Consider the following 66,511-nt stretch of genomic DNA (forward strand, 5'->3'; position numbering starts at 1 on the left):
GAAGAGAAAAGTAGAGAGACAAAGAGATAGTTAGGGGATAGAGAGGGAGAGAAGAAGGGAGATGTGCGGAGAAATATAGCGATAAAGAAAGAGTGATAAGTAGAAGAGGGAGATAGAAGAGGTGGGAGAGAGGAAGAGAGATGGGTAGAGGAGAGCGAGAGGGAGAGAGAGATAGACGAAGGAGGGAGGGGGTGAGAAATGGGAAAGGAAGAGGGGGAGAGATGTAGATAGAGGATAATATATAGAGAAAGAGAGGGATAGGAAAAATATAAAGAGTAGTGAATGATATGGATAGTGAATATATAGAGTAGTGAGAGGGAGATAGAGAGAAATTGAGATATATAGATATAGAGTATGAGAGATGGACATAGAAATGGAGTAATGATAGAGGAAGAAAGGGAGGGAGAGAGATGAAGAGATGGAGAAATAGATATGGGTTTAGGGAGGGCGTAAGGAAGGGAGATATGGAGATAGATAAGAGATACATGGATATGGACATGCAAAAGAGGCAGAGAGAAGAGGAGAGAGAGAGGGAAGTGGGAGAGAGATGGGTAGAGAGAGAGAGATAGAGAAAGAAAAGGGGGAGAGAGGTAGAGAGAGAGAGAGTGAGAGAGAGAGGAATAGATGAAAAGATATAGATAGAGGGAAATGCATAGAGATAGAGAAGGATATAAAATGAGATAGTGAGATAGAGGTACAAAAGGATATAGATAGAAAGATATAGAGATGAGTGAGGGGAAGATAGATAGAATTAGCGATATAGAGATATAGAGATATAGAGTTTGAGAGATGGAGGGAAAAATAGAGTGATTGAGAGAGGAGGAGAGGGAGGGGGAGAGAGGAAAGGGGGAGAGAGGGAGAGATAGTTGAATAGATAGAATGGTAGAAATGACCCATAAAATGCCTATAAATTTATGTTTGTAGTCACAAGATTTATAGTTTGGAACTAAACTTGAATTATAGACATGTAGTTATTGATTGGATATATAGATAAAAAGGGAGAGGGAGAGATGGGAAGATAGAGATAGAGGGGGCAAGAATGAGAAATAAAGGAGGTGCATTAAATTTTGAAAATATAATCAAAAATTGAAATGCAAGAAAGAGCCTAAGTAAGTCCAACAATTGGAGAGTGAATTATCCAAATTATTATTAAAATAGAGTGTACACATCCTTAAAAGTAATAAGAAAATATTATATAATATATTAATATTACTATTATTCTATAAAATATGTAGATATTATATATATTATATTATATTTATGTTTAATTTTAATATCATTATTTAATAAAATATTATGTAATAATATTTTAAAGTAATGGCATGTATTATATTTCATATAATATGTAATAATGAACATAATTTTATTATATATTTCATTAGATTTAATAATATATTTAAAAATAAATATATGTTTGCAGCCCTTAGCATCACAGTTTCCATATATATTTAATAATATATTTCATTAGATTTATATATGTTTGCGGCTCTTTCTTAGCATCATGGTTTCCATCTTATTGTGGTTTCTGCTTCAAATGCCCTTGACCAATAGTGGGTTTGCATGGTTTTGACCTTTTGTGCCCTAGAGAGGCCATGGTTTTGCTCGTGGAGGTGGGGGGTTCCTCTCTATGCCCTTTCCCTGAGTTGGGATCTCTCTGTCAAATCTTTCGATGCTGATTGTGGGCATGACTTTCATGGTTCATTTTTGGACTATCTTGTCCATCCTTGGAGGCAGGCCTGGAATTTGACAGGCTATATGGCCGTTTTTGCACTTTTAGACCGTATATTACAACTAATAAAATTAGTGGACCGTAAGTATCGACATGCTATTTTTTCCACAAACCGTATATATGACACATAAAATTATTAATAAGCCGTAAAATATTATAATAGGTAATATATATTGATATATATTATTTTACAATGTTTATTATAAATATATGAATTTATTTAGAATATTTTAAAATGGTATGATTAAGATATAATTATTTCTAATTTTATATTATTTTTATATGAATTTTTAGTATGTTTTTCTTATATAAATTTAGAAACTTTGTCAATTTAGTTTTTAATATTTTTTAAAGATTGTCTTAAATATCAATATAGAAACTTCTAACAATTGAAATGATAAGATATAATCATTTCTAATTTTTTTAAATATTGTAATAAAAAAATCTAAAATGGTTTCTATTTTTATAATACAAGACTTTTGGGTTGAATTTAGAAACTTACAAGTAAATTTAAAATTTTTTAAGTGCATTACTAATTTATCATTGTTTTTCAAAGTTTTACTTTTTTTTATGGAATTATTTCTTTTCACCTCAATTGAATTTTATTGGAACTTCAATTCTATGAAGCTTAAAGAATTTATATTAAACTATTCACAAATTAAAAAAAAATTGACACTTAACATTTTTTAAAAAACGTAAAATGAAAGGCATTAAAATTACTAAACCGTCATAAAAAAGTATATGACAGGTAGGGGTGGCCGTCAAATTCCAGGCCTGCTTGGAGGTATATTTTGGAGGCTATGACCCCATTCTTCCTATCTTTTGTGTTTACCCTATCTTTTGTGGTATTCAATTTTAGAGGCTGGTTAGGAGATATTTCCCCCCTGTTTTTCTTTGTTTATTTTATTCGGGTGGTGTTGTCTCTATTTTTGTGAAAGGGTTTTTGTGTTTTCTCTTTTGGCTGAAAAATGTGGCCATTTTTAGTCTTGGCCTAGTTTTAGTTTTTCAATTTTTTGTTAGTGGTGAATATGGGGGAGTGAGATTCTTTGGCTCTTCTTTTAGCAACTTTCTCACGAACGAAATGATAATCAATCTCAATGTGCTTAGTCCGTGCATGAAAGACTGAATTAGCCGTGAGGTACGTAGCACCAAGATTGTCACACCATAGAATAGGGGGAGTAGGGGGAGAATATCCAAGTTCAGAGAGGAGGGATTGAATCCAAATTAGCTCAGCAGTGGCTATGGCAGCTCGTCTACATTCAGCTTCAGTACTAGACCTTGAGACAGTCTTTTGTTTTCGAGCACTCCATGAAATCAGATTTGGGCCAACGAAGATGCAGTAACCGCTAGTAGAACGACGGTCATCGGGGCAGCCAGCCCAATCTGAGTCAGAAAAGGCATTAAGAGTGAGAGGGCTAGACTTGCTGAGTTGCAGTCCATAAGAGAGAGTTTCCTTTAGGTACCGCAGGATACGCTTGACAGCATTCCAATGATCATCAGTGGGCTGTTGCATAAATTGGCATACCTTATTGACAGCGAAGGCAATATCTGGTCTCGTAAGGGTGAGATACTGAAGAGCACCAACAACACTCCTGTATAGAGTTGGATCGCTGAAGGCAGAGCCGATGAATTTAGACAACTTTTCTTAGCTGCAAATAGGAGTGCGAACCGGTTTTGCACCGTCCATCTTTGTCTTCTTGAGAAGATCAAGTGTATACTTCCGTTGAGATAAGAGATGTGAAGACAGAAAATACTTTACGTATTCTACTATATTCAGAACATTGGGTCAAGAGGTTTTAAATAACCATCGTTACAAAGAATAGAAACAGATGAGAATAGAATGCAGAAAATAGAAACAGCTCAAAGAGAACAGAGCGATCTGCAGAAAATGGAAACAGCTCCGGAGAATCAGGGATTTCTGTGATCAGCGCTGGATGTTTCCATATTAATAATGAGTAAAGCGTAGAATGATGGCTGATGAAGATCCCTGGGATAGATATAAATAGGTATGAAGCAGTCTCAGCTAAGGAAAAGAGGAAAGAAGGGAAAGTAACAGGAAAGTTGATGGGTCGGAGAACGCCTGTGTATTATAATAGTGACGGTAGATTTGGTGTTAACAAAAAGAAACGAAGATTGCATGTGGCAGATTGGCACTTGAAGGTCCAGCTAGAAGAGCGTGTTCCGCGTACAGCTGGCCAGGCTGTGAGCATTATAAAATAGTTTGTTTCTTGCAGTTTTTGAGGCTACTAAAAACTGGAGCCCTCATCGTCTCAGCACTTTCTACAAAGCTGGATCGTCAAAATATCATCTCACTTAGGCAGGTAACAATTGATAGTGGAAGCAACCATTCCATGGACGGGTCTAATGGTTTGAAACCATTTGTAAGCTAATAAAAACATCCTATAGTAAAGAAGTTAAAACATGTCCAGGAGAGAATGCAAAATGTTGATGTAATCGAGATTAAGATTTTTTAAATTGAAGTAATTATAGTTTACTGTGAGATGTATTATGATGTTAATTTTGAATGAAAAAAATGATTTCAGATGTTTTTAAGGTTTAGATATTAATATAAAGAGTTTCAATGTCAATTGATTGTGATCATATTCTTGAAAATTTAGTATGAGAAGTGAGAAATTTGGATCAAATATGGTTTTATAGAAGTGATAGTAGTGTATACATGACCTAGTATAGTATGGTAAAACGTTATAAAAATTGATCAATTTTGTTTTATAATTGAAGACATAAAACAAATCTAGAGATGACTACAAATTTAGGTCAAATAGTGCACTTTTTGAAGTCAATTGAACATTGATACCATATATCCATGACATCAACACAAAGTGGCATGAAATAAGACGTCTTTTAGTGCACGATATGCACTTTTATCTACTATAATATTTGATATAATAGCTGTAAATTTTGATCAAATTTATAGAATAATAATTTATTTATCGGGAAAGAGAGAAATATTTACATCATAGGTGAAACATTCCATAACAACAACAATATTATTTATCCATCATAAATATTGGAGCTATGTACACTTATACCCCTATTTAAGTAGATCATGTTTATTTTAATTCTATTATTAGCTCCACCTCTAAATTAACTAGGTTTGCTATTTGTTAATCGATTGCATATATTTAATGAGTTTATAATGAAAATCTATTAATTTTATTTAAATTTTTTTAACCTTATATTTTTAACATGACAAAGAATTTTCCCTTAAGGTTTCTTCCCCTTCATTAGGGTTTCAAGGTTAATGTTTCTAATTACTTACCTTGCATACAAGATTTTTTTATATTTTTATGTTTCTCATGTATGATCATTCATTTCTTTACTTCTTTTAGGGTTTTTTCTTATCATTACCTAATCTTAGATGTTTCACACCCTATCCACCTTTTCTTTGGTTTTTTACATTAGGTTTCATATATTTGATTGTTGAATAATTTATTTATTCTTTATTAGTCCTAGGTCATTCTTATATCACTATTTTGATCCTTTCTAGGGCCTTTTGTCGAACACGCGATAGGATTGAGGGGGGCAAGGTGAATTGATCTGGAACTTCAACAACAACTATTAATCAAATTATTCAACAACACTTTAACCATTATCACATCAAGCATAAACACATAACAAATGAAAACCAAATTTACATGGAAAACCCAAACAGGGAAAAACCACGGAGAATATAACTCACAATATGGATAACAATGTTTACAATGTTTTAGGCTTGAAACCAAGGAGTACCAACACCTGAAGGACTTGCATAATGAAGGTGCACTACCTTAGGCAAGATACAAGAAGGACTTGTACAACTGAAGAACACTTCTTCAAGACAAAATACAAACTGCTACCAAAGGACCCACTATCAATCAACAACGAATGAAATAGCTGAACTAAAATTGAGAAGGATTCTCCTGATCATGAAATTGTTCTTGGACAATATTCTAGTGATCAATAACATGGAAAACATATGTAATAATCTTCACTGTCACAACATTATGTCTTGTAGAATATATGAAGTTCAAATCTCTTCTCAAATTGACTTTCTCATCACCACAAACTCAAATCTGTTTGTAAATCATTCACATACAATTATCACACAATTCACTTCTCATCCACACTTAGTTTATCCATCTACACATCTTAAATATGAGATGCAACATTGAAATCCGAATTAAGGCTCAACCAAAATAGAATAAGAAATATTACACAAAATAAGCCACCCTTACCTAAAATACTTAGATTGGTCCATTCTAAGAGAAAGAGGGAACCAGAACATATTATAATTTAGCATTCCATGAATGATTTGACAATCCACAAATGCTCACACATACTCCAAAGGACATTAAAAATGATAATATGTAGACATAATCAATTAGTCGGCCACATAACCAATTCCAATGCAAAATACTCCATGCAAATATCCACACACCAAGGTGAGACCCAAGTAAACATCTCAAGGCATCTTCCAACACATAGCCAGAACAAAGGAACATGATGTAATAAACTACAATGTAATTAACAACATATTTAGAGGGCACCAAATGCATTCCAAACCACCCTAAATACAGGATGATAAAACCAACACCAAAAGAGTATTCAAACCAACATCCATCCAGATAACTAAGATCTGACAAAGCATATCCAAACAAATATCCATTCGGATAACCAAGTTTGACATCAGCGACAACCATACAAGCTCATGCTAACAAAAATCTCTAACACCTTTGTTACTTTAGTTTGTATCACACCTAGCCTTTATTGTGCATCATTGATACATCCCTTGATGCATGGATTCTCATATACCATTATCCTTACCCTCCATCTATGCATATATTATTGATTATGATGTCTCTATATAATTGTAGCATCCAATCCTTCCATCATTGAATCTTTTATTTCATTTTTTGGCCCATCAATGCATTTGTCTTTTCCATGGAGGTGGCGTTTCATCAACTATGTGATTTTTCCTGTTCAATAAATATTGTTATTTCAGCTATATACTGATCTTAACCTACAAGTTTGTAGGTTAATATTTCATGACCAATCGAAGAAAACCATTATCAAGATTCGTTGGTGTACCTAGGCCTTATCATAAGAGGCAATTAAGGTATTCTTCTATAAATGTGTTATGTTTATGTTTATGTTGATTAATTTATTAATTTAATATTATTAAGTTGTGGTTTGATTTATCTTTCTTAAGCATTAAATAATGAATTTAAACTTAAAGAGGGCATTTTTTCGGTCTTTTAATATCAATTTTCTTGTTGTCTAGGTAAAATTAAAACTCTAAAGTAATGACTTGTGAGTTTGGTCCATGCTAGAATTCTTAAAATGTGTTTTAAAATAATTATTCATCTATCCAATATCATTTCCACATTTAAAAGGTCAACCCTATGGGCACAAATTTAAACCTTGCATTTTCAAAATTTAAAATCAAATTCAACCTACTCTTCCATATTCTTATCTTGAATAGATACATGTTTGGATGATAACTTAGAATACTTTGTTCTGAGACACATTTGTATTGTGTTTTATCCTTTAGTCATGTTTCTAAGTTTGGGCTAGGCGAACATGTCCCCTTCCAACATAATGACAACATTTCCAATGTACTTAAAAGTAATATTAATCTTCAGAAATTTAAAAAAGAAAAAAGTAGATATGGATCATTTGGGTGACTTATAAACTAGAAATACAAATTGTGTAGCATTAAATTCACACAAATAGGAAGAACTTGTGACTAGAGAATAGGCCTAAACTTGCACATTGAACCTAGGACAAAGTATGTCTTAACATAGAGTCCAAGGAAATTCATAAATAGAGAGGTACCATTCACATTTGTTATAATTTATACTTTTATTTCTATGATTTTGCACACTCCCTCCTTTTACCTTTTGCATTTTTTTATATATTTACATCATTGTTCCTTTTCCCACACGTTACATGATACATTACCTTATCATCCTCCTAGAGTTACCAGTTTTAAGTTGAGGCAAATTTTCCTCCCTATTGCCCTTTCTTCTGATATAATACACTTATCTTAATACATGGTCGAAACAAATACTTGCTCTTGTAATCAAATGATTCATCTCATTAGTGAATCATTAGATATATTTTATTTGATACTATGAATTTGAACTACGTGCGTATATTACTTCTTTTAAGCATTTGGCCAGTGTCTTCATGAAATATATTAATCATAATTCAGCCGAAGACATATGATCTTGAACCTAAGAAATAAAAATAAATAAAAATGAGAACTAATTATACATTACATGTCATGATTTCAAGGACTATTTACTAACACGAGTTATGATTCATGTACAATAATGTACTTCAAGGTATGTTTATGGAGGCTTTAATACCAATCTTTAAGGACCAAGTCTACAATATACCACATCAATCATAATCATATACTACTATATACAAACATGACCACCATTTATTTGAGACTCCTCTTTTTGATTGGATTAAATGTATTTATATCTCTTTCCCCTTTTTCCACAAGTTAATATTATGTTTGAATTTAACATAGGAGTGACGAGGATGCAATTTATGATATTCATGCCAGTCACAATGTAACTTCCTATATATCATGAATGTTACATTATCTTCATCTTTATAGTACCCAAAATAAATAAGGTCATAGAGGGAAAAATTTATTTCAAAGCATGCTTGCTTTCTAATGTAGTCAAAGATAATATCTAGTTAAGGACTAGATCCAACCATATAGTGAAATGAAATAACTCACAATTATAGGAGATTTATTGAGAACTTTCTTTAAAACCACCTCATTAGCAATAATGGAAAGTCTTGTCTAAAAGGTACATTAATGATTAGAACCAAAGACTTAAACAATACCTGATCAAACCAAAACAATAAAAAAAAATCCTTCATTACATTACGTGTTTCAACGTATCTTGCACCAAGTGAATTTGTGGTCCATTTTTTCATAAGTGTGATTGCAAAGGCGACCTCCCTTATTTTCGCGACAAGTGATTTCTTGCTAACATATTCCCATCAAGTTCGATTGATCATGCACTTGCATAGGTGACCCATTGTAATGCTTGCAATACTTCCAATATAGTGCCTCCCTTATTTTCATGAGGAATAATTTCTTGCTAACATATTCCCATCAAGTTCAATTGATCATTCACTTGCATAGTTGTATTCATTATAACATACACTTATTACTTTTTTCGAGCATTTAGCTATTGTCTTCATGAAATATAATAATCATAATTGAGTGTAACATATATGATCTTGAACCCATGAAATGAAAACAATTAAAATGGGAACTAATTGTAGATCACATATCACAATTTCAAACATTATTTACTAACATGAGTTATACTTCATGTACAATAATGAACTTAAAGATATGTTAATGGAGGCTTTAATACAAATCTTTAAGGACTAAATCTATAATATACCTCATTATTTATTTTTATAATTATATACTACTATATACAATCATGACTATCATTTATTAGAGACTCCACTTTTAAATTGGATTTAATCTGTTAATATCACTTTCCCCTTTTTCCACAAGTTAATATTGTGATTGAATTTAAAAATAGGGGCAATGAGGATGTAATTGATGATATTCATGATGATCACAATGTATGTTCCAAACCAAAGGATATTAGATAACTCCACGTGTATACTATTGAAAAACTTTTAGAATTTCACTTTATTAATTTACCACCAATTAAACTTATGAATAACTCTAAGCTTTTTCAATACACTTTACTAATACCTTTGTTCTTATCATCACACATATTTAACTTTTCCATATAAGTGGATTTTGAATTCACATATATATTTTAAGATATTAGGTAAAGTAGAGATAAAACTGAGCATAGTAATGAGTCTAACAATCACATAGTTTGATTAAGTTAATTTGCTGATAGGCAATCCCCTGTGGGGGTGCCCCGCCACCGGAATGGTCTCACGCCAGGAACCGCCTTCCTGAAAACATTTTTTTGAGCATGGTTTGTTGTTTAATGGTGGTTGTTTCTGATGTAGGGTTAACCGGGAGAAGATGCAGATCACCGGGCAAGACTTGCGATACGCGTGGCTAGGGTTTCTCCTCTAACGAGTGGGAGGGATTTCTCGTGTAACGCGTTGGTAAATGGTTAACATTGTGCTAGAAATTGCTCTGCATGCCCACGTGCCTCCTGCGCCCTACACGTTTCCATCATGGCGTCCAACCTTGCTAGCGACCACCATCGCCCCTGCAAATCGTTCACGATAGCCATATTTTTGCCTTTTATTGGGGTTAGTATTGAAGGAAAGATGTGCTTGCAAATTGTTGCAAGTGAGTGTGACAGTAAACCCATTATCCATGTTTACCATTTTCTTTTTGATTCAGTTGGATTTAAACTAAGAAATTTGACTAGTGGGTATGTTTCCGAAATTAATTTAGAGACAGTCTTATCAACTCATGTGTTGGGTTCAGCTTTACTGGTTTTGTAAAAGCTTGTTCATGGGCTTCCCGAATCTTGTAGAGTTTGGGGGCATTTTTAGAGTAGCTAATATTCATTGCGTGTCAAATCACAGTTAAATTCATTGCTTTCATTCGATTTTAGAGTAAAATCGCTATTGCTTATTATGATCGTTAAGAAAATCCTTATTTTCTCACATAAGAGGATTTACATAACTCTTCTCAAATATCCTTTTGCTCTTTTATCTGTGAAGATCATGAAACATAATTTAATTAGATCACACACATTTCCATGTCATGTTTGTACTCCCACATTTTACATAGACGTCTACTAGAACCGCTCCCACCATTGCTTTGATAAAAAATTCCCGTCTAATATATACTTGATGAATGTCCAAACCCTTTTCCAAGGTTTCCTTTCGGATTCAAGCATCAGACCCTGGTAGAGAATCCGACTTTACACCTTCCAAGAATCCGACTTTACACCTGCCAATTGTGTTTTTCCTTGAAAGCTTTGAAAGCCCTTTTCTAAAAGAATTTAAACAATGATCATTCAGCTACTGAGTTGGATTAGTAATTCATTAGAGGTTTTAAGAATTTAAGTTTCCATTAATGCCTTTGGTAGGCTTTCATTTTAGACCGTTTGACAAAATTACCCTTCTATAGTGCTTTGATGAATTTCTCTTCAATATTGTTGAATATCCATTAGAGCACTCAGTCTGGCACTACTATGGAGGTGGCTTCCGGTAACATTTACTTGAAAGTTTTTTTATTCTTAGAAAAACGTTTTCACTAATGGTGCCAACAAGCATGTCCCCTGAGAAGATACTATCTGGTGGCATTTTGTCAAACAATTCTTGTACATTGTTTGCACTTCCACATTATTTTTATTCATATTGAATTTGCATGATGGTATTTGATTTTAAATCTGCCTTCTAATATGTTGTGTATAAGTCCCTTCATTATTACTCGATCATGTCTAAAACAGTGTGCAAAATTTTGCGTTAAAATGATGGAACGATTCACATTTCTGAAATCAATGTCTTCCACAACCATGACAAGTCGTCTTCGTATTCTCTAAAGTAAATAATATTTATCACCTGAAATGTTATATTAGTTACCTCCCTTACATTAGTGGTATAAACTTCTTCGAGACATTTTCTGAAGCATGCAATGTTCTATATTATGATCCTCCTCTGTCATAATGAAAGATGATTGAAATCATGGCTATTGAAATAAAAAGAAAGGCTTCATATGCACACAATGTTTGTGAGATTGTACGTGCTAGGTATGTGAACTATTGGTGAATTATAATATTGTCAACTAACTTAAATGAACTTGTAACTTGAATTGCCTATCTAATTGAAGCTTGCATTGGTAATGTACAGATGGGGATCTGCCGCAAACTTGGTCTTCCTCACATTTTGTTTTTCGACAAACATCATTCTGATAACAATGATACTACTGGGCAGATCTGCTGTTGTAAATTCTCCGACTGGAGTAAATATATATGCTGCTAGCTTTCTAATCCCACTTTGTGTCATTGTTTACACACTTGCAGGAGGACTGAAGGCTAATTTCTTAGCTAGCTATATACATTCAGTTATTGGTATGCACTTCAAAATTTCAAATAGTTTGATTAAGCATTTTTAGCCATTATTTTTCATGTCTCACTTTACTCTTTTCTAAAATCCTTCTATCTCTAAGCAATTATTCTTTTTAAAAGAAATTTATTACTTACTAATCTACAAAATGCTAGGTGGGTATTGAGTGACCAAACTTGTTCATTTTTCTTCACTCCTCTTCTACAACATAAAGTGAGCTATCTTTCCCCTATCTTTCCCCTTAAAACGATATGAGGAAAAACAACAAATTCACCTTCAAGAGTAATGTGGCATTTCTTCCCACTAATATTAACACATCAATAAACCCTTAGTCCAACATTGAACATGTAAATGAATAATTGCAATAAAAATAATCATTACAATCAATAAATATAATTTCAATAACTTGTCTAATTTAGTATTTTAAAAACCCTGAGATCATATTCAGATGACTAGATATGGATATATGACAAAAAAATCGAGGACTCAGTTTTATTTTTCATATCAAGTAATAATTCAAATAATTGGTTCATAAACACACCTTCCTTAATATTATTATGAAGAAAGCTTATAGACCTCTAATAATGTTGGTGTAAATTTAAAATAAGACCTATCCAAGAGAGACAAAACCAAAAAATAAAATAAATTTGTTACAATAGTTGAAAACTACACACCACTTGACCATCTCAAGATATGGATCCTAGGACATTTTCATTAGTATACTTTCTAGCAATGCATCTATTGTAACACAATTTCCAAGTTTAATAAATATTAAGGTAGATGATACAATATTCATAACAATTACGATTCAATTTGCAAGAGTTAAATTGAAGACAAAATGGAACACACTTTAGTTTTAAGTGGGCCACATACAAATGCATGGCTCAGGCATACTTGTTGACTCACCTTTCAATCAACTAAAGAAATATGGGTTTCTAGCGATATATTAACCATTAGAATAATCTCCTTTGTCGACAATGTTCTTTTGGTTCTATAAGTTAAGATGCCATGTTTATAATGGAATGGAGGCCTTGCACTTGTGTAAGCTGCTTAGGTACATTACAAGATGCCCTTATTTTGAGTCATATTGCATTGAGAAAATAGAGCAAAACAATAGTGCTCTATTTTATGCATTAATACAGTGTCACGTGATTTATTGATTCAAGTAGATGCCATAATCTTGTCCAGGATTTGATATATTTTCTTTAAAATGAATGAATTTTTTTCCTCAATAATATATATCCTAGGGCCTAGCCAATAGAGTACTTTCACCAGAAATTTTGTTGTGCAACTTATATTCTGTCTAGCTTCTCACCCTTGTCTCATAGACGTATATGTACTCTCAAAGAACCATACTCATTAGATTTGGACATTCTTATTGTTTTCACTTTCAATAAACACCTTGATATATTTGGTTACAAGTCTCCACCAAAAGATGTGTTTGAATATCTTTACATTCCTTAACTATGAAACCTATAAAAGATTTTGGGATTTGGTTTTTTATCATTTCTTCTCAAGCTATTCTGTTTAGAAACTTTTAATTTCTAGCCATATGCTTTTCTTTGAATTACCACAGTGTGGTTGTTAATTATATTAAGAGTATTCTAATAAAGAAAGCCAATGCTATTGCTATTTTTTCTTTAAAATATATAAAGACAATATTACAAGCTTGCATTCAAACAAAAACGCTTCCTTAAGAAAAAAAGAAACTGCAGAGTATTAATTATTTTCCATGAAACCAATAATTCTACAATTCTACTAAAGGTAAGAAGCTCAAGAAAGTGACCACATGAATTGAATAAAAAGAATTTAGCTTTGATATTTGTAGGCCCCTTGGTTCTGACTCAAAATGACCCTTACAATTTATCTTTATTTTCTAAACTCAAACATTAATCTAGCTGAAATACAAAAACTTTGACTTTGAGGATTCTTTACAAAGTATGGCAGAAGGTAAGGTATTGGAATTAGCGTTGACTTCCAAATCCATCAATACCCTAGTTAGGAGAGATCTATCTTAACAACATAGACTTGATATAAACTCCTATCGGCCGTACACATTGCACCTTACCCAGGTGCAACCGCTAGTTATATTGAAGCAAATTGTGTGTATTAAGAGATTGGTCTTGTCTAGCATAATTTTTCCATCCCATTTAATTTTGCTAGTTTGATTATTGAATTATTATGTATTAATTTTGGTATTAGAGAATTTCACAGGAGGCGGTCCTCAGTCGGAAGAAATTGAAGCTCCTTAAATGCTAACAGTTGGATGTAATGTCTTTCTAAAATATATAATTAATTGGGTGGGATCGCAATCGTTTAAAGTATAGCCTCTTGGGCTTGTAAATCGGTACAAAAAATGGAGGAATAAAAGAATTTATGTAGGTTGCTTCTTTGAAATCAGTTGGATGCCTGGCGAGTGCATTCAGCAGGAAAGCCCTGTGGAAACCTTTTACTGTCCGAACAGTAATCATAAATCATGTAGTTCTTCCGCACCCATTCAAGTTTCTCCTGCTCGCTCGCCTCCAACGCCTCTGCAGCGTACCATGAATTCACAGAGCAATCAGAAGAGGCGGAGCATGACTCTGCTTTGAAATTTCCATAGGAGGCAACAAAAGGGGATTTGGTCCAGTCGATCTTCACTGCACCGCCTCTGGTTGCCCAATCATCTGCGTTCCACAGGCTTGAATATATTCTCATCGCTTGATTCTTCGGATATGCAACGCCCAAATCCTCGCTGTTCTTGAACACTCTCACCGGAGTTCCATCCACAGAAAACCAGCAGGGAATCAGAAATACACATTAAACTACAATAATGATGTTAAAACTGGAGGGCAAGGCAAAAGAGGACATTCAGTAGCTGATTTGAAGTTGCAGGGACAATATTAACTTACATAATTTGTTGGGGATTCCAGAGCAGGGAGTAAGTGTGGAAGTCTGCCGTGGGGTCGAACCAGAGGTAGAATTGCTGCTCACGGTTGCCTTTGCCTTGTGAGAAAACATTGGTGTGCATAACATAGGGATCTCTAGATAGATTTCACAGGAACTCGAAGTCTATTTCGTCGTGTTTATCCCCTTGTGAGGACAGCTGCACCAGACCATGAACATTTTATGACACCGTACTCATAGACAATAAATACTCAATTCCCTGCTGCTGCCCACTACTGATTTGGGGACTACAATAGAAATATGTATGGAAGAGTAAGAGAGAAACTCACATAGTAAGCAGTGACAGTGCCGGCCGAGTTACCAGCCACCAACTTGATTTGCATATCGATTTTTCCAAAGAGATATTCATTCTTAGATTGGAAACCTGAGCCTGTTTTAGTACAGCAGAGGAGGGGTTCAGGAATCGGCATACTGTTAAAATCATATATATGGAGTAAGAAAAAGAGATGAATATCTTAGCAAGCAAATGAGATGATATACCTGAGGACTGATCGAGAGTGAGCTGCAAGCGTTGGCCATTGTCGAGTATCTTAGCACGATCATTTCCCCATGTGATGTCAAAGTCGTTATAAAAATTTGCAGAAACAAGGTGGGAGGAGGAGAGTACAAGGCTTACCAGGAGGAAACATGGTAACAGATCCATTGGAATATCAGGACAAGAGTAGAAAACGTAGTAGTTGTAATAGTGATGGAGGTATGGAAATGTTGAATGGTGATAAGGAAATTCAAATGAGATTTATATATAGACAGGGTCAGGTAACAATGGAAAGTAGCGAGAAATTTCACAGAGAGTTGTTGAAGTGGATGATTTGGAGCGCGCTTTGTATTTATATTTTATGGTACTCGAGTTTCGCTCCACGCGGAATTCTAGCAAGAAGAAGAGCGTGTTTCTCGCATTGCATACGGCTGGCTTAGCTGTGTGCAATATAAAATAGGTGTATTTCATAATTTGGAAAGCCTAGTCAAAATGATTGTCTTGGATGTTGCCCTCCTGATGTAATGAGATGTTCGTGTGGGCAATGTTTATCCAGTTCCTACGATGCACCGACATCTTATGCATACAATACATGTTACACATCTTATGTATACAATACATGTTGAATATACATATAACTGCATGCCGTGCATCATAGGATCCTATGCATACAATACATGTTACACATCCTATGCATATAATACATTTTACATAGACATATAATTGCATGCAGGTGCATAGTAGGGGTTGGGTAGACAGTACCATTTCCACGTCGGGTCCCTCCGTAGTAATCCAGGCCAAATTTATTTCTTCAGCTAAAAGTGAGGAAAAACAGGTAACATAACGTCAATTTCTTCCCTTATTGCCTCACGATGATGATCAATGGAACTGTTACATGCCAAGAATAATCACCTAAGCTCTAAGGGTCTGAAACATAAAATTCATTATGACGATAAAGGTTCCAAGATCACGTTCACTACTATTCTCACATTGCTAAATAAATTAGCGAGGTAGTCATTAATTCTAGAAAATTTCTGTTCAATTTATCTTTTTTCAAAAAGACTTTTGATAAATGATGTCAGATTTTAGATTTTTATATGTTTAATGTAATTATGAAATTAGGTTTTTTTTAATTGAAATTATAAAATTATTGTCACAATAAATAACTATTTTCATATTTTGTTCTTGCCTTAAATATGTCGGTACTCTCTTAAGTCACATTACTTGACATATATTGCTAGTATAGTTATTATGTATTTCACTTGTCTTGACAATAGTGACACAATTGATTGTTTTTTTAAACACCAAGAAATTGCACCTAATCAAGCCAAATTAAATGCACAACCTAGTGTTTGCTTCCTACAATCAAAGAATTAACCAACACAATGACATTTAGTTAGGTCTACTAGTTTATAAGATCCTTGTGTTATCCTTTCTTGTCTAAAATTTCATTTGCATGTATGTTTATGAGTAGTAATTTCTTTGACATGCATGTGATCATTCTAGAATTCACACATGCCTTAAAGTAGGAGGAAAATGCAATTGTGAAATTTACATAACCCTACCATTTAGATTTACTTTTATCTCCATTTTGAGATAATGCCTTAATAGATTTACATATTGACAAACAATGTAATCTTATGTGAATTTGGGTTTCTTACATTTTGATTTTACCCATCTATTTGCACAAATTCCTTTTAACTTATCTCCCACCTTATCCACATAAACACATAAATCCTAAAATATTTGTCTAGACTCTACATTATGAATCTATTATGCCTATACATACAAATTTCCCTATCATTCTATTATCCATTTGATTTGACTATATCTATGTCCTAATACATTTCCCAAAAGATGAAGTTGACCCATCAATCATGGATATGACCCATAATTTTTTTAAATTCAATTTCAAAATTTGGCTGAATGTTGCCTATCTTTTCCCCACTATAACTTGAGTAAACAATTATGTACTTGTATTTAAACATATTTAATTGCGCTTATTTTATAAATCATCAAATAACATTGAATACCATTTACATGTATAAAAGAGACATGTTATAAACATTTTGATTAAAGTACCTAAACAGGCCTAGTTTTGCATCACATCACTCTAGAGCATGTACATGGCCAGGGTATATTATTTTTATCTTCTACTTAATCTTTCTCCAAATTGAACTAAGATAATATGTCTCTTCGAAATGCATTGTTATCCCTCCAAAGTTATTTTAGATACCAAGCCGATATTTCGAGTTAAATGGTATAGCACAAAAAGGTAAACCAATTCAAAGAGAAAATCTTCAAATTTAAAAAGATCAAACCCATAGAGAAAAATAAGTGGATATATAGAAGTCCCAAACCCACTGTTTCAACTTAAGGTAGAGTGTAAATCTTGCATAGAGTTAAGGAGTTACATGTATAGGTAAAAGATAGGGGAATGAGCCCAATAATAAATAACATTGTGTCATCTATTAATATATACATGTATTAATATAGTCTACCATTTGAAATAGACACAAAAGTAAAGCAAAATCTCATAGGTGTCTAAACCACATTATTGTCTTTTACCTCCACTCTTATGCGCATGTGAATTCTTGAATGACCATGTATCTTAAAGTATATAGAACACAAACATGTGGGTAACCTATAGATAATAAAAAATCAAAGGATATCATAGGAATCCATATCAACTAATGGACCTTACTAATTCTTTATTATCTAGGTTCATCATTTGACATGCACTTTCCATAGCAAAATACAAAATAAAGGAAAATTATATGTTATGGGGAGCTCATACAAAATAATATGTGTGTGTGTGTGTGTGTGTGAGAGAGAGAGAGAGAGAGAGAGAGAGAGAGAGAGAGAGAGAGAGAGAGAGAGAGAGAGAGATCATGAAGAGCAATTATATGGAACATGAAAAAGAGAAAGCCTTGAAATAAGATAATGAATGCATCTTTTGAGGACATATTTTTTGTGATGGCACTAGAACAAAGTTTTGATGCAAGAGCATCCCTAGTTCTTGGCAATCTTGCATCAGCCAAAACCAATTTTTTTCAGTTTGTTTCCTGTTTTGCAGTTTCAACGTTTCTTTTTGCATTTTCTTGTATTTGCTCACTAGATCTTGCGGAGCTGGTTTTTTCTTCTAGACATGATTATCTCCCTTACCCCACGTCTGTAGGACATTTGGATTTTTTTCCGACAAGTTATCGCTTTCGGATTTTGAGACAGTTTTTAAGCTTAGAACATCAGAACTGTTTGGACCTATTATGCTATTAGCGAATCTTGCAAATCCTTTCCGTAGCTTGTAGAGCTTTACTTCATTGTACCAACGTTCCTTGGCATGTGATTGACCTTGCCTTTGGTTTGCACTTCATTCTTTGGATTCTTCAAAGGATTTTCTTTGGTGGAGGTTGACCTGGTGGTTTTACACATTTCATTTTGTTCATTGGCATTTGATTCTTCTTGGGCCAACATGGATCCCTCTAGATCATATAAATCAATGTAATATAGCTTGTAGAATCAAGTCTTTAGAAATAGAAGATCTATCTTGAGATTAAGAGGTCCAGAGTTGGCCAATACTGTAATTGGAATATGCATGTGTTCAGGCTAGGGATCCAAATCTTGTAACCCGCATGTCACCGATAAATTGTAATTGGTTTTCATGATACAATTCAAATAGTTATGCAGTGCGTCTATCATCTTATCTTGTTTCCATTGTGTTTTACTTCTGTTGCACAGTCCAGATTGATATCTTTGAGGTCCCTCCTAACCATGACTGCACCAAGTTTATATTAACAAAATTTTGGTGTCCTAATTTAATTAGATATTCTAATAAATATACACACAAATGTTATATTTGGTATAGAATTAGTAATCCAACTATAAAGGATGAAATACAATTTCAACTAATATTGAGTGTGTCCCCATTTGAAAAATGGGCCATTAATTTCATAGGAACAATTAATCCTCCTACTCAAAATACCTATACAATTTTCACTATAGCTGATATTTAATATATATTACCTAGTGGTTAAAAGTAGAATTGACAAATAATTGCACCATTTAATATTTATAACATTTATTAAATATGCAACCATCATTTCATGGTATAGATGTGTCACGAACCCTATTTTTCCATAATTATTTAATTAGGAAAATAATGTTTATTTTTCGCTAGAGAGAACACAAAGTAGAGGGTGCCAAGGGAGCAAACCATCATGGCTAGCGTGGCATATTGAGATGACTATGTTTTCAATTTGGCTAGCAAAATTCTTGATAAGGATTTGTATTTTTGACAATGGATGAACTACTGAAGGAATACTACCAATTGAACTAGAAGGACCTTGACCTCATGTAGGATAACTTTACTAGAGAGGACACAAAATAGAGTCAGCCATGGGAGCAAGCCATCGTGGCTAGGGTTTCAACCCTTAAATTTCAAACCGTTGAAGAACCCCACTATGGCCTTCATGAAATCCAATAAATTAAAACAAATTATGATTGCTCATGAGGGCAGCCTTCTTGTTTGATAGTGCCCTCTATCATCTGGTTTTTAAACAACCAGAGTGAAAGTAAGGCACCAATTCTTGCATAACAAAACCAATAATAGCTGTACCAGTACCTGTGTCCCTGCCCCCAGCTAGGCAAAAGTTGACTAAGGAAATCCTACCCCAAGAACTGACATGGAAAGTGTACTGTGTCTTTACTTTTAAGGTCAAAATGGAACAAGAAATGTGAATCTCTCCTTGTGGGCCTTTGAAGCAAGAAGCCTTTTATTGATCTTTAAACAGAAATCCTCTCAGGCAAATACAGATGAGCAAGAGGTGGTACTGGCAAAGGTAAAGACTATTGAAGAAGAGGTTGTCGAGGCAAAGCATACTTAATCAGCACAATGATGTACAAGAAGATATGGTGGTGGATTAACAGACGATGGACATTGAGGATGATGTGGCAACAGGGCCCAGCACAAACTTGGGCTGAAATCACCAGGATGACCTCAATGAAAACAAATGGTTGGCTTAAGGACCCACCTCATCATGGACTCCTCTTGTTTTGTTTTGTTTTGTTTTTAGTGCATAAGAAGTTTCTTTGTCTGTGCTTGGATTCGCTTTTGTATAATCTTGTTGTAAAAGTATATCTACCATTTTAAGTTCAGCTATCAAATAGTATAATATTTGACAGTTTGATTCCGGCATTGCAGCTCAAACACATGTCAAGGCTTTTAAAGCCATAGGTACACTTAAAGGTGAGGATCCCTGAAAAAGATCTTCAATTATCTATCCAAAAAAAAAAATTGAGTACAATAACCTAACAGAATAGTAACCTTCACTACGGGCCAAATGTTGAATTATGGATGTTGGAAGCCATAAAAGCAAAAAACTTTTATCAAAAAATTAAGTGACTCACCCAATACTGGGGTACAGTACTATTATTAACTATTTAGGTGTAAATTTTTATTTCCAAGTAAACCGGTTCAAGTACTAAGGGCAATTGGTATGGCATTTAAGCTTTAAGATTAAGAACGATTACCTAAAAACCCTAAAAACTGATTGAATGTTAAAGCATGAACTGTGGGTGCCTTAAAACCTTTAATCAAAAAAGTGTGAGTACCTAACCAAACACCATGGTTGGTATTTGATGTAAATCTAAATTTACAAAACAAAATCGAGTACCAAGGAAAATTGATATGACATTTGAGCTTTAAGATTAAGGACAATAAACAGTGGTGTCCATATACATGATATTATGCCTGACTGAGAAAATCTAAAATATATAATTAAGGACAAAAACTTTATAACCTTAACGTACTTATCAAATGTCATATCACAAACTATGGGAGCTTTAAAAAGTGCATCATCCAGCACTACAGTAATGGCATTTGGTGTAAACTTACAATTGCAATTAAACCAATTTGAGTCCTGAGGACAATTGATATGGCATCTAAACTTTAAGATTAAGGAGAATAACCTAATGACCTTAAATACTGACAAGATGTTACGTTATGGACCTTGGAAGCCACAAAAATCTTGATTCATAATATTCTAAGTGCCTCGCCCAATATTCTGGTGTAAATTTGCATTCTAAACCGATTGGAGTACTGGGCAACTGATATGTGACTTCAGCTTTAGGATTAAGAAAGATAACCTAATAGCCCTCAATTATAGACTTGGACAGCAAAAACTTATTCTTAAAATTGTAAGTGCCTCATGCAACTGTTGTATGCATTTTAGACTAAATCTTAAAATTGCAATCAAACTGACTTGATTACTAACAGCAACTGATATGACATTGGAGCATTCAGATAAGGGACAATAACCTAATAACCTTAGAATACTAACCAAATGGTAAATGATGGACTGTGGAAACCTTGAAATTCGTAATAAATAAAAAAATTGCAAGTGCTTCACCCCAACATGGTGTATGGTGTTTTAGTGTATGTTAAATTTACAAGCAGTTGCTATTTTGGTGTAAATTTCCATTTACAACTAACCCAAGTCTAGAACAGAGAACAAATGACGAGAAATTTGAACTCTAAGCTTAAGGACAATGACCTAAAACCCTTATATACCGATGAAATGTTGAATTATGGACTGTGGAAGCACTCTTAATCAAAGAACTCGTTAAATGTCTCACCCAAACATTGAACGGTATTTTGGTGTAAATTTCAATTTACAAGAAAACCGGTTCTAGAACCGACGACATTTGATACTTTGGTGTAGGTAAACAGATTCGAGTATCAAGGAAAACTGAAACAACATTTAAACTTTAAGATTGAGCTTGATAACCTAATAGCATTAAATACTAATCCAATGTGCCTGATGCACATGCGGGCTGAAATGGTAAAAACGAAACGATAAGAAAAACTTACTCCATGGAAAAGCAGGTCCATGAGGGGAGAATCATAAACCGACTGAATCTGTGGCCTTGTCCAGTCATATCTTGGGCCATTTGTGACGGCTTTCTCTGCCTCAATGCTAGCTGCAGATGAAAAATTTAACAATGGAGAAAAAGAAGAAGAAGTATTATTATTAGCGCATGCAATTGTTGATGTCTGAAGTCGTGGACTGGAACTTCAGAATTGCCTTTATCAGAGCCATTATCTTTTATTTTCTGCTGCAACTGCCGGCAGCCCCGAGGATCGATCCGTTGACCTGCAGAAAAAAAAGAGTAAAAGAGAAAACGAAGAGCTCCTGTTTTCCGGAGCTCCCGAAGTAGTGTAATGAGAGGCTAAATGTCATTAAATCCCTGTTCGGAGAGTTTGTAATTTGTTTGTACTGAGAGAAATCTGCATTTGTTGTTATTTGATTGTACCTTTTGTTTGTACTGAGAGAAATCTGCATTTGTTGTTATTTGATTGTACCTAGTGTTGTCGTGTTTTGTTTAGCTGCGAATTGTGTGGGGGTGGTAGATGAGCTTTCCCAATGACCATGAATTCAATTCCTTAATTTGTTGAGGGGTCGATGGAAAGGATGTGTCTGCATGGAGGTAGATTGACATTACATTATGGAATGTAAGATATATGAGAATATTCGGTATAATTATATAAATATGTTATAAGTTAGCTTTTTAATGATTTAGTTTGAATAGGAGAAAAGATGGAAAAACTTGATAAAGTTATGTGACAAAATTTACAATAGAAGAAGTAAAATCAACAAAAAGTTAGAAATCAACAAGAAATCAATGGTGGGGTTGTCATGTGTTTTGGATGGTTTCAATTTCAATCTTTGATTTCTATAGATTGGTTGGTTTCATGAATGTCAATAAAAACTTTCATGTCAATGTCTTTAAAGACGACAAATCTAATTGAGATCTATATCATGTCAATGTCCTTCAAGACAACAAAGGGAAAATAAATAACACTTTAGATTAATTAAATTAATTAATTTAGATATATTAAAATGAATATATGAAAATAAATAAGTGTATTTATTTGAAAATTTAATGTAGGTATGTTGTGATGGATGTTTAGAGGTGATTCGTTCATGTGAAGAAAAATTAAGCTTAATCAAATGAATGCCTTAGAATCTAGAGGATTATTATAAGTTTGTTTAGTTCACTTCTACAATTGTAGAAACAATCTTTGTGATTGTGCATTTTAACTTAGCCCACAACTTTCAACTTTAGTATATAGATTTCAACTCTACCAACTTCTTATATATGTTTTTAAAGTTTGTTTTGGTGTTTGTGATTTGTATTAGCCAATTAATGGTGTTTAGGAACACATTTGGGGAGTTTGCTAGGCAATAATTTATTCTCTTTTTGTCACACCCCTAGTAACACTAATTTAATGGCTTTTAATAAATATGGAAGACAAGAAGGCATGCATAGTATGCCCTGCATGTCGGTGTAAGCAAATAATGCAGTAATGATGCTCTATGATACTAAATATAGAAGTAGGAATGAGATCTCTTATGTGTCTTCAAATGGATTAGGGATAGTCCTTAAATACAACTATGCAAGGTGCAACTAAAATGTTTCATACATTAATTCAACACACAACAATTACTTTGGAAGGTATCGATGCAAGTCTATTTTTAAACTTAAATTTTGAATTTATGCTTCCTTTTTGTAAATCACATGATTGACCTAGGTCAATCTTGCAAATTATGGATTTGAACTTAAGTGGAGGATGGGTGAATGAAGGTTAGGGAATGGGAACTAGGAGCGAGTGTAGATGGAATCAAGTAAGGATGAAGTTATATGAGAAGTTTTATGTATAAATCATGTCACATTGACACTAGTCATTGCATATATTTAATAATTAAGTCACAATAAGCCCAAAATAAATGGAAAATGTGCATGTATGCAATTTTCACCATTATATTTTGTCCTAACTTTGACTTGCATATGAACTACTATTAATATTCTTGTCAAAGTAAGAAAACTAATAGATATGAAAGAAAATATCTCAACCTAGAAAATGATACGGATATGGATATCAATACCACTTTTGGTACATCCACCTTGTGATGAGTGTTTCGTCTTAGAAAACTAGAAAAAATAAAAAACTTAATGAGGAGCATTTGATAAGTATTTAAAATAGGTATGCGTTATCTATGACCAAAAGAAAGAAGCGAGAAGATTGCAATATTATACAACCTAGGTCAAAAGAATTAATAAGTATTGTTTGGAGTAACAAAAGCAATGTGATACCATATGAAATGGCCTTAATTGTACATTGGCTACTACAACCATACTCATGAAAGGAATGTTACTAACCTTATATTCCCCCCCTTAAAAAATTTGCACGCAAATAATCCAATAAACTTGGAAGAAAGGAGAAAAGATATGTAAATGAGGTAAGCCTTGAAAGTTGCAAAAATCATAATAAAATAAATAATGATAGGAACATGGTATCCCGAATTTGGTTCATAAATCAAGTGAAAGTAATAATGAATGTTAGGTCTAGTAAATAAGTGTGAGATGACATCATGATAAGCATGTATAAAGTGTACAATCATCATTAGCATGTTAAAATAAGATATAACCATGGTTAGGATAAACATGTGGTAGTCATAAGATATAATCATAGGATAAACCATGGTTAGCAAAAACATGTGATAGTCATAAGATATAACCATAACAAGAATAAAGGAAAACATGATCATCACAAGAAAAGATCATGTGACTGAAAATATACAACCAAGCATACTAATTGGTGGTAGATGTCATCATGAGAAGTATATAGATAATATAATTTGTAAACATACCATCATCAATATAGAAATATGTTGAATGTTATAGAGGATATATTCTCCAAGTGAGAGATATGCAATACAACATATGAAAATAAGCTAATGTATTTGGGTTGAGCATGGATACTCCAAGATTCAAATATGTGATTATCATCAATCAAATTATTGTCATCTTGATTATGTTCTTTGTAAACACCCTCTAGCAAGTGGCTTTCATTGTAATAGGAAAGTGTTTCCCTAGTAAAGATTGTTGAAATAGGTACAATGTATGCTTTATCTTTCTTTACATAATGTTCTTGTCTTTTTGGATGTGACTCCATTGTAGTTTATTTTTTATTATCAATGGAATTTTGTTTTGGAACGCATCTAGTAGAGTATTTAGAAGATGAAGCAATCAAGTTGTTAAATATTAATCTATTTTCTTTCCTGGAGGATAAGCATGAAATCTTCCTTTCTTTTCTTTTTGTGAAGGATGAGAAATGAAATCTTCTTATTTGTCTTCATGTGAAGGGTAAGAATTAAATTTTTTTTTTTTTCTTCTCTTGTAATTGCATGTGAGAAATAAGGACATTCATTTTCCTCAAGAGGCTCATCAATATCAAAATTTTCTCTCTTAGGAAGGGTTCCAAATGCAATTTATTTTAGGCCTCACCTCTTGTTGTCATATAACTCATCATTGATTCTTCAGTTCTCATCAAAATGTATAGTATTTAATTCATGTTTTTTTTTCCTGAGCACTTATAAAAAAGCTTGTTAGAAGTCTCTATATGTGTATGTGTATGTGTATGTGTATGTGTATGTGTATGTGTGTGCGCATGTGTGTTCATGTGTGTTCATCATCATCATCATCATCATCATCATCATCATCATCATTGACTAAATTAGGGATTAGGGTTTTTGTCTTTAGCATGTTAAAATGAAGAACAATGATGCTCACAATGACAAGGCTAATGAGGTGAAGAGAGAGATTGAGGACTGGGGCTAATGCATTTGACATATCAAAACGATGAACACCAAATATTAAAAAAGAAACAAACAACAAGATTAAGAAAACAAAAACCAAAAAGGACCAAGACAAGAACAAACAAGAAAGGGGAATAAAAAATATGGGGAGTGGGGAACTCCCCCCCCCATCCCTCCACCCCACTTTGTCAAGGAAAGAACAAAATAATGTTTGGATGCAAGATACAACAATTATATTCTTCTCACATCACCATCCTCTAGCTTGGCTGAACACTTCTCTCTACACGTGTTTTTAAACATCCAATAATAACCTTACAAGGTGTTATAGAAGGAGACCTCACTTTTTATTTCCCTCTTTTGGGATCTTCCACTGACATTCCAATATAAGTGCTATTGAATAGAAACTATTCCCCAACACATATGCATTAAAAATATGTATTTTAAATCTACGTTTTCCTCCAATAAATGGCATTACAAATCCTCACAATGTCGTATCTTATTCACACTTGAATCTAGCATTAAAAACTTCTCTTCTAATAGCATTCTTTATTCTTTTAAAAACTTTATGTTTTCACGATTATTTTGGATTGGCAACACTATCTTATGTGATATTTCACCAAATTAGTTGACACTCATCTATTCCCCGCTTTCTTTTAATAACTGAAACTTTTATTTGATTTTTTTGAAATAGAATTTGATAATTAACAATAACAATTAAAAGGTTGGAGATTAAAAACAAATTCTTCAATTACCCAACCAAGAAATTAAACAATCAAATTAGAGCTTGATTATGCGAAACTAAACGTCAAAAAGATTTTAAATTGCCTTCTATCATAGCTTTTGATCGAACGAACATCTTCTCATGAAAACTAATCACATTATATGAAAATTTTGTTATTTTTTTCAATTTTGACTTAATTGAAATCTATGAACACATACACACATACATATGCACATATACTTGTTGACATATATGTATATGTGCACATAACATATATTGTACACGTATATGTAAAATGACATTTCATTAACTCTTGTCCAATATGAATGTTATTGAACTATTACCTAACACATATCGCATTAAAAAATTCTATTTTAAATTGACAATTTTCCTCTAATAAATGAGATTAGAAATCTTTATATATCATATCTTATTTACACTAAAAATCTTAACATTAAAAATTAAAAACTTCTAGATGAATTATGAATTGTGTGTTCTTTTTAAGTAGGTAATAGTAGAAGAGAGAATCCAAATAGTTTTGGATCCTTTGTGCATCTCAATCTCCTAAGCTATCTCCTAATTAGCTTATTGAATGTTCACCGAAATTTTATCGTAAACAAGATTATGAGTATCAAAGATGTAGATATAATAGTTACACTTTGCTGAACTGTCCAAAAGCACACTTAAAAAAGAACCGTTCAAAACTTAGGGTGATTGTTCTTTTGATGACTTAAAATTAAAGTTAAAAGGAAAAGATCATTACTAACTACAGGTATAAAAAAGCACGGTTGAAAGAAATTTGAAACTCTTTGGAAATGCTAAAAAATGAATATTGAGATACATATTCAATTGACCGGGATCTAATAGTTACAAGTATAGCCTCTTGGGCTTGAAAATCGCTACAAAAAATGAATGAATAAAAGAATTGAATTAATGGATTTGGTGAAACTAGTTGTATCTCAATCCTTCGAACTCAGTCGAATGCCTAGCGAGTGCATTCAGCAGGGAAGCCCTGTGGAAACCTTTTACTGTCCGAACAGTAATTGTAAATCATGTAGTTTTCGCGCACCCATTCAAGTTTCTGCTGCTCACTCGACTCCAACGCCTCTGCACCATACCATGAATTCACAGAGCAATCAGAGGAGGCAGAGCATGTCTCTGCTTTGAAATTTCCATAAGATGCCACAAATGGAGATTTGCTCCAGTCGATCTTCACTGCACCGCCTCTGGTTGCCCAATTGTCTGCGTTCCACAGGCTTGAGTATATTCTCATCGCTTGATTCTTCGGATATGCAACGCCCAAATCTTCGCTGTTCTTGAACACTCTCACTGGAGTTCCATCCACAGAAAACCTGCACAATATCAGAAATACACATTATCAACTACAAAAATGATCTTAAAAGTAGAGGGCCAGGCCCGAGAGGACATTCAATAGCTGATTTGAAGTTGCAGGGATTATATTAACGTTACTTACATAATTTGTTGGGGATTCCAGAGCAGGGAGTAAGTGTGGAAGTCTGCTGTTGGGTCGAACCAAAGGTAGAATTGCTGCTCCCGACCGCCTTTTCCTTGTGAGAAAACATTGGTGTGCATAATATAGGGATCTCCAGACAGATTTCCCAGGAACTCGAAGTCTATTTCATTGTGTTTATCCCCTTGTGACGAGAGCTGCAGCAGATCATCACCATTTTATTAGACCATACTCAACTTCCCACAACAATACTACTAGTACTACCCACTACTCATTTCAGGAGTGCAGAGTGAATCGAAGGGGCAAACTTACATAGTATGCAGTAACAGTACCGGCGGAGTTACCAGGCACCAGCTTGATTTGCATATCAATCTTGCCAAATAGATATTCATTCTTGGATTGGAACCCTGAACCTGTTTTCATACAGCAGAGGCAGAGGAGATAAGGATCCATTCAACATACCGTAAAAATCATATATATATATATATGCAGTAAACATATGAGATAAATACCTGAGGACTGATCGAGAGTAAGCTGCAAGCGTTGGCCATTGTCAAGTATCTTAGCCTGATCATTTCCCCATGTGATATCGAAGTCATTGTAAAAATTTGCAGAGACAAGGTGGGAGAATGCAAGTGCAAGGCTTAAGAGGAGAGCACATAGAATGAGGTCCATTGAAACTGAAGACAAGAATGCAAACCGTATGAGTATTGATAGAGGTAAAGATGATGTGAATGTTGGATTGCAGAAGGAAATCGATGGAATTTATATACATAGGCAGGGTCAGGTAAGAAATGGAAAGTAGCAAGAAATTTCACCTAGAGTTGTTAAAGTGGATGAGTTAGTGCGCGCTTTGTATTTACAGCGAGTAAAGGTTTTGGGATTTGTTGCACTCGGAGATCCAGCTGGAAGAGTGTAGTGTTGAGTACAGGTAGCATAGCTGTGTACATTATGCAACAGCTGGCGTAGGTGTGCGGATTATGAAAGAGGAGTTGTATTCCATAAGTGTGGGTGCAGTTCCGAGGCTACTTAAAATGTAGTTTCTTGGATGTCGACATCTCACCTGTCCACAAAGCGGTCAAACGCCACATACCGCGTGTTTTTTTTAATATTCTTCAAACATGTGAGGAGGACGCTGGTATACTTATTGGAATAGTATTTAATTGTAACGGTAGATTTTGTATACCAATGTCTCTCTTTTTTTTTGAAGAATGGTTTAATAATTGATAGAATATTATATTTAGCTGATAGGTTCTCTGTTTGGGCTTTTGTCCATCAAAGTGTCAGTGTTCTGGTAATTATCGGACTTCCGACATCTTTTCGACCACTCTTCATTTTCAGAGAATGACATGTTTTTGTTTGGGTAGTCACTTGATTTTATGTGTTTTATCATTTATTATCTAGCAGTGAAACTGTACGACTCCAACAGTTTGACAGTGACATTTATGTCGATTGGTGGTGTTTGTTAATATCTTAGGGTTCAGTGAAAGAAATTATGTGATTGTGCAAATTCTTTAGTTACTACCTGAAATTTGTCGTCCTACTTGCTTGGGTGTGTCTTCCTGGCGACAAGTAGTTCAATCATAAGCAACTCAAACCCTAGATGTTTTGCCACGTTCAAGGGTTGTGTGGTTGTTTGTTGGAGAATGTATCTATGCAGACTGTCAGGTATGCCTGCTTCAAACCCTATCCCGAAGATTGTAGGTTATTGGGTTTCTTTTTATTTTGGTTTGGTGGTGTTTTTGAACTCTAAGGATTCTAGCATGTTGGCATTTTGTTAACGGAAATCGGATTTAGGGTGAACTATTTTAGCCCCTTTATCCATCGCCATGAGGAGAAACAACGAATGCAAGAGATAAAAAGAGAAGTCTGGGTCAAGAGTGACAAAAAACAAAAAATTTCACAAAGTGATTCTTCCAACTTTGAGCAGAGCCGTACATCAGGGGAACATGGGCACTTTTGGAGATTCGTATGTTTGCTTGAAACCCTACCTTGTAGATTTGTCGGTTGTTGGGTTTCTTTGTGTTTCATTTCTTTGTTGTTCTTGCAAGTAGGGTTTTATTTTCTAAATCAATGAAATATTCGATTTAAACATTGGTTTGCTTTCTCTATTTTGTCATTTTCCCCACGAAACAACTATATAGAAAAGGGTCGCAGAGATAGATCCAAGTGTGCATGGCTTGTTTTGGGTATGGTGATTTTAATTGTTGGATCGCCTTGAATAGAGAGGCCTCCAAGTTTGGTTGTTGTGTTGAACCTGTAGTCTCTTTTGTTTCTGTTAGAATAGTTGTCAAAGGAGCCTGCTCCCCTGAAATGGGGGCGCTTCCTTCTTTAATGTCTATCTGAATCGGTGATAAGTTGTCAGCTATAAGGGCTAGCATTCCAATATTGTGATTCCTATGAGCCAATAAAGGACTTGTGAGATGGGGAGTTGGGATCCCCATTGATCCCTGGCGCGGTAGGATGTCCAACCCAGATAATGTGTCCAACTACAAGACCTAACAAGAATATTGCAAGCACTAACAATTATTTGCTTACCTAAAGCTTAAGCATTTGCATGCATGTAACAAATCCCAATGATATCTTCAAGAATGTCGTAAGTAAGAAATTTTGAGCATTGTTTAAACAGAGCATGCGATAATTAAATATTTAATTTGTGGTGTCTAAACTAAATATTTAATGTCTATCTAAATCGGTGATAAGTTGTCAGCTATAAGGGCTAGCATTCCAATATTGTGATTCCTATGAGCCAATAAAGGACTTGTGAGATGGGGAGTTGGGATCCCCATTGATCCCTGGCGCGGTAGGATGTCCAACCTAGATAATGTGTCCAACTACAAGACCTAACAAGAATATTGCAAGCACTAACAATTATTTGCTTACCTAAAGCTTAAGCATTTGCATGCATGTAACAAATCCCAATGATATCTTCAAGAATGTCGTAAGTAAGAAATTTTGAGCATTGTTTAAACAGAGCATGCGATAATTAAATATTTAATTTGTGGTGTCTAAACTATATGGTATGTGTTTAAATTTCAACTTTGCCCACCTAACTTGCTATCAATATACTAGCAAATCTTTGTTTCTACAAAAGGTGTTTCTTGTATCTTCAAGATACACACTAATTTCTTAGGTTGAATATTTTATCAGCTTTGAAAAAGAGAGGTATAATGGTTTCAATTGATTTCAACAAGTCACCCAACTGGAGAAGATCTCTTATTCTAGTTGAGAGTGCTGAAGAATTGGCTAAAACGTACCTTCAATAAGTTCCAGATAGATATGTGAAAAGTGATGAAGAGAGATGAGCAATCATTGAATTTGCATTTGATCTATTTGACTCAGAAAAATAATATTGTCATTGATATGTGTGAGATTGCACAAGAACACCATAGAGAAGAAGAGATCGAAAAAATGGCCAAGGCTTCTGAAGAATGGGGATTCTTTCACATATTATAATATAGATTTTCCATAAAATCAATAAGATTTCCTAGATATTCCATTTCTGTCTTTATTGACTAAAAATAAATCTATACTAAGAATTTGTTTCAGAAACAAGACTAAAGTTTTTGTTTCATGTTTTAACAATCTGTAATGTGAGATCTATTGCGAGGAGTCATTTCTAGACAGCTCTAATATCCTATCTTTTATTTTTATTATTATTTAACTATATTTAATATTATTAAACATTGATAGAGTTTTGAAAGGATTTAACAAACATTTTTTGCAAAGATAAGATCAATTAAATTTAGTCTAACAAATAATGGTGAAATTGTTACAAGAATCAACAACACAAATATTGAAAAGCAGTAGGTACCACCAAAAAAAATATTAAATAGTACAAGACCAAGCACTCGACAAAAAAAAATACATGACAATAGATATCTGGAGAACTTTGAACCCTAGAAGCAGTCCTTCACACTAAATTTATAAAAAAAATATTCTTCTTAACCATTCTTTCATAGAACTTCAAATCTGAAAAACCATGCCTCCAAATCTCTTTCAACCTTACACTAAAATGCTTTTCTCCAATAAACCCTTCATTCCATATACTGAAAACATACTCTCATTCTGTCGTGAGTCGAAATCATCTAAATCTGAAATGTTTATTACTAATATATTATTAATTTTAATTATATTAATAGTAAATAAAGTGAAGATGTATTGAGATAGTCAGAATCCTTATTTTGGTGAAATGTTTAGCAGTTCGTAATTAGTACAAACAAATTTCTATGTGTACAACACTATGTTGGCTACAACGTATTTGTCAAACACATGAAAATCAACTTGGATACAACCACTTCATTTCATCCTTTGCTATAATTTATCTTATTTTGTAATGTTGTTTGTTTGGTTTTCTAAGACCAATAATTTGATTTTCTCTGTCATCTCTTAGAATATGTGAACTAGGTGGAGAAAGCTATTATGAGAGGAGAGAGATATGTTGCTATCATGAGAGGAGCCATACAAGTTTATTCAAATATAAGTATTGGTGCCCCGGCATAATAAGTCATGCACTATTTTTCTCTTGCTATGGGTTTTGTAGTGTAGTATCAGACTTTTGCTAATGGTTTTTTTTTTAAATTGAGGTAAAAGAGTGGTTTTTGAAAGAGTCTCAACTTGTTTATACAAAAAATTAGATTTAAAATATTAATTTAAAAAAAATAAATTCGTCATTATCATCATTACAATCAACCTTTCATTAACAATTGACAATTTGAACACAACATACCTATAGTTTATGTGAGTGATACAATTGACAAGTTTTAATTATACATAGTCTTGTATTATGTTTGATGAATTCAACATAGTCAAATGGTTTTGATGATACAACTATTGTTATTCTAAAATGTTAGTCTGGTGTTTTGAAGTTCATGATGTTGTTAAGGCTACCAAAAAGCCAAAGAATCCACGCACCAATACCAGAAGTGGTTCACAACATGATAAAGTAGATTGGATGGATATTTTCTTTTTTTTTGATGAAATATATATACTAATAAATATTTTTTCTTGAAAAAAGTAAGCTTTTAGATTTGAAATCTTTATTTTTGTTGTTGCGCCAGTGGTATCCTTAAGGGGCGAGTTGAGATTTGAAATCTTAATAATTATTAATTAAAAATAAAAAATAAATCTATGGATCATTATCTTCATTATAGTCCATCTCTCATAAATAATTGAGAAATTGACCACAACATACCTGCAATTTAAGTGTGTGATACAATTGTGGAACTTCTATATCATTATTTTTTCTTTAGATAATCTTTTATTATGTTGTTTGATGAAATTAGCATTACCAAATGATTTTGATGATATAGCTAAGCACTATTATTCTAAAACTTTGGTTTGGTGTTTTGTGGTTCAGGCTTCTGTCAAGACTACCAAAGATCCATAGAGTCTAGACACAAATCTAGGAAGTGGATCACAACATAATAAAATAACCACAAAGAAAATAGGAGCATAAAGCAAATAGAAGCATAATAAGTCAATGCATACAACAAATAGGAGAGGTATGGTAAATTTATGCATAGATTAGGGTAGTGAAAGCTTTGTATTCTGATTGCCTCGGTGTTGGCACTCAGATGGGGAAAATAAAAGTTGTATTCATGGCTTGCTTCACTTGTATCACATGTTTTCCCTTATCATCTTTGGTAATAGATCAAGATATTAATATGAAAATATGGTCGCAATGTGTTTTGGACTTACAACAAACGAATGCAACTATAATTGCCATACACTAAAAGCTATTTGCTTTAAAAAATGTTTCTATGCTATTAGAAAGTGGGCAATAACAGTATAAAAGTTCGTAGTTCAATACATTGGTAGATGAAGTTTGAAATATGTTGTTGGGAGAATAAGAAATTTCAAGTAATCAGAGCATTCAATCTACACTCTGTTTCAAATTTTGAAATTCAAAACCAACTCTTTCAATTTAAATTTCAATTTAATCACCAAATTAAAATTTTGGAAAGGAAATCACATTGTGCGTCTATTGGCCACCTCAGTCCTCCCCGTGCCCATTACACTTACCATTCAAGGTCATCCTCAATGCCTGACTTGTGATGCATACACTCCTTTATGTCATGCAACTTGTCAAACTAACTTAAGATTAAAAACAAATGCAACAGACTAAAAAGTTTCAAAAGAATAAGGCAAAAGAACATACAACACACAATAAATATCCGTTAAAAACCAAAGCAGTTATAGAGGATTTGATTTATATTGTAACAAGATAGGTTCATTGAGATTTTCCTTCTTGTCTAAATTCCTTTGCTTCTCCCCGGTCCACTCCTCATTTCCATCATTCCGTCTCAGTTATTGACCAATCGGAAAAAAGATTCAAAACTGTTGTCTGATATTGTTTTCAAACTTTGCCAAGCTCTTCCGGTTAATTATTGGATTCACTTCTATAACCGTTACCATATTGAAGTACTGCATATTGGGGAACATATAATTTCACTTTTCTTTCCCTTGTTTGTACTAATGCTAGAGGAACGTACTTCTAAAAAACTATATAAAAACTGAATGACAATGCACAATGGTTGCAAGGAATCAATTCAGTTAACAATTTTCAATATTATACTAAATTATTAGATTAAACAACTTTTCCATTAATCCTAGTCTATTTAAGACTTTTAGTTTTCATCATTATGGATTTAGTATATATTTTCTCTATTTACTTTCAGCTTCTGATTTTTGGTTTACAAATACAAATGTTGATGGAATTGTTCATAGCTGTAGATTAAATGACTTTTTGCTAAAGTATAGTCTATGTAAGACTTTAAGTTATGGTATCAGATAGAAACATTGAAACATTTAAATGTTGAAGGAATTGCTCACAACAATAGTCAAATCCAAATACAAACATTGAAAGAGTTGTTCACAATATCACAAACATTGTAGCCATCAGAACAACAACTGCTTGTACTCCACCTCAAAACCGTATGCCAATTCTTCACCCATCTCTTTGCCTCTAGGGTAAGTGCACAAAGATGGTGGTCAAAAAGGGGGGTATAAGTGGACACTCTTTTTTTTTTTTTTTTTTTCTGAAATCAGGTGAACCTGAACTTGGAGGCAAAATTTGAAAGTCATCCACTCAAGATATGAAGATAATCAAAGAACAAATATTGTATTACTCTAAATCTAGTTTCCAAACTACTAAACGTTTTCAAAATTGGATAAGATTAAGGGGGTCAAATCCTTCTCACACGAAAAACTGACCCTGATTTTTTCTGAAAAACATAACATAGTGTCTGACGTGCGCATCAAAAAATTCATAGTTAGATTTAGTATTTTGACAAATCCTTTGGCATAAAGATAGTTAAGAGTGGGCACTAGAAGATGTGTGTTTTTTTGTAATTTTTTGTTGAGTATTTTTTTTTTTTAATGATTTTTCCAATCGAGCACATCCTGAAAATTAGGTACCTGTTTGTGCACAAAGCATAAGTTGCACTAAACAAATCGAAAATACAATTTTTTTTTTTTAAATTGTAAAGAATAAAGTGCGCTACAACAATGTATAAAGTTTTTTAAATTTGGATAAGTATATCAAAAGTTATTCAAAAAATGGTGCACCTATGTCTGTGAGAACTATGGAGACACTAGTAAAAGAAATTCAATAATAATATGTTGTTGTTGTTCAAATTGAAAACAAATTATATGGTTAGAAAGCTCAAAAGATGGGTGAAAATATGGTGGCAATTTTAGAAATACCCACTTTATGAAGTGTAAACCTGATGATGACAAAGTCGATAAACCAAGTTGATAAAATAAAACACGTCAAAAATGAGAGAAATGGAGGGAAATCAAACTTCCAATCCATAGCTTTGTCATCCAGGCCAATTTCCAAGCCTAAACAGTCAAAAGCACGTACGGGGTACTTATGGTTTAAAAAGCGCGTACGGGGTACTTATAGTGTAAGCAGTGCGTATGTGCTTGTTTCCCTATAAACAGCGTGTACGCGCTACCTTTACTATAAACAGAATGTACACGCTATTTTATAATATGATATTCTGTGTATAATATGTGTATAATATGACATTGTATGTATAATATGTGTATATACATATAATATGTGTATAATATGACATTGTATATATAATATGTTTATATACATATAATATATGTATATATATAATATATTAAACATATATATACACATGTAAGTGTATCATCTCTCCCTCTCAAACGCATACAAGGTCTCTCTCTCTCTCTCTCTCTCTCTCTCTCTCTCTCTCTCTCTCTCTCTCCTCCATACCCCATCCCTCTTTCTCTTCTTCTCTTCCTCCATACCCCACTGCAACTATGTTTGCACTTCTATAAAGTAAGTGAATTTATTTCTTGTCTGCAACTTCCTCTTTGATTTTTATCATGTATCCTCTCCTAAAAAATTGACTGATGGATTTTTGTGTGTATATTGAATAGGAGGAATAGGGTTTGAAATTGAACCACGGGTGTATTACCGTGACAAACAAGGAAACCTGTAGCAATATTCTTCTCGAATGTGTTTTTAATGAGCAGAGCAGATGTGGAAAATAGTGTCAACAAAGCAACATGATGAGTCAGAGTACCTACAATATGTTTTTCAGAAGAAAACAACAGGTAGGAAAAGAAAGAGGGAGAGTAACACAGATGATGTCCTGTACAATGATAGTGGTGGGTATGCGAGAGTTCCCATGTTGTTACACAACGCCTGTCACCTAAAGAAATTAAAGTTTGTTGTGAGCATGGTAGTGGTAGTATATGATGATCATCATGATAAGTGTGAGATGACATCATGATAAGCATGGATAAAGTGTAATCATCATTGACATGTTAAAATAAGATATAACCATGGTTAGGATAAATATGTGGCAGTCATAAGATATAATCATAAGATAAACCATGGTTATCAAAAACATGTGATAGTCATAAGATATAACCGTAACAAGAATAAAGGAAAACATAATCATCACAAGAAAAGATCATGTGATTGAAAATATACAACCAAGCATACTAATTGGTAGATGCAATCATGAGAATTATGTAGATCATATAATGTGTAAACATACCATCATCAATATAGAAATATGTTGAATGCTATAGAGGATATATTCTCCAAGTGGGAGATATGCAATATAACATATGAAAATAAGTTAATGTATTTGGGTTGAGCATGGATAATCCAAGATTCAAATATGTGATTATCATCAATCAAATTATCTTCATCTTGATTATGTTCTTTGTAAACACCCTCTAGGAAGTGGCTTTCATTGTGATAGGAAAGTGTTCTCTTAGTAAAGATTGTTGAAATAGGTGCAATGTGTACTTTATCTTTCTTTACATAATGTTTTTGGATGTGACTCCATGGATGTAGTTTGTTTTTTATTATCAATGGAATTTTGTTTTGGAACACATGTAGTAGAATATTTAGAAGATGAAGCAATCAGGTTGTTAAATATTAGTTTATTTGCTTTCTGTGGAAGATAAGGATGAAATCTTCCTTGCTTTTCTTTTGTGATTAATGAGAAATGAAATATTCTTATTTGTCTTCATGTGAAGGGTAAGAATTAAATTTTTGTTTTTTTTCTTCTCTTGTAATTGTATGTGAGAAATAAGGACATCCATTGTCCTCAAGAGGCTCATCAATATCAAAATTTTCTCTCTTAGGAAGGGTTCCAAATGCAATTTATTTTAGGCCTCGCGTCTTTCTTTCATATAACTCATCATTGATTCTTCAATTCTCATCAAAATGTATAGTATTTAAATCATGTTTTTTTTTTTTTTTGAGCACTTATAAATAAGCTTGTTAGAAGTCTCTATATGTGTATGTGTGTGTGGATGGGTGTGTGCATGTGTGTTCATGTGTGTGTGCGTGTGCGTGTGTATGTGTATGTGTACGTATGTATAATGACTTATTCATAGACATATATTTAATAAATAAAATGATATTTCATAAGCAAGGACACATGGTTCTCTCTCTACTTTGACAATATTATCCCAATGAACATATTTCAAACATTAGTGTACCATATAAGATACTTATTTTAACTATTCAAGCCATAGTATACCACATGACATAAATAATCTACTAAAAAAAGTGATAATTTGAATAAGATATTCGTCACTTTAAGACCCACTTGTATAGGAAAGATGATGTAACCCATAATAGGCATTGGTCATTTGAAATGAAATTCTATAATGTATATAGCTATATTGATGAAAATGATGGTCATGTAAAAAATCTATCATAAAATGTTATACGAATTTATTGGGTCAATAAAGATACTATCTGACCATACACGTACAATGATTCATATTATTTGTTATTTGGTATGTCATTATCATAAAAGGAAATCACCGAAGAAGAGGGAGGAGAAAATCTCTATCATGCGACATACCCACAAAAGAATTTATGTAACTAGATATGTTGAAAAATTAACATTATATCAGATCTTTCTTGTTTCTATTTATATGCATATGTGTCATATTAGCAGTGAGGCACTCAAACAACTAAAGAATATATCCATATTGTGAGATTGATTATACAAAGTAAAAGGATTTGTATACAAATATGTTTTGATTGGAAGTAGTTAACTTAAGGTTTTCCCATCATTAACACTTTCAAATTAATCATATTATTGTTAATTGAGTCATATATTATTTAATACCATATAAATTTGTGTATGATTTCCATTGACTCTAAGATAACTAATGGATGAATTATCATTATAATATCAAGTACAACCCTCTAGACAGATCTAATTGGAAAGTAGGAAGAAGATTAATCAAGTTAGAATTAAGTAAAGTCTATTAAAGAACATGATTAATAGGTCTAGTCAACTTGGTAAACTTTGTAGAAATTCAAGGCATGAAACAAATAACTTTATAGAAGTAGTGGCAATATAATGAGTACTTGGTTCACTCTCTTTCTTACTATACCCCTTTGAAAACTATTTGGATCTCTTTTTCTTACTATACCCCTTTGGAAACTATTTGGATTTTAAAATTTTGATGGATAGATAAGCATACCTTGGGCTATGCCATTTCAAACATATCTAGAATTTTCAAAAGAAAAAGGAAGATGAGAACGACGGGTAAATGAACCATGGGATGCAAATGACAAACAAACACATGCCACGAAGAGGAAATGAATTGATGAAACACATAACTGATGAGAACACTTAGAAAGGTAGGATCAAACGAGGTAGGGTTTTAAAGAGAATTTGTAGAGATAGGATTTATCATAATGTTAATTATGACTGAGTCCCTAAAAACCATGTTTAATTACCAATAGACCACAAACTCTTAAAAGCCAAATGCAATTAATGCTCAACAAGCATGATAAATGCATCATCGGATAGTGTTCATGTAGATATAATAGTTTAGACTCTGCTAAACTGTCCAAAAGAACACTTAAAAAAGAACCGTTCAAAAATTACAATAGTATCGCCCTATTAGTTACCATAGGGTGATTGTTCTTTTGATATGAATTAAAATTAAAGTTAAAAGAAAAGATCATTACTAACTATAGCCATAAAAAAGTCCACGGTTGAAAGAAATTTTAAACTCTTTGGAAATGCTAAAAAATGAATATTGAGATACATATTCAATTGACCGGGATCTAATAGTTACAAGTATAGCCTCTTGGGCTTGAAAATCGCTACAAAAAATGAATGAATAAAAGAATTGAATTAATGGATTTGGTGAAACTTGTTGTATCTCAATCCTTCGAACTCAGTCGAATGCCTAGCGAGTGCATTCAGCAGGTAAGCCCTGTGGAAACCTTTTACTGTCCGAACAGTAATTGTAAATCATGTAGTTTTCGCGCACCCATTCAAGTTTCTGCTGCTCACTCGACTCCAACGCCTCTGCACCATACCATGAATTCACAGAGCAATCAGAGGAGGCGGAGCATGTCTCTGCTTTGAAATTTCCATAAGATGCCACAAATGGAGATTTGCTCCAGTCGATCTTCACTGCACCGCCTCTGGTTGCCCAATTGTCTGCGTTCCACAGGCTTGAGTATAATCTCATCGCTTGATTCTTCGGATATGCAACGCCCAAATCTTCGCTGTTCTTGAACACTCGCACTGGAGTTCCATCCACAGAAAACCTGCACAATATCAGAAATACACATTATCAACTACAAAAATGATGTTAAAAGTAGAGGGCCAGGCCAGAGAGGACATTCAATAGTTGATTTGAAGTTGCAGGGATTATATAAAAATTACTTACATAATTTGTTGGGGATTCCAGAGCAGGGAGTAAGTGTGGAAGTCTGCTGTTGGGTCGAACCAAAGGTAGAATTGCTGCTCCCGACCGCCTTTTCCTTGTCAGAAAACATTGGTGTGCATAATATAGGGATCTCCAGACAGATTTCCCAGGAACTCGAAGTCTATTTCATCGTGTTTATCCCCTTGTGACGAGAGCTGCAGCAGATCATCACCATTTTATTAGACCATACTCGACTTCCCACAACAATACTACTAGTACTACCCACTACTCATTTCAGGAGTGCAGAGTGAATCGAAGGGGCAAACTTACATAGTATGCAGTAACAGTACCGGCGGAGTTACCAGGCACCAGCTTGATTTGCATATCAATCTTGCCAAATAGATATTCATTCTTGGATTGGAACCCTGAACCTGTTTTCATACAGCAGAGGCAGAGGAGATAAGGATCCATTCAACATACCCTAAAAATCATATATATATATATGCAGTAAACATATGAGATAAATACCTGAGGACTGATCGAGAGTAAGCTGCAAGCGTTGGCCATTGTCAAGTATCTTAGCCTGATCATTTCCCCATGTGATATCGAAGTCATTGTAAAAATTTGCAGATACAAGGTGGGAGAATGCAAGTGCAAGGCTTAAGAGGAGAGCACATAGAATGAGGTCCATTGACAACTGAAGACAAGAATGCAAACCGTATGAGTATTGATAGAGGTAAAGATGATGTGAATGTTGGATTGCAGAAGGAAATCGATGGAATTTATATACATAGGCAGGGTCAGGTAAGAAATGGAAAGTAGCAAGAAATTTCACCTAGAGTTGTTAACGTGGATGAGTTAGTGCGCGCTTTGTATTTACAGCGAGTAAAGGTTTTGGGATTTGTTGCACTCGGAGATCCAGCTGGAAGAGTGTAGTGTTGAGTACAGGCAGCATAGCTGTGTGCATTATGCAACAGCTGGCATAGGTGTGCGGATTATGAAAGAGGAGTTGTATTCCATAAGTGTGGGTGCAGTTCCGAGGCTACTTAAAATGTAGTTTCTTGGATGTCGACATCTCACCTGTCCACAAAGCGGTCAAACGCCACATACCGCGTGTTTTTTTTAATATTCTTCAAACATGTGAGGAGGACGCTGGTATACTTATTGGAATAGTATTTAATTGTAACCGTAGATTTTGTATACCAATGTCTCTCTTTTTTTTGAAGAATGGTTTAATAATTGATAGAATATTATATTTAGCTGATAGGTTCTCTGTTTGGGCTTTTGTCCATCAAAGTGTCAGCGCTCTGGTAATTATCGGACTTCTGACATCTTTCTGACCACTCTTCATTTTCAGACAATGCCATGTTTTTGTTTGGGTAGTCACTTGATTTTATGTGTTTCATCATTTATTATCTAGCAGTGAAATTGTATGACTCCAGTAGTTTGACAGTGGCATTTATGTCGATTGGTGGCGTTTGTTAATATCTTAGGGTTCAATGGAAGAAATTATGTGATTGTGCAAATTCTTCAGTTACTGCTTGAAATTTGTCATCCTACTTGCTTGGGTGTGTCTTCTCGACGACAAGTAGTTGAATCATAAGCGACTCAAACCCTAGACGTTTTGCCACGTTCAAGGGCTGTGCGGTTGTTTGTTGGAGAATGTATCTATGCAGACTGTGAGGTATACTTGCTTCAAACCCTATCCCGGAGATTATAGGTTATTGGGTTTCTTTTTATTTTGGTTTGGTGGTGTTTTTGAACTCAAAGGATTCTAGCATGGTGGATTTTTGTCAATGGAAATCAGATTTAGGGTGAACTATTCTAGCCCCTTTATCCATCTCCATGAAGAGAAACAACAAATGAAAGAGATAAAAAGAGAAGTCCGGGTCAAGAGTGGCAAAAACATTTTTTTTCACAAAGTGATTCTTCCAACTTTGAGCAGAGCCATACAATAGGGGAACATGGGCACTTTTGGAGATTCGTATGTTTGCTTGAAACCCTACCTTGTAGATTTGTCAGTTGTTGGGTTTCTTTGTGTTTCATTTCTTTGTTGTTCTTGCAAGTAGGGTTTTGTTTGCTAAATCAATGAAATATTCGATTTAAACATTTGTTTGCTTCCTCTATTTTGTCATTTTCCCCACGAAACAACTATATAAAAAAGGGTCGCAGAGGCAGATCCAAGTGTGCATGGCCTATTTTGGGTATGGTGATTTTAGTTGCTGGATCGCCTTGAATAGAGAGGCCTCCAGGTTTGGTTGTTGTGATGAACCTGCAGTCTCTTTTGTTTATGTTGGAATAGTTGTCGAAGGAGCCTGCTCCCCTGAAATGGGGGCACTTCCTTCTTTAATGTCTGGCTGAATCGATGTTAAGTTGTCAACTATAAGGGCTAGCATTCCAATATTATGATTCCTATGATCCAATAAAGGACTTGTGAGACGGGGAGTTGGGATCTCCATTGATCCCTAGCGCAGTAGGATGTCCAACCTAGATAATGTGTCCAACTACAAGACCTAACAAGAATATTGCAAGCACTAACAATTATTTGCTTACCTAAAGCTCAAGCATTTGCATGCATGCAACAAATCCCAATGATATCTTCAAGAATGTCGTAAGTAAGAAATTTTGAGCATTGTTTAAACAGAGCATGCGATAATTAAATATTTAATTTGTGGTGTCTAAACTACATGTTTTTTAGAATTCCTCATTGTTATGTGTTTAAATTTCAACTTTGCCCACCTAACTTGCTATAAATATACTAGCGAACCTCTGTTTCCACAAAAGGTGTTTCTTGTATCTTCAAGATACACACTAATTTCTTAGGTTGAATATTTTATCAGCTTTGAAAAAGAGAGGTATAATGGTTTCAATTGATTTGGGTAGCTCACCCAACTGGAGAAGATCTCTTATTCTAGTTGAGAGTGCTGAAGAATTGGCTAAAACGCACCTCCAATAAGTTCCAGATAGATATGTGAAAAGTGATGAGAGAGAGAGAGAGAGAGAGAGAGAGAGAGAGAGAGAGAGAGAGAGAGAGAGAGAGAGAGAGAGAGAGAGAGAGAGAGAGAGAGTATAACCATATAATCCAGTCATTCAATCACAATACAATGAAAGAATTAAAAGGAGATAACATATGACTTTTATTGTGGAAATTATTCTATTTTTTAAGGATTGTGCATGTCCTCAAATTGGTAAAATTACACATGTTTTCATTTTCTTGAAAAAACATGATAGAAGAATTAATAGAATCTTATTATTTTTTGAGGAAACAATTTAAGATTTTATTATTATAGAAGCCCGCATGGCAACGTAGTTGGCTAAGGGCTTTAGGTTCTTCTCATATAGGTCCTGAGGTTGATTCTCGCTAGCCTGATTAAACCTATGTGTGTGATTTTTGGGCGACTACACACATCTCTAGGGGATTAGTCTTGTCTCCTCTCACCCCACTAACACCCCAACTTGACAAAAAGTAAGCCCAAGGCAAGGTTTGGTGGGAAATTCTGGGATGAGTCATGAGGATACCTCTACGGAAAACAAAAAAAAGATTATATTCTTATAGAAAATAAATTATGTGATTTTACATTTTGATTTCACAAGCTAGAATCTCCAATTTGGCTCAATTATCAGAATTATCTATTTATCTTTATCAAATTCTATTAATTATAACAATAAATTCACCATCTTTGATTCCAATGGAGATCTTCTCTTTAGAATGAACATACATTCTCTTGCTTCCAACCACCTTATTTTCCTATACAATAAGAGCATACCATTTCTCTTTTTATGTCACAAGGTGTAAACATCATTCACATATTTCGTTATGCATATTTTAATTATTTAATTGATCATATGTTTGCATACCTTCCTTTATAGCTTCTTGGGCTACACCAAAGATGGGAAGGCTATCTTGGAGATGATAAGATGGATCCATGATAAAAAACACTCCTCGCTATGTTATAGTCTTTGGTTTTACCAACAAAAGAGTACCTTACCTTTTCCCTTTCTTTATTGTTTTTGCCAAAAAAATATCTATTAAGAGGATTTTGTGTATGTGAAAAAAGAAGCGTTGATGCAAGAACATAGGGATATTTTCAACCTATGTAGTGAGCCCAGCTTCAATTAAGATTTAATGATGAAATTATATGTCATGCTTGAAAAAATTCCTTGGTGACACTGACCTTTCTTATGTGAGAGGATCACAAAGATGAGGAGACAACCACACCACCCTCCTCTATTGTCCTATACCAAAAAAGTGTGACACTTTTATTTGATTTTTTTGCAATTATGCTTGGCCTAATGATAGCTCAATTTTATAAAGATTTGCATAAACCCAAAATTTTCTTTCAATGTTTTTGTTGTCTCCAATTTCCTTCACATCACCAAATCTTTATTTCAGAGTTTTCTTGTTTGCTATCATCCTTTCTTGCAAGTTCTCGATCTTACTCTTGAGTTTGTATTTAGGTGTGAAAAAAAGTTTAGATTTTGTTATTTAAATCTTTTGTTTATGTGTTAGATTGAATTGCACACAATATTGATCAATGATTTGACAATTTAATGTTATATTAACTTCCTTCTCAACTTTAATATTCTTTGGTATTGTACTAACTTTGTTCTCAAATTTAATATTATTTAAAATATTGAAAGGATTATTTTAATTTTGTTTTTAAGTTATGACCCAAAGATTAAGATACCATTTTTGAGTATATTTCTTTAAATTAGCCATTTTATGTTACCATGCCAATCACAATATAAACATAATACAATATTTAGAGAGGTTTTTTGCACAAAGTGTCCCATCTATCTACACTTTAATTGAACATCATGCTTTTCAGTGGTCAATTGGTCAATAGCAATTTTACACTTCATCTCTACCAGAATGTGGTGATTAATGAAGTCCATTTCTCTCTTAAACATTGAATGGACTAACATTCACTCAAGGAGCTCAAATTACTAAACAATTTAAAGGTGTATATTTACTCCCAATTTTGGAGTGAATGTACATTGTCATGTAAACAATAGTTATTGGGACCCTTTTCAATGATAATGATTATATGTATTTCTACAAGGAAATATATGTGCATTAATGAGAATATTGAATGCCCTAACCGTCAAACTTAGAACTCACTCATGTGGCTGGTAAAATTATCCACCACCAAGCCACTTGTCCCTTCATGATGAAAAATTTCAAATTTTATCAACATGCATTTCAATTCCAACATAGACTTTAAGGTACATTCATGTTGAGATGAACCATGATACCGAATTTAAAATTATATAATTGATAAAATTGAATTCTAATAAATGTTATATGAGATAGAATTTTAGCTATGTTACATGATTTTAGTTCTAATTAGTTTTTTATTGTTCTGTAATAAAATTTATTTCATTTATTTCTATTCTATAATCAATTGAAGCATTTAATGGACTACATATATTTTGTATCAAGTTTTATATGCAATTAAGGATTTGACTATAAAAAAAATAATAATTTTTTATTATAATTATTTATTTTATCAACATGCATTTTTTCTATTGGTAATTGAAATATTTCATTCATAATATAAGTATAAAGATTACCAAAATTTTCAAAAAGAAAGACATTTTAACTCTTAACTATCTATCATGCTTACCTACCACCCGAAACCACCAATTTACTTGAACTACCATCATGATATGCAAATTTCACCACTACAATTACATACATAATTGATTTACAAACGTTTTCCATATATTACTAATTGACTTCCAAATTACTACTTAATAATACTTCTTCGTTAAGCAAATATTATTTTGTCTTTTTTAAAAAGACTTTCACCATCACAAAAATTATTGCAAATACCTCAAGTGCAACATACATAATATTTTACCATCATAAAACTTCTTTTCAATTGTAACATATAGAATTTCATATTACACCTATTAATAGCTAGTATATGTTTTTCTCTTTGAAATTAATAGCTCAACCTTTGGGTAATAGTAGGGAAGAGAATCAAATAGTTTTGCATCCTAACTTATCAATCTCCAATTAACTTATTTAATATTCACCAAATTTTTTTACATCTTTATATGTAACTTATGAGCTTAAAACTATTCTTTAAGATTATGTATATCAAAGATGTACATATATTAATTAAGCTTTGCTAAACTAACCAAATAAATACTTTAAAAAATAGTTCAAAAAATGTGTTACCATGACCGTATAAGTTAGGATAGGGGAAAGGACCCAGTAGTTGAGCATGTACCAATTGTTGTAAGGGTTGTTGATACCTTTTGTTCCAAAAATTGAACAAATAAAACCTATTGTTTGAAACAAATGTACCAATAGTTGTTAGGAAATGTACCAATAGTTGTTAAAAATGTACTAATATTGTAAAAAGTAACCGATTAGGTGATGCCATGTCAGCTGCACAACTATTGCGGTCTCTTTTGCAGCGTAGTGGTCTCACTTTTTTGGGGGGCTGTTTTGGGCACCTTGGCAAAAAGCATGCTGATGTGGCATCATATTTGATGATGTGGCCCTGAAACCTTAGTTATAAGCAAGGGACTTGCCAAGTAAGCTGCTGTAAAAAAATCAGAGTGATTTGAAATTTCCAAGTAAGATTTTGAGAAGCGCGAAGTTAGGGTGCACAACTAATGGATCCTTTCCCCTATATAGATTTTTCCTTAATCATAATTGACTTCAAGCAAACGTCATTACTCACGACAACAACAAAATTCAAAAAAAGAGGTCCATAGTAGAAAGAATTCTGAATCTCTTCAAATGCTAACAAAATGAATATTGAGCTACATATTCAATTGATTGGGATCCAATCGTTACATATATAGCTTCCTTGGCTTCAAAATCGCCACAAAATTTGAAAGAATAAAAGAATTTGAATTAATGAATTTGGTTAAAGTATTTGTCCTTTGAGCTCAGTTGGACGCCTGGCGACTGTAATCGTAAATCATATAATTTTTGTGCACCCATTCAAGTTTCTGCTGCTCACTTGACTCTAATGCCTCTGCAGCATACCATGAATTCACAGAGCAATTAGAGGAGGCAGAGCATGTCTCTGCTTTGAAATTTCCATAAGATGCCACAAATGGGGATTTGCTCCAATCGATCTTTACTGCACCGCCTCTGTTGCCCAATCGTCTGATTCTTCGGATATGCAACGCCCAGATCCTCACTGTTCTTGAACACTCTCACCGGAGTTCCATCCACAGAAAACCTGCACACTATCAGAAATGCACAATATAAGTACAACAATGATGTTAAAACTGGAGGGCTAGGCAAAAGAGGACATTCAGTAGCTGATTTGAAGTTGTAGGGAAAATACTAACTTACATAATTTGTTGGGGATTCCAGAGCAGAGAGTAACTGTGAAAGTCTGCAGTGGGGTCGAACCAGAGGTAGAATTGTTGCTCGCGGTTGCCTTCGCCTTGAGAGAAAATATTAGTGTGCATAATGTAGGGATCTCCAGACAGATTTCCCAGAAACTCAAAGTCTATTTCGTCGTGTGTATTCCCTTGTGAAGAGAGCTGCGACAGAACATCACCATTTTATTAGACCATGCTCAACTTCCCACAACAATACTAGTACTACCCAGTACTAATTTTAGGGCTACAAAATGAAATGGAGGGAGAGACTTACATAGTATGCAGTAACAGTACCAGCCGAGTTACCAGGAACCAGCTTGATTTGCATATCAATATTGCCAAAGAGATATTCATTCTTGGATTGGAACCCTGAACCTGTTTTCATACAGCAGAGGCAGGGGAGGAGATAAGCATCGGTTCAGCATACTATTAAAATCATATAAATGAAGTAGGCAAAAGAGATGAATATACCTGAGGACTGATCGAGAGTAAGCTGCAAACGTTGGCCATTGTCAAGTATCTTAGCACGATCATTTCCCCATGTGATGTCAAAGTATGGTTAGGGTTAGAATTATGTTTAATTTAAGGATCAGAATTGGGGATATAGTAAGGGTTAAGGTTAGAATTAGGATAAGGGTAAAGTTTAGGGTTAGAGGGTAAGAGTTGACTGGAGGGAAAGTCATGCGATGGATGACAAATTAAATAGGCACATCGAGATAAGAAATGTTGAAACACTAGAAAGGGCTTATAAGGGAAAAGTAGAGTTGCCTCAAACCAAGACAAGAAATTATAATATCCTGGATAAATTTGCATTCATTTGTATTTATATTTTAAAATCGATTTGATTACATTAAATAAAAAATTATCATTAATAAATGCAATTTTAACATTATGTAATTTTGTACCCTCCAATTTATCATTGAAAGTATACATTGCTATCGGCGTAACCCTCGCACCTTGTTTTGGTGCAAGTGCTAGTGTTAGATTTTGTGTACCAATGTCTTTCTTTTTTCTAAAAGGAATGATTTAATAATGGATAAAATATTATATTATGTGAATGGGTGAGTATTACATACAATGCAATATTAATGTTAGAAATTTAAAAAAAGATTATTGTCAAATAAAAATTTTGCTATATAATTTGTATTAAATATATGATTGCGACGCGTAATTTTATCAGATAAATCTATGTTTGTGTGTAACAAATGCTATCCAAGACAATTTAATATATATCTCAAATTTGACTTGTTATCAGAGTTTCGAATTTCTTTTTTACTGTACACGGCTGCGTTAGTTTCCGTAAAATCTCGGGGAAGTCGGACTTGTTGAATTTTCTTGTCGTCCACGTCTGAGGTGTCATATTTTGGTCATTGAAGACACTCGTAATCATCATTCCATTAGAAAACAGAATTGCTTAATGACATTCGAATTTCCTGTTAGTGTTTTGTACGGGAGAGTCAATATTTACTCCAAACTGCCTGGAATGAATCTGCACCTTACACCTCTGTTAGTTTGAGCTCATTTAATGAACGCCAAAGGGAACTGGCTGTTAAATTTGTTCTTGATAATTTTATGCTACGGTGAAGAATACGAATATTGAAGAAGATTGCAGGTCTTAAATGTTTGACTTAATTCAGTTTCAGTTCTGTAATTTCTATATCCTAGTTATTATCAATTAATAAACTAAAGGGAACTCACAACACTTGCTGAAAGTTTATCAAATAGGATAGCAAGTTAAGTGCAATTAATTTTGGGAATTTCTATTGTTAAAAACATTTCAGTTGGAGTAGGAGTACATTTCAGATGGGTGACATCTTGGAAAAGATCCAATACTAAAATTTTATCTTAATGCAATAAGTGCTAAGTGTACCATTCATTCTCATGAGAGATGGGTTCTTGTGAACCACTACCCATGAAATATGGGTCAATGAGTTTGACTCGAAAAACTACACTTGAATTTTGATAAATATCTCAATTACACCAAAAACTACGACTTTATACTTTAATTGTGATTGTTGTTCTTTGCTAAGGATTGTTGCATTGTTTCAAGCATCTAGATAACTAATGCAACTAAATATTGATTACGTCAGAAATCCTTTAAATACTTTCAATGATAGTTGTATACATCATCGAGATAGTGAAAACTAGACTATAAACAATCCTCTAGGCTTTTAATAATCAAAGATCACCATAAAATTAATAGAAATTTTCAACAATAGGTTGTATAATCAAAGTAAAGGAAGTGTAAAAACTTAAAAAGTTTGCAAGATTTCTTGATTTATGAGAATGAATGGTTGACCTTCTAGACTAATTGATGCCTAATCTTGCAACATAGAGTCTACCCTAGGTGGATACCCTAATGATAGTGTAAGAAATTACTTTTCAAATGAAATTGATTTACTTGGCTTTACCTTACAAAGATCAAACTCGCAAATGCACCTTATCTTCATTAATGCAAATCTCTACTTAATAATCCCCGAATAATTTTAAAGATCCACATAATAGTTTGAATTTGGTGCAAGAGCACGTAAGTAGACAAGCAATCCACATTGACCAAAAACATTTTTTAATTTGTTGCGCTTAGTTTTGGTTTGTTTTGAATTGTCTTGGTATCTCTCCATGTTGATCTTTGCAAAGTTTCATTGTTGACTTTGGCCCATGAGAAGGATTGCAAGAGGTTATAGATTGGAGAAAAATATGAAGAAATCTCTATTCCTCTTGTTGAAGATTTTATTCACATTATCTAGACAAAGCTTACACAAAAGCTGGACTTTTGCACACAGAGATATCCATTCTTAGTAATTTGCAATGTTTTGCTAGCATTCCAACTCCTTATGTGTTTATGAGGAGATTTCTTAGGGTAGTTAGATCAGATAAAAATTAGGGGATGGTGTACTTCTTTCTCATGGAATTGTCCTTGATGGAGTACACTATGTTGAACTACCCACCTTCATTCTAGCAACTAAATTTGAACCATTGTAAATATCATAATGATCACCTTTGCAACCACACTTTGTAAAAAAGGCGCCACAAATTCACTTGCTCTAAGATAAGTCAAAATGTGATGTTATATACCATGTTAACTTTATTAAATTGACCATAAACTAAAGGAAACTACCAATGATCTTATTTAACTTTTTAATCTTAGGAGTATCCAACAACAAATGAGAAGAGAAATAAATGGCATAGGAAGAAAATATTCTTTGGCACACTTGAAATTACCATGTTAAAGAGAGAAGCATAGTTTACAATTTCAAAATAATAAAAAATAAAATTAGCCATCATCCAATTCTACAAGTAACTCAAGGAAGTGATTAAGAAAATTATATAACTAAATATCTCATTATACATTAGGGTTGAAGAATTTTGATCCTTTACTCACAATCAATCAAGAAAAGAACCATTCTAGTATTATGTAGTTAAGCAAGAACTTAAGCAAATAATCAAATTCTTTATATCTATTTTTCTCTGTCTCCCTATATCTCCCCCTTCCTCTATTTCTCTTGATCACACTGTCACATATGATCAATGCTTGATAAAATTGGGTGACTAATCTGTGAGTCAAAATTTGTTTCATAATTATTTCTAAGTTAAAATTTTATGCAACCCAAACATGATACATGACCTTTGTAAAGCACAGTATCCATGACCAATCTAAACACAAAATTGATATTGTATGTGGAATAAATTGGTGATGTCTAGATCACTAGGAAATATATCTGATTAAAGGAATATTTATATCTAACCTTGTTTATATGTATTGATAGATAAAGTGTTCTTGCAGGAATTTGGGACTTGCCTTGTAAACTTGATTGTTGATTTTGGAATTATGATTCTATTATCACCATGTGTAGAAGTATCATTGATTGATATTGTCTTGGAATGAGAGGGATTATAAAAGAAATAAATGAGAAATAAATCTAAGCATTCATGATTATGAAATAGAACCGAAATTACTGGACGGAATCAGGTGGGCACTCGTGTGCATTTGTTCATATAAGATTTTACATCCACATAATCTACCAAAGGTGTGAAGCCTTCTTTTATTCCATGTTGAAAGAAATAATACATTGAAATTGTGGGAAAGTTAAAAGAATGAAAGAGTGTGAATATTGTACAATTAAAGAGGAGGGAAAAATTTCCTGTTCGAAGGTAGAGTTGATTGACTCAGCGTTTGATGTCTAACGGGTGCATTCAGTAGGAAGGCCCAGTGGAAAACTTTTGGTGTCAGAACAGTAATCATATACCATATAGTTCTTGCGCACCCATTCAAGTTGCTGCTGCTCACCCGAATCCAATGCTGCTTGATTGTACCATGCATTTGCAGAGCAGTCAGAGGAAGAAGTACTGCACACCTGTGCATTAAAACTCTGGTATGAGGCGACGAAGAGGGCTTTGCTCCAGTCTATCTTCACAAGCCCACCTCTAGTTGCCCAATCGTCTGTGTTCCACAGACTCGAATATATTCTCATGCCTTGATTCTTTGGATACGCCACACCCACATTCTCGTTGTTCTTAAACACTCTCACGGGAGTTCCATCCAAAGAAAATCTGCTCAATACCATCACATCAAAATAATTTATGTTATTGAAACGGGCACGGTAATACTTCAGAGCCTTAGCCCGGAGGGATGTTAAGCACTTAAATTGAAGGGGTAAGGGTAAATTTAGCATTGCTTACAAAATTTGTAAATAACAATAATTCACAAAAATATTACATTGGATTTATCCATTCCAAATTATTTGTCAAATTAAGATTACAATTTATAAATTTTTTAAGTTAATGTAACCAAGAACTCTATTTTTGTTAGTTTTGTGTCCTCTCAATCGTCGAAAACTATAGAAGGGTTAAAATAGGAGCAATTAATTATTATTTTTTATCTAAGCAACTATAGAATGAGGGAAAGCTTCTAAATCAAGGAATGTATAGCCTTTTATTTAAAATAGAGGCAAAGTGGATAGATTTTCCACTGTGAAAGGGAATGAAATTGGGCTTTTAACACCCAAAGGAAAACCCCATTTCTAGAAATTGTAGTCTTCTTGCTTCTATGCTAAACCACATAGTGTAAACCTCCCCTTGTTTGATTGACAATCATAATGGAGTCAATATCTATCACATTGCAAATATATCTCTAAGTATGTGCTAAAAGTAGATTGGCTCAATGACAAGTTGGTGAATCAAATATTTTATAATCAAAATTTAATTCTCATCATTACAATGAAAAACATAATAGTATTTATAAGAAATGAACTAGTACACCAAGATTCAATGGAGCAAGGAGGAGCGAGGAGTGTTAGGGTTTCTAGAGGTGTAGGTTCTTCAGGGTACGATGTAGAGGATGGAGGTGAGGGCGACGATGAGGATGGTTAGGGGATTTAGGTGGCTAGTAGCTTGGTTTTTTCTTGGATAGTGGTTGTAGCTCTTTCAGTGCTCCTTGTTTGGTTTTCTGCTTGGAGAGACATTACGTCCCTTTCGCTTTCTGGGGTCTCGATATCTACTCATATCGTGCCTCCCTTATGCTTATTTCATGTTGGGTCATTGGTTAGGAAGTGGCCCCTAATAGATGATGGTTTTCTTCCCTATTGGATTGGGCCCTTGTTTTTCCTTTTCCTATAATCAGTGAATCTTTCTTGACAGTATGCAAGGAGAGTCGTTGGTGGGTGCAGGGTTTCTATTCATCTCTTTGCCTTGCTTCCTAAGTTTGGTGGGTGTCGAGAGTCTCTGGTGGTTGGGCCTACTTTGTAGGGTCTGTTTTTGGTGACAACCCTTCATTCTATGGTGTTTAATGTGTGCCCCTATGTGGTCTTCTCTTTGCTTTTGTTGATTGGGGATTTTAGATTCTATTCAGGGCTGAGTGTGCCTAATTTTCTCTCACTCATTGGTGGAGCAACTTCGTTTGGGGTTGGTTCTTGTTGGTGGGTTGCGTGCTGCATTGGGCTCCCCTGCTCAGTACTGATCGTATGGAGGTGGGATTTTGTGCTAGGATGGATGGTTTCCTGTGGTGTTGAGGTTCTCTGGAGTGGGGTAGCTTTTCCTTCCTCTCTCTAAGACTTCCTCTTGGGACTCCTCTCCTAGTTGGGAAGGGTAATTGACATGATGTTTACTCTACTTCTTTTAGTGTTCCTATGGAGATGGGCCTTGAAGGTGTTTTGTTATTTAAATATTATTTTGCTGATGGCTTTTTTTGGGGGTCGAATTTGGTATTTTTTGAGAATGATAGTGTTCTTCTTGGAGGCAATTCTTCCCATGTTGTGGCGGGTGGTTTCCAGAGGAGTGCTGAGGGTTGGTTACCCTATGGGAGTTTAACCAGAGAGGGCTCTATTTTTGTCATCCTCGCGATGGCACTAGACTCTTTCTTATTTCAGAAGATGTTATTTTTGACAATTTTTGCTTTTGTCTTCTACTACCCTCGTCATGTAGTGGGCATGTTTGGATCAATTAGCTTAGAACTTCTAGATTGGCGATTGAGTTGAGATCTTCTTGTCACTGGGTTGAAGGCTAGGGTCTCTACCCTATATTTTTTCTGTCTGGGGATTTGTCTGCCAATATTTTTGTTGACAGCTTGTCTATTGAGGTGACCCTTGATGTTTTGTTAGCAGGCTACTCATCATGAAAAAGGTTCTGGGGTGCCTTTCAAAACCCCTTGTGTTTGTTTGTGCTAGTCCATTCCATGATGTCTTTTCTTGTTACTGCTATAGAATGGCTAGGAGTTTCTATTTTTACTAGGTTCGTGGGTGTCTCCAGATCAATGTTCTCTAGTATCCCTAATCATAAAAGGTTGTAGAATGTCTTTCAAATTTGCTTTTGATTTTTTTATCCCTTGGCTAGTTTGCTCTTAGTTTAAGGGGGTTTTTCAAGAGGATGGTTTGGGGCACACTCCTAACCCCCTCCATTTTCATTAGGTGATTTCCTGTGTTTGGGACATTGTTTCCACTAGTTGGGGTTATGGTCAAAAGCCTCTTTTCGAAAAAGGTTTTGCCTCTTTTGTGTTTTTGCTTGGTGTGCATGTCTCATGTGCCCTACGTAGCACTTTTAGCATTTATGTAATGGTGCAGGCCTATCTTGCTTTTTATTAATCAAAACATAATAATATTTTTTAGATGTAGAGTTAGGTTTTTGGTAGAGACATCATTGTGAGAAATTAATAATAGGAATATAGTCATCGATAGAATGCACTTCATTTTAATGTAATCCATACAGAATAAAATTGAAGGAGAACATAAAATCAAAATTAAAGGGACCACAAAAGACAAAAGTATTAAAAAAATGATCTATTTCTCAAAATGCAACCCTAATGTACACATGTTATTATTTTCATAATATGATATTTTTTATTAATTTTTAAATATTATTTATTTTAATTGGTAAACTAAGAAGTTTAGCATTAAAGAAGCACATTATAAATTAAATTGAACAAACATTATAAAAGTTCCAAACTCAGCCCATGCCTAATTATTTTTTTGTTTTACCTATAATATAATTATAATTTTTGATAGCTTAATTTAATATTACTTATTTAAAAGACTAAATATTAATATAAATACTATACTATATCACTACATAAGGTAATCATTAAGAATAGCACAACTTTTATAAGGTTTATTATTCTAATTAAAATTTGATAGCCTCTTGAAGAATTTTAGATTTTCTTAAAAATATATTATTTGACATTGTTGATTATAGCTATCAAAACAACATTTGATTTAAGTATAGTTAAAAATATTATAGTGGAAAGAAAAATCTTCAAAGTATTATCGAAAATGGATTAAAACTATTACTGTTTTTCACTTAATTTTTTTGTTATTGTTATGTTTTATTTTGAATTCTACTTTTTTACCCTAGAGTATAATCTTGTATCCATCCACCCCCTCTCTCTTTATATAAATAATTTTTAATTAATAAAATACTTACAGTTAAATTCATAAAATAGACTAGAATTAAATTGCTGGTAAAATTTTTAGATACCAACTTGCCACCTCAGAAAGAAGGAAAATAACTTTTAGTGTATAACGAAAACCCCAAGCCCCTTCCCCACCCTAGAGGGAAAAGAAAAATAACTTTTAGTGTTGTAGGTATAACGAAAGCCCCATGCCCCTTCCCTTTCCCTTCTCAAATAGGAGCGTGTTGTTCAAAATAGACCTTTGACCAAATCAATTGCAACTTGTTTCTGATCGCTCAAATCTATTGCAAGTTGTTCTCCATTAATCAATTCTCGGTAATCATGAGACTACAACGTGCCATGGAGTTGTGTGTCTTTAACAACCTGAAATTTACATGAAGCAGCTAAAATACAGCTAGAAAACACTTTCTCTTACAATTATCATGGGATGTGAGCTCTGGTATCAAAACGTTGAAAAGATGAGGATAAAAGGGAGCTTCCAGACAAATGAGCCGGCCCCAGAAAAAAAATCCAGATTGTTATCCCTGTAAAGCCAAACCTTGCACGTACCCAAATAAACCCCAAGGCGTGACAACTCATTCATACTTTTGTACTATATATATACAAGCGATTGGTAGCTTTCAGCCATCACAAATCCACTATCTTCTTAACACCTTACCTAAATTCGACTTTCTCATTTCAACTCTGTTATCAATGGCCCTCCTCGTGCTTTTCCTCATATTTATGGTCTCAATCTCCCACCATGTTTCAGCAAATTTTTATAACGATTTTGATATCACATGGGGTAGTGATCGCGCTAATATACTCAACAAAGGGCAACAGTTGTAGCTTACTCTCGACCGATCCTCAGGTATAACGAAAAACCATATTTTTCTACTCATATCATCCTTTCCTTATTGTATATAATTCAAATTCTATGTCGAACCTTAATTTAGATGTTATATGATAGGCTCGGGATTTCAATCCAAGAAGGAATACCTGTTCGAAAACATCGATATGCAAATCAAGTTGGTTCCTGGTAACTCGGCAGGCACTATAACGACATACTATGTAAGTCCGCTTAATATATCATAGTATTCATATTAGTAATGACATAGGACATATTATCCTTCTTAGCTGAGCATGGCAGATAAATTCATGTGTTGAAATATTTGGTGCAGCTTTCGTCCCAAGGCAATAACCACGATGAAATTCACTTCGAGTTTTTGGGAAACCTGTCTGGAGATCCCTACGTTATGCACACAAATGTTTACTCTCAAGGCCAGGGCAATCGGGAACAACAATTTAACCTCTGGTTTGATCACACCGCCGATTTTCACACTTACTCTCTACTCTGGAATCCTCAACAAATTATTATGTATGTAATACAAGCATTACTCGTAATTTTATGGATATAATTATCTATAGTTCTAATATATCATGGTGGTCGTATTGTGCAGATTCTCCGTGGATGGAACACCGGTGAGAGTGTTCGAGAACAACAAGAAGTTGGGTGTTGCATATCCGAAGAATCAAGCAATGAGAATATATTCGAGCTCGTGGTACACAGACGATTGGGCAACCAGAGGCGGGGCAATGAAGACTGATTGGAGAAAAGCACCCTTCGATGCCTCTTTCCACAATTTTAATGCATAGGTGTGCACAAAGTCTTCTGTTTGCTCTGCAAATTCATGGTGGAGTCAGGCGGCCTTGGATTTCAGTCAGGAACAGAAACTGAAATGGGTGCTCAAGAATTACATGATTTATGATTACTGCTTGGACAGAAAAAGGTTTCTGTAGGGCCTTCCTGCAGAATGCACCATCCAGAGAGTTAATTGAACAAAAAAACTAAATAAAGTCTTAGTTGACAGAGCATAGCATTGAGATCTATCAAATATTCTTTAATTTTTCTATCATTGAATTCTATCAATTCGTTTGAGATTGCAATAACTAGACTGGGATATCACGAACTGCGATCACTTGAAATCAAATAAAACGTACCCACTTTGTGTAAGAATCCCATGTGTACTCATTACAAAGGAATGAATATTAAGGTTGCGATGTAGTTGTGATTGCTACTTAAAATTGTGTCGTCATCCCTATTTTTAGAGGAAGAGGTTACCTTTAAATTATAATTGGAAAAAAGTTGATAAAATGTCATTTTTATTTGTATATAAATGAGTGCGTGTAAAACAGTCACCAAAGTTGTTGGTTTGTGAGAGATTTAGGTTCGAATACCAATAGCTACTTTCCTCTAGGTCTATATAATAATTACATATGTTAATAATGATTCCAAAATTAAATATATATAATAATAACAAAAAGTTTATATCTTTAAATGACATGAAAGTGAATACATAAAAAATATATTATAGGAAATTTTATTGATCTATTATATAAATATATTAAATAAATTTTTTGATCAGTTAAGGCAGTAAGATTTTAATGCTAGCCCCATTTCTAGGTGAGGTCACAAATGAGGGGCCTCAACCTTGACATTAACACGCCCACCTATGCCTTGGCCATCCATTTCTCCTCCTTGTTTCTCCTCCACCATCAACACTAGCCCTAGCTCTAGGTGGGGCCACAAATGAGGGGCCTCATCCTTGACATTAACACTTGATCGTCCACCTTTTCCCTAGCCGTCCATCTTTCCTCCTTGTCTCTCCTCCATCAATAGAATTGGCCCAAGCTCTAAGTGAGGCCACAAATGAGAGGCCTCATCCCTAACATTAACACTGACCGTCCATCTTTGCCCTAGCCATCCATTTCTCTGCCTTGTCTCTTCTCCACCACCAACACACACCTCCTCCTACACATCTACATTTGGCATTAATGGCTAGCTGATATACCTCCACATCCTCCATCTTGTTTCATGTCTACCTTAATTCTCCTATCACTAGCAAGACATCCACATTGATAGCCCATCAAAGGCATAAGTTGCACCATTAACAATGCAACCACTTAACCATCACACTATAGGATGGACCGCGAATGCTAATACATAAATTATTAGTATAATATTTATCTAATCAAATATGAAAAAAAGGGAGAATTCATATCTACAAGTGGTATTAAACTAGCAATTGCACCCTAGTGTGCAATGGGTACATCAAAAAGGTGTGGAAAGCTAATCATAAATTTTTTGGTCTATGTTTTGCATACTAAGATGGGAAGCATCTCAAAAGAGAGAGAGAGAGAGAGAGAGAGAGAGAGAGAGAGAGAGAGAGAGAGAGAGAGAGAGAGAGAGAGAGAGAGAGAGAGAGAGAGAGAGAGAGAGAGAGAGAGAGAGAGAGAGAGAGAGAGAGAGAGAGAGAGAGAGAGAGAGAGAGAGAGAGAGAGAGAGGTAAGGAGATAGAGATTGGGGATATAGATAGAGAGGGAGATAGAGATAAAGATAGGGGATAAAGAGAAAGAGGAGACATGGATATAGACAGATGGAAGAGATTGATATATAAATAGGGGTTTAGTGAGGGAGATGTAGAAAGATAAAGATAGGGACAGTAAGTGATATATATATAGAGAAATATAAGGGTATAGATAATGATATGGAGATAGGGGGAGAGATTAAAGAAGAAAAATGGAGAGACGGAGATAGAAGGGAAAATATATATAGATATAGAGATCTAGGAAGAGGGAGAGGGAGAGAGAGAGGGAGAGAGAGAGGGAGGGAGATGGATTTATAGATAGAGGGAGACATGTCTAGAGATAGAGGAGGGAATAGGAAGATAGAGGTAGCGATGAAGAGGGACATAAATAAATAGAGAGATAGAGAGGGTTGGAGAGATAAAGATAGATACAGGAAGATAGATTGGGTGAGATAAAGAGATATAGAGGAAGAGGGAGAGGTAGAGATATATATATATATAGATATGTCTATGATGAGATTGAGTGATTTAGAGGTCAAGATATAGGGAGATATAGAGGGGGGAAGGAAAGACAAAGAGACAAATAGAGAGACAAACAAATAGAGTGGGGAGATGGAGAGGGAGATGGAGATAAGGAAGGAAAAATAGGGACTGCTCATGCATATGTGTGGGTGAGAGAGAGATATAGAGATAGAGATAGGAATGAATAAATAGGGGGTATGTGTGTAAGAGTGTGCGAGAGAGATATGGAGATAGGGATATAGAGATCCAATGATGATTGAAACAAAATTTATAAATTACGAAATGTGGCTCGGAGAGGGAGAGACATTTAGCTAGAGAGAGATGGATAGATAATGCGATAGAGATAGAAGAAGACATGGACAAAGAAATAAGGAGATATAGAAGTAGAGAGGAAAGAGATGTAGATATAGAAGTCTAGGAAGAGGAGAGAGAAAAAGAGAAATAATGGGAGATAGAGAGAATGAGAGAGGAAAAGGTAGAGGCAGAGATAAATGGGAGGGTACAAAGAGAGATATATGGGAAGAGAAAAGTAGAGAGACAAAGAGATAGTTAGGGGATAGAGAGGGAGAGAAGAAGGGAGATGTGCGGAGAAATATAGCGATAAAGAAAGAGTGATAAGTAGAAGAGGGAGATAGAAGAGGTGGGAGAGAGGAAGAGAGATGGGTAGAGGAGAGCGAGAGGGAGAGAGAGATAGAGGAAGGAGGGAGGGGGTGAGAAATGGGAAAGGAAGAGGGGGAGAGATGTAGATAGAGGATAATATATAGAGAAAGAGAGGGATAGGAAAAATATAAAGAGTAGTGAATGATATGGATAGTGAATATATAGAGTAGTGAGAGGGAGATAGAGAGAAATTGAGATATATAGATATAGAGTATGAGAGATGGACATAGAAATGGAGTAATGATAGAGGAAGAAAGGGAGGGAGAGAGATGAAGAGATGGAGAAATAGATATGGGTTTAGGGAGGGCGTAAGGAAGGGAGATATGGGGATAGATAAGAGATACATGGATATGGACATGCAAAAGAGGCAGAGAGAAGAGGAGAGAGAGAGGGAAGTGGGAGAGAGATGGGTAGAGAGAGAGAGATAGAGAAAGAAAAGGGGAGAGAGGTAGAGAGAGAGAGAGAGAGAGAGAGAGAGAGAGAGAGAGAGAGAGAGAGAGAGAGAGAGAGAGAGAGGAATAGATGAAAAGATATAGATAGAGGGAAATGCATAGAGATAGAGAAGGATATAAAATGAGATAGTGAGATAGAGGTACAAAAGGATATATATAGAAAGATATATAGATGAGTGAGGGGAAGATAGATAGAATTAGCGATATAGAGATATAGAGATATAGAGTTTGAGAGATGGAGGGAAAAGTAGAGTGATTGAGAGAGGAGGAGAGGGAGGGGGAGAGAGGAAAGGGGGAGAGAGGGAGAGATAGTTGAATAGATAGAATGGTAGAAATGACCCATAAAATGCCTATAAATTTATGTTTGTAGTCACAAGATTTATAGTTTGGAACTAAACTTGAATTATAGACATGTAGTTATTGATTGGATATATAGATAAAAAGGGAGAGGGAGAGATGGGAAGATAGAGATAGAGGGGGCAAGAATGAGAAATAAAGGAGGTGCATTAAATTTTGAAAATATAATCAAAAATTGAAATGCAAGAAAGAGCCTAAGTAAGTCCAACAATTGGAGAGTGAATTATCCAAATTATTATTAAAATAGAGTGTACACATCCTTAAAAGTAATAAGAAAATATTATATAATATATTAATATTACTATTATTCTATAAAATATGTAGATATTATATATATTATATTATATTTATGTTTAATTTTAATATCATTATTTAATAAAATATTATGTAATAATATTTTAAAGTAATGGCATGTATTATATTTCATATAATATGTAATAATGAACATAATTTTATTATATATTTCATTAGATTTAATAATATATTTAAAAATAAATATATGTTTGCAGCCCTTAGCATCACAGTTTCCATATATATTTAATAATATATTTCATTAGATTTATATATGTTTGCGGCTCTTTCTTAGCATCATGGTTTCCATCTTATTGTGGTTTCGGCTTCAAATGCCCTTGACCAATAGTGGGTTTGCATGGTTTTGACCTTTTGTGCCCTAGAGAGGCCATGGTTTTGCTCGTGGAGGTGGGGGGTTCCTCTCTATGCCCTTTCCCTGAGTTGGGATCTCTCTGTCAAATCTTTCGATGCTGATTGTGGGCATGACTTTCATGGTTCATTTTTGGACTATCTTGTCCGTCCTTGGAGGCAGGCCTGGAATTTGACAGGCTATATGGCCGTTTTTGCACTTTTAGACCGTATATTACAACTAATAAAATTAGTGGACCGTAAGTATCGACATGCTATTTTTTCCACAAACCGTATATATGACACATAAAATTATTAATAAGCCGTAAAATATTATAATAGGTAATATATATTGATATATATTATTTTACAATGTTTATTATAAATATATGAATTTATTTAGAATATTTTAAAATGGTATGATTAAGATATAATTATTTCTAGTTTTATATTATTTTTATATGAATTTTTAGTATGTTTTTCTTATATAAATTTAGAAACTTTGTCAATTTAGTTTTTAATATTTTTTAAAGATTGTCTTAAATATCAATATAGAAACTTCTAACAATTGAAATGATAAGATATAATCATTTCTAATTTTTTTAAATATTGTAATAAAAAAATCTAAAATGGTTTCTATTTTTATAATACAAGACTTTTGGGTTGAATTTAGAAACTTACAAGTAAATTTAAAATTTTTTAAGTGCATTACTAATTTATCATTGTTTTTCAAAGTTTTACTTTTTTTTATGGAATTATTTCTTTTCACCTCAATTGAATTTTATTGGAACTTCAATTCTATGAAGCTTAAAGAATTTATATTAAACTATTCACAAATTAAAAAAAAATTGACACTTAACATTTTTTAAAAAACGTAAAATGAAAGGCATTAAAATTACTAAACCGTCATAAAAAATTATATGACAGGTAGGGGTGGCCGTCAAATTCCAGGCCTGCTTGGAGGTATATTTTGGAGGCTATGACCCCATTCTTCCTATCTTTTGTGTTTACCCTATCTTTTGTGGTATTCAATTTTAGAGGCTGGTTAGGAGATATTTGCCCCCTGTTTTTCTTTGTTTATTTTATTCGGGTGGTGTTGTCTCTATTTTTGTGAAAGGGTTTTTGTGTTTTCTCTTTTGGCTGAAAAATGTGGCCATTTTTAGTCTTGGCCTAGTTTTAGTTTTTCAATTTTTTGTTAGTGGTGAATATGGGGGAGTGAGATTCTTTGGCTCTTCTTTTAGCAACTTTCTCACGAACGAAATGATAATCAATCTCAATGTGCTTAGTCCGTGCATGAAAGACTGAATTAGCCGTGAGGTACGTAGCACCAAGATTGTCACACCATAGAATAGGGGGAGTAGGGGGAGAATATCCAAGTTCAGAGAGGAGGGATTGAATCCAAATTAGCTCAGCAGTGGCTATGGCAGCTCGTCTATATTCAGCTTCAGTACTAGACCTTGAGACAGTCTTTTGTTTTCGAGCACTCCATGAAATCAGATTTGGGCCAACGAAGATGCAGTAACCGCTAGTAGAACGACGGTCATCGGGGCAGCCAGCCCAATCTGAGTCAGAAAAGGCATTAAGAGTGAGAGGGCTAGACTTGCTGAGTTGCAGTCCATAAGAGAGAGTTTCCTTTAGGTACCGCAGGATACGCTTGACAGCATTCCAATGATCATCAGTGGGCTGTTGCATAAATTGGCATACCTTATTGACAGCGAAGGCAATATCTGGTCTCGTAAGGGTGAGATACTGAAGAGCACCAACAACACTCTTGTATAGAGTTGGATCGCTGAAGGCAGAGCCGATGAATTTAGACAACTTTTCTTAGCTGCAAATAGGAGTGCGAACCGGTTTTGCACCGTCCATCTTTGTCTTCTTGAGAAGATCAAGTGTATACTTCCGTTGAGATAAGAGATGTGAAGACAGAAAATACTTTACGTATTCTACTATATTCAGAACATTGGGTCAAGAGGTTTTAAATAACCATCGTTACAAAGAATAGAAACAGATGAGAATAGAATGCAGAAAATAGAAACAGCTCAAAGAGAACAGAGCGATCTGCAGAAAATGGAAACAGCTCCGGAGAATCAGGGATTTCTGTGATCAGCGCTGGATGTTTCCATATTAATAATGAGTAAAGCGTAGAATGATGGCTGATGAAGATCCCTGGGATAGATATAAATAGGTATGAAGCAGTCTCAGCTAAGGAAAAGAGGAAAGAAGGGAAAGTAACAGGAAAGTTGATGGGTCGGAGAACGCCTGTGTATTATAATAGTGACGGTAGATTTGGTGTTAGCAAAAAGAAACGAAGATTGCATGTGGCAGATTGGCACTTGAAGGTACAGCTAGAAGAGCGTGTTCCGCGTACAGCTGGCCAGGCTGTGAGCATTATAAAATAGTTTGTTTCTTGCAGTTTTTGAGGCTACTAAAAACTGGAGCCCTCATCGTCTCAGCACTTTCTACAAAGCTGGATCGTCAAAATATCATCTCACTTAGGCAGGTAACAATTGATAGTGGAAGCAACCATTCCATCGACGGGTCTAATGGTTTGAAACCATTTGTAAGCTAATAAAAACATCCTATAGTAAAGAAGTTAAAACATGTCCAGGAGAGAATGCAAAATGTTGATGTAATCGAGATTAAGATTTTTTAAATTGAAGTAATTATAGTTTACTGTGAGATGTATTATGATGTTAATTTTGAATGAAAAAAATGATTTCAGATGTTTTTAAGGTTTAGATATTAATATAAACAGTTTCAATGTCAATTGATTGTGATCATATTCTTGAAAATTTAGTATGAGAAGTGAGAAATTTGGATCAAATATGGTTTTATAGAAGTGATAGTAGTGTATACATGACCTAGTATAGTATGGTAAAATGTTATAAAAATTGATCAATTTTGTTTTATAATTGAAGACATAAAACAAATCTAGAGATGACTACAAATTTAGGTCAAATAGTGCACTTTTTGAAGTCAATTGAACATTGATACCATATATCCATGACATCAACACAAAGTGGCATGAAATAAGATGTCTTTTAGTGCACGATATGCACTTTTATCTACTATAATATTTGATATAATAGCTGTAAATTTTGATCAAATTTATAGAATAATAATTTATTTATCGGGAAAGAGAGAAATATTTACATCATAGGTGAAACATTCCATAACAACAACAATATTATTTATCCATCATAAATATTGGAGCTATGTACACTTATACCCCTATTTAAGTAGATCATGTTTATTTTAATTCTATTATTAGCTCCACCTCTAAATTAACTAGGTTTGCTATTTGTTAATCGATTGCATATATTTAATGAGTTTATAATGAAAATCTATTAATTTTATTTAAATTTTTTTAACCTTATATTTTTAACATGACAAAGAATTTTCCCTTAAGGTTTCTTCCCCTTCATTAGGGTTTCAAGGTTAATGTTTCTAATTACTTACCTTGCATACAAGATTTTTTTATATTTTTATGTTTCTCATGTATGATCATTCATTTCTTTACTTCTTTTAGGGTTTTTTCTTATCATTACCTAATCTTAGATGTTTCACACCCTATCCACCTTTTCTTTGGTTTTTTACATTAGGTTTCATATATTTGATTGTTGAATAATTTATTTATTCTTTATTAGTCCTAGGTCATTCTTATATCACTATTTTGATCCTTTCTAGGGCCTTTTGTTGAACACGCAATAGGATTGAGGGGGGCAAGGTGAATTGATCTGGAACTTCAACAACAACTATTAATCAAATTATTCAACAACACTTTAACCATTATCACATCAAGCATAAACACATAACACATGAAAACCAAATTTACATGAAAAACCCAAACAGGGAAAAACCACGGAGAATATAACTCACAATATGGATAACAATGTTTACAACGTTTTAGGCTTGAAACCAAGGAGTACCAACACCTGAAGGACTTGCATAATGAAGGTGCACTACCTTAGGCAAGATACAAGAAGGACTTGTACAACTGAAGAACACTTCTTCAAGACAAAATACAAACTGCTACCAAAGGACCCACTATCAATCAACAACGATTGAAATAGCTGAACTAAAATTGAGAAGGATTCTCCTGATCATGAAATTGTTCTTGGACAATATTCTAGTGATCAATAACATGGAAAACATATGTAATAATCTTCACTGTCACAACATTATGTCTTGTAGAATATATGAAGTTCAAATCTCTTCTCAACTTGACTTTCTCATCACCACAAACTCAAATCTGTTTGTAAATCATTCACATACAATTATCACACAATTCACTTCTCATCCACACTTAGTTTATCCATCTACACATCTTAAATATGAGATGCAACATTGAAATCCGAATTAAGGCTCAACCAAAATAGAATAAGAAATATTACACAAAATAAGCCACCCTTACCTAAAATACTTAGATTGGTCCATTCTAAGAGAAAGAGGGAACCAGAACATATTATAATTTAGCATTCCATGAATGATTTGACAATCCACAAATGCTCACACATACTCCAGAGGACATTAAAAATGATAATATGTAGACATAATCAATTAGTCGGCCACATAACCAATTCCAATGCAAAATACTCCATGCAAATATCCACACACCAAGGTGAGACCCAAGTAAACATCTCAAGGCATCTTCCAACACATAGCCAGAACAAAGGAACATGATGTAATAAACTACAATGTAATTAACAACATATTTAGAGGGCACCAAATGCATTCCAAACCACCCTAAATACAGGATGATAAAACCAACACCAAAAGAGTATTCAAACCAACATCCATCCAGATAACTAAGATCCTCCTCTGTCATAATGAAAGATGATTGAAATCATGGCTATTGAAATAAAAAGAAAGGCTTCATATGCACACAATGTTTGTGAGATTGTACGTGCTAGGTATGTGAACTATTGGTGAATTATAATATTGTCAACTAACTTAAATGAACATGTAACTTGAATTGCCTATCTAATTGAAGCTTGCATTGGTAATGTATAGATGGGGATCTGCCGCAAACT

The 66,511-nt window shown here is 34.0% G+C and overlaps 3 protein-coding genes and 3 pseudogenes across 3 annotated transcripts; 1 reads left to right on the forward strand and 5 right to left on the reverse strand.

Annotated features, from left to right (window-relative positions):
• Window positions 1-13,981: 13,981 nt before the first annotated feature.
• Window positions 13,982-15,429, reverse strand: LOC131867204 (xyloglucan endotransglucosylase protein 1-like; annotated as a pseudogene).
• Window positions 15,430-27,401: 11,972 nt separating this feature from the next.
• On the reverse strand, window positions 27,402-28,804 carry LOC131867213 (xyloglucan endotransglucosylase protein 1-like). The gene is made up of 4 exons (XM_059215506.1): window positions 28,569-28,804; window positions 28,369-28,469; window positions 28,060-28,253; window positions 27,402-27,937 (listed from the first exon to the last, which is right to left on the reverse strand). Exons 1-4 carry the CDS (start codon window positions 28,729-28,731, stop codon window positions 27,571-27,573), a joined length of 825 nt encoding a protein of 274 aa, XP_059071489.1. The 5' UTR covers window positions 28,732-28,804; the 3' UTR covers window positions 27,402-27,570.
• Window positions 28,805-39,608: 10,804 nt separating this feature from the next.
• LOC131867199 (xyloglucan endotransglucosylase protein 1-like) lies at window positions 39,609-41,054 on the reverse strand (annotated as a pseudogene).
• A 6,051-nt stretch (window positions 41,055-47,105) lies between these two features.
• LOC131867191 (xyloglucan endotransglucosylase/hydrolase 2-like) lies at window positions 47,106-48,154 on the reverse strand (the record flags this gene model as incomplete). Its single annotated transcript, XM_059215496.1, has 4 exons — window positions 47,106-47,453; window positions 47,570-47,763; window positions 47,876-47,976; window positions 48,073-48,154. Coding segments are annotated over 4 exons (558 nt in total), but the record flags the coding sequence as incomplete, so codon positions are not given.
• A 3,628-nt stretch (window positions 48,155-51,782) lies between these two features.
• Window positions 51,783-52,274, reverse strand: LOC131867192 (xyloglucan endotransglucosylase protein 1-like). The gene has a single exon (XM_059215497.1). The coding sequence runs from the start codon at window positions 52,272-52,274 to the stop codon at window positions 51,783-51,785; it is 492 nt and encodes a 163-aa protein (XP_059071480.1).
• Window positions 52,275-56,145: 3,871 nt separating this feature from the next.
• LOC131867200 (xyloglucan endotransglucosylase protein 1-like) lies at window positions 56,146-57,519 on the forward strand (annotated as a pseudogene).
• The last annotated feature ends 8,992 nt before the right edge of the window (window positions 57,520-66,511 follow it).

The sequence above is a fragment of the Cryptomeria japonica genome, unplaced genomic scaffold (genome assembly GCF_030272615.1).
Source record: "Cryptomeria japonica unplaced genomic scaffold, Sugi_1.0 HiC_scaffold_165, whole genome shotgun sequence".
NCBI classification, from domain to species: Eukaryota; Viridiplantae; Streptophyta; class Pinopsida; order Cupressales; family Cupressaceae; genus Cryptomeria; species Cryptomeria japonica.

Coding starts and splice junctions, on each gene's coding strand:
- LOC131867213 (XM_059215506.1), bottom strand. CDS start 28,731: ATGGACCTCATTCTATGTGCTCTCCTCTTAAGCCTTGCACTTGCATTC. Junction 28,470..28,568: donor TACTCTCGATCAGTCCTCAG/GTATTTATCTCA, acceptor GTATGAAAACAG/GTTCAGGGTTCCAATCCAAG. Junction 28,254..28,368: donor GTACTGTTACTGCATACTAT/GTAAGTTTGCCC, acceptor GATCTGCTGCAG/CTCTCGTCACAAGGGGATAA.
- LOC131867192 (XM_059215497.1), bottom strand. CDS start 52,274: ATGCTAAATTTACCCTTACCCCTTCAATTTAAGTGCTTAACATCCCTC.